General features: G+C 44.9%; 1 protein-coding gene across 4 annotated transcripts; it reads right to left on the bottom strand.

The window, feature by feature from the left end:
- Nucleotides 1-3504: 3504 nt before the first annotated feature.
- GCLC (glutamate-cysteine ligase catalytic subunit) lies at nucleotides 3505-51634 on the bottom strand. Of its 4 annotated transcripts, none has more exons than XM_073675411.1 (16): nucleotides 51277-51634; nucleotides 33180-33292; nucleotides 24280-24462; nucleotides 23886-23999; nucleotides 23438-23496; nucleotides 23215-23351; nucleotides 22954-23028; nucleotides 20744-20860; nucleotides 20520-20658; nucleotides 19125-19237; nucleotides 18855-18947; nucleotides 8987-9091; nucleotides 8060-8141; nucleotides 6976-7079; nucleotides 6755-6875; nucleotides 3505-4934 (listed from the first exon to the last, which is right to left on the bottom strand). In XM_073675411.1, exons 1-16 carry the CDS (start codon nucleotides 51424-51426, stop codon nucleotides 4729-4731), a joined length of 1911 nt encoding a protein of 636 aa, XP_073531512.1. In that variant the 5' UTR covers nucleotides 51427-51634; the 3' UTR covers nucleotides 3505-4728. The 4 variants fall into 4 exon arrangements, with proteins under 4 accessions (XP_073531512.1, XP_073531514.1, XP_073531515.1 ...); XM_073675413.1 differs by having other exon boundaries at nucleotides 33199-33292; nucleotides 51277-51298; XM_073675414.1 differs by lacking the exon at nucleotides 33180-33292 and having other exon boundaries at nucleotides 51277-51411.
- Between the last annotated feature and the right edge of the window lie 20455 nt (nucleotides 51635-72089).

The following is a 72089-nucleotide window of genomic DNA, read 5'->3' on the forward strand; positions in this document are numbered from 1 at the left end:
ACTGGCGTCCTCTGCTGTGTTTTAAGGCACTGGGAGTCCCTCCCATAGTGCCTGTAGTGACCTGGCCCCCCCTTCCTCCTCCGCACCCGTGGGGGGACGCCCCCGCCTGCACAGACTGGTTACCCAGTCATGCATTGCGGCGCCGCGTCATCCGGGGGCACCCACGCATGCGCGGTGAACCCGGAAGCTTAAATGCATGTTGCCGGGCCGCGCACGTTCTCACCTCCGCAACCAGGGGGGTCTAGCACAGTCCTGGCGGCCTCCTCTTCGTCCAGACCCCACTTCGCACACCCTAAAGGCCCACTGACCTCAGCGGTGGCGCTTCAGGACACCGCACCAGCCGAGGGATGGGGACCCCCGCTGCCTGGATCAGACTGGCATCCCACGACGTCCATCTTCTGGCACCCCGCAGGTATGCCTCCTCCGGACTGTAGGGTCCCGTCAAGGGCAGGAAACCAACTGATGCGGGAGAGAGGTACCGCCCTTTTATCTGTAGGTTTCCTGTCCTTGAAGGGCGGATCCCCTCTCTCTGTGGTGCCGTCATGGGGGAAGGAGAAAAGTCAAATGGCATTCCTTCCCTTCCGAACCCTGCCGTATGCCCAAGCAGTGGTTTTCCCACACATATGGGGTATCTGCTTACTCAGGAGAAATTGCAAAACACACTGCATGGTGCAATTTCTCCTGTTAACCTTATGAAAATGCAAATTTGGGGCTGAAAAACATTTTTGTGGGAAAAATGTGAGTTTTATTTTTACGGCTCAAGGTTATAAACTTCTGTGAAGCACCTGGGGGTTAAAGGTGCTCAATACACATCTAGATAAGTTCCCTGAAGGGTCTAGTTTCCAAAATGGTGTCACTTGAGGGGGGTTTCCACTGTTTAGGCACATCAGGGGCTCTCCAAACGCAACATGGCGTCTGCTAATTATTCAAGCAAATTTTACAATCAAAAAGTCAAGTGATTCTCCTTCCCTTCCAAACCCTGCCGTGCGCCCAAACAGTGGTTTTTCCCCACATATGGGGTATCTGCGTGCTCAGGGGAAATTGCACAACAAATTTTGGGGTCCATTTTTTCCTGTTACCCCTGCGAAAATAAAAAAAATTGGGTTTAAAATAACTTTTTGTGAAAAAAGTTAATTGTTAATTTTTTTCTTCCACATTTTAAAAATTCCTGTGAAGCACCTGAAGGGTTAATAAAGTTCCTGATTGTGGTTTTGAGTACCTTGAGGGGTGCAGCTTTTAGAATGGTGTCACTTTCGGGTATTTTCTGTCATAAAGACCCCTCAAAGTCACTTCAAATGTGATGTGGTCCCTAAAAAAAATGGTTTTGTAAATTTTGTTGGAAAAATGAGAAATCGCTGGTCAAAATGTAACCCTTATAGCTCCCTAATAAGAAAAAAATCTGGTTCCAAAATTGTGCTGATGTAAAGTAGACATGTGGGAAATGTTATTTATTAACTATTTTGTGTGACATATGTCTGATTTAAGGGCATAAAAATTCAAATTTTGAAAATTGCAAAATTTTCACCAAATTTCCATTTTTTTCACAAATAAACGCAAGTGATATCGAAGAAATTTTACCACAATCATGAAGTACAATATGTCACGAAAAAACTGTCTCAGAATCAGGGGGATCCGTTGAAGCGTTCCAGAGTAAATACCTCAAAGTGACAGTGGTCAGCATTGTAAAAATTGGCCTGGTCATTAACGTGCAAACCACCTTGGGTTGTAAAGGGATTAATACTTTTGGAAGTTGGAGTGGTTTATTTTTTTAGGTTTGGCTATCTTAGGAGGATATCTGTTTGTGCAGGTAACTAATAAAAAACAAATATAATCCCATCTCACTTGTTTATTTTCACCAGGTAAACCAATATCAGTGCACACAATTTAGAAATAAACATTTCTGACATGCAAAAACAAAAAAAAAAAAATTAGTGATCAATATAGCCACCTTTCTTTATGATGACACGCAACAGCCTTCCATCCAAAGATGGTCAGTTGCTTGATGTTTTCAATCAACATTGCGTGTAGCAGCCACCAAAGCCTCCCAGACACTGTTCCGAGAGGTGTACTTTTTTCCCTCCCTGTAGAGCTCACATTTTATGATCTGAACCCCATAGACAACCTGTGGTCGATCAGGTGAACAAGGGGGCCATGGCATTATTTTTTCTTTTTAGACCTTTACTGGCCAAACTGTGGAATAGTTGGATGCATGTGATGGAGCATTGTCCTGCATGAAAATCATGTTTTTCTTGAACGATACTGACTTTTTCCTGTACCACTGCTTGAAGAAGTTGTCTTCCAGAAACTGGCAGTAGGTCTGGGAGTTGAGCTTCACTCCATCCTCAATCCGAAAAGGTCCCACAAGTTCATCTTTGATATTACCAGCCCATACCAGTACCCCACCTCCACCTTGCAGGTGTCTGAGTCGGAGTGGAGCTCTCTGCCCTTTACGGATCCAGGCTCTGGCCCATCAAGAGTCACTCATTTCATCAGTCCATAAAACCTTTGAAAAATCAGTATTAAGATATTTCTTGGCCCATTCTTGATGTTTTATCTTGTTTCTTGTTCAAAGGTGGTCGTTTTTCAGCCTTCCTTACCTTGGCAAGGTCCCTGCGTATCGCACACCTTGTGCTTTTTGATACTCCAGTAACGTTGCAGCTCCGAAACATGGCAAAACTGGTGGCGAATGGCATCTTGGCAGCTTCACGCTTGATTTTCCTCAATTCATGGGCAGTTATTTTGCGGCTTTTTTGGCCAACACGCTTCTTGCGACCCTATTGGCTATTTGCCATGAAACTCTTGATTGCTCGGAGGTCACGCTTCAAAAGTTTGGAAATTTCAAGACTGCTACATCCCCCTGCAAGACATCTCACAATTTTGGACTTTTCAGAGCCCGTCAAATCTCTCTTCTGACCCATTTTGCCAAAGGAAAGTAAGTTGCCTAATAATTAAGCACACCTTATATAGGGTGTTGATGTCATTAGTCAACACCCCACCTCATTACAGAGATGCACATCACCAGATTTACTTAATTGGTAGTTGGCTCTCAAGCCTATGCTGCTTGGAGTAGGACAACATGTATAAAAAGTATCAAAGTGATCAAAATACTCATTTGCCTAATAATTCTGCACACAGTGTATATTATGAATCATGTTTGGTATTCTCATCTTTATTAATATGTTATGCATTATAATGCACTTATTTTCCCTAATGATCAATGGATTCTTGACATGTATTTATATCTGTATATGGGCACTTTGTAAACTGCTTGAGAAAGGTTCATTGCGAAGTCGAAATGACGCAGACTATGCAGTTAATAAATACACAATATCAATTTTTCGAAGACCCTGGTGCTGCTGTCCTTCATATTTTTGGTTTACTTTCATGGAGTTGTTCCACCCTTATAGCAATGTGAACAGGGCATTCTGGATGATACCAGATGACATTTACCAAGCCAAATAAAGCATGCCTATAAGCAAGCAACAAATATTCAGAAGATTCAACTATTGGGAAAAAGTTTATTCCTCATATCTGCAATATTTATTTATAAACTGCTGTAACCCATTTCATATTGGACTTGTAATTGACATTCAAATATGATCCGTTCACATATACAGTTGGTTATAACTCTTTACCAGACAAGCAGTATTACAAGCAATTGTTAAATATTACATAATATCAGGCAGACATTGGGTTTGTACATAACACACAAGATTTAAGGCTGGCGAGGTTGTCACCTAGACATGCTCCGGTCAGTACTATGAGGAAGCCCTACATTAGAAAGCAACGCAGCAAAAGTAGACTCTTGAAATCAATTTAAGGCCTCATTCAGATGTCAGTGTTTCACATACATGATGCAAGATGTATGGGAGTATGTGGCTGCTCAAAAAACAAAAAAAAACATTCAAATATATGGGTCCATGAAAAATTCAGACAGCCTATTGACTGTATCCTAGTTGCATCCATGAGATGATTTGTGGAGGTTTCCCCAGCTACTGCGATCAGTTTTTTTTTTGTATGCAAGAAAAACTAATGACAACACTGATAGTGAAAACTCACACACTGACCAAACGCTGATCAAAATTTGATCCAGTACACTGACTGACAAACGTCATTTTTTTCATGCATCAGAAAAAAAAAAACGGACGTCTGAATAAGGCCTAAAAGAAGGTGGGGGAAAATCTAAGTTTGAAAGCGGCTGTTCTTTACTTTGGAAATAAAAGGCTTTTAAAAAGATCATGGAATGTCTCCCCTGGACAATGCCATTCTACTGGGCAAAAAAAAAAAAAGGTGCTTGCTTCAACAGAAAGACCCTTCAGCTAAAGGTTTCTTCATTTTGGGAACCAACTATAGGTGTGTGCCAGCTTTATAGTTCTATTTGCCTAGCTTTTGCATGTGTAAGACGAAACATTGCTTAAAGGGATGATAGCATCTACATTTCCTTCCTTTATTATATAACGGTACTGGTATGTTACAGTTTAGGATAGAGAACTGTATTCCCATAGTGTACATAACAATTGTGAGTTTATTTCACAGTAACTTGATACAACTTTAACCAAATACATTGTTAGTCAGAAAAATATTTTCCTATTTACATGTTCACTGTATAAAAGGTTAAATCGTATTGAATTATGAAGCAAGCACTGCAGAAAATCAGATTGGCCCATGAATTTTTTGCGCAGTGTCTCTTGGTCACCAACCAGATAACACTATGGGCGATGTGTCACATCATAGAGACACATTTTTGTTTCCACTCTGCTTGACCCTAGTAGAGAACCCTAGCAGCTCAGGACAGCTAGCCTGTTCATTAGCAATTTGATTGCATTTCGCCAGCAGGTCATAATTTATTTGGTCACTGATCGCGCTATCTTGCTTGTAGTCTGGATGATTTGACACAAATTCTCTCATCCACCGGGCAACGGTCATCAGCTCTCCTACAAAAAAAAAAAATTAAATATAAATAGAAATGAATATGAAAATAAAATATTACACACATATACAAAAAAAAAAAAAAAAAAAAAAAAAAAAAAAAGGCAAACCGTTCTGGGATGTATTAAGAGAAGCACAGCGTCTAGATCAAGTGAAGTACCGTATTTTGCAGATTATAGAAGGATGTTTTTATTGATACCATTTTGGGGTAGATACTATGTTTTGATCGCCCGTTATTGCAATGTTGCGGTGACCAAAAAAAAGGTAATTCTGGCGTTTGCCATTTTTTTCTCGTTACGCCGTTTACCCATCGGATTTTTTTTTATATTTTTAGATCGGGCGAACGTTGCCATGCCGACCCATCAGTGACCCGCGATCTTGTGACTGGGTCACTGATGCGCTTCCGGCACAGCGCTGTTAACAGCCGCGGGTGGATCGCGATTCCACCCGCGGCTGTTGGCGGCACACGTCAGCTGTAAGAATCAGCTGACATGTGCCTGGTTCAGTGCGGGCGCCCGTGCTGAATCGGGGTGTGATGGCCTGGGGCGTACTAATACACCCCAGGCCAGTAAGGGGTTAATAATGTTATTTAATAAAATGAGGGTGCATCTTACACTCAGCTTTTATGGTAGCTTACCAGGCAGGGAGGGGTGGGGGAGGAGGCTGCAGTGGAGGCAGGGTCACTGCTGCAGGAAGCTGGTGACGGCAGGAGTGGGGGGGGGGAGATGTGTGTTCAGTGGTGCAAGTCTGCAGCGGGCTCTGGCCTTTCAGAAAAGGTCAGCTGAGTCCCCGCAGTTCGTTTGCACTGCGGTGGACTTATGGAAAATGGACGCCGGAGGCGGCGCATGCACAGATTGAAATCTCAGGAGCAGATCTCTCAATCTGCACATGTACCGCCTGAGGTTCCACATAGTCACACTCCTGCCACCGCCAGCTTCCAGCAGCAGAGACCCTGCTGCACCACAGATGGCCCTTTCCCCCCCAATAACCTACATTCAGATTATAAGATGCACCCCCATTTTGCCCTCAAATTTGGAGGAAGGGGGTGAAGTGTCTTATAATCCGAAAAATAAGGTAATTATCCCTCTACTCCTCCTTGGACAGACCTCATCTGGAATACTGTGTCCAGTTCTGGGCACTAAATTAAAAAAAAACAAAACAAACTGGAGCAAGTTCAGAAAATAGCTACCAGGATGGTGAGCGGACTGCAAACTATGCCCTACGAGGTACAGATAAAGGATCTGGGAATGTTTAGCTTGCAAAAAAGAAGGCTAAGAGGAGACTTCATAGCGGTCTACAAATATCTGAAGGGATGTCACAGTGTAGAGGGATCAGCTTTATGATCATATGCACAATGAAACAAGAGAAGCAATGGAATGAAACTGAAAGGAAGATACAGATTAGATATTAGAAAAAAATTTTTTGACAGTTCGGGTGATCAATGAGTGGAACAGGCTGCCACGAGAGGTGGTGAGTTCTCCTTCATTGAAAGTCTTCAAACAGAGGCTGGACAGACATCTGTCTGAGATCGTTTAGTGAATCCTGCATTGAGCAGGGGAGTTGGACGAGATGACCCAGGAGGTCCCTTCCAACTCTAACATGCTATAATTCTATTAATATTTGGAGCCACATCAGTATTGCTTTGCTTGTATTAAAATGTGTAATCTGTCAGAAAGCCAACTGCATTTTGGTATAAAACAGATGTGGATCCTACCATTGTGGGTATTTTAAGCTCCACAGTGCTCTGCACCACATGCAAGACAAAGTAACCAACACCAATATGGACCAGAAAACTGACAAGTAGGATAGAGAGTATCAGTCTTACCAGATGCTCTTTTCTTGATAAGTTTAAGGTAGTTTAAGATCGTGCAGCGAGTGTCTACATCAACCTCCATATTTTCAAGGTAGGAATTGAGAATTGGAAGTAAACCTGGAAACACACCTTCCTGTGAAGAACAGACACTTATTGTACCAAGTAAAGATACATTCCCTTTCACAGCCATTTTGGTGAAAAAAATATTAGTGTAACTTGTAAAAACACATTACCTTTCCATTGATGATTGTGTCAATGCTCATCAGAGTGTACTCTTCATTGTCAGCATCTGTGCCATTAACTGCAGTATAACAGCCATCAACAGCAGCAATACCAGCTAGTTTCAAAAAGATAAAGCAGACATTGCACCAATTCTACATTAAATTAAGTTATTCCAATAGCATTAATTTTCATAAAACACAGTAAGTAATAGTTATTGCCAATATACAGACTAAGCCCAACAGAAGGTTTCTTGCACTTTTAGGTCTATCTTGAGCTGCCCCTCAATCAGCACAGAGGATACGATCGCTCACTGTGCCAACAGAACTACATTACCCAGCAGCACTTGCTTCTCAGTGCATCAGACCTTTCCTCCTCTCCTGTAGGCTCCTGATTAGTCCCACATACTAGAGTCATCATAAAGCTCATTGAAGTGTAAAATTTACCTTATACTTCTGGGTACTCTGATCCTGTATAGTACATTGCCTGGCAGATTTCATCTTTTGTCATTTACAATGTGGTTTTACATCATTGTTAGCCAGATCAAATCCCCTACACAGCAGCTTGTAAGAGGCGCCGAACAGAGCAGAGAGGAGTTTGTTGCCTGATCCAGACAGATCAGTGATGTGAAACTGCAAACGCTACACTCTGCTTGCAGCCTCCCCCATCACTGATCTGTCAGCAGCAAGCAACAAACACAGCTCAGCTCAATAATTATAGTGTGTTAAGGAGGAGTGAAGAAGAGTCGAGTTATTAAAGAAGCCAGTAAAACACATATATATATCTCATGAAGGAGCATCCTTAGGAGATGTGATGTATGCAAAATGGGGCAGATCTCAAAATTAGTTATATTAGCACAAATGAATCAATATGTGTACATTATTTCAATCTACATTGTGATTTTGGGAATAACTCTTTAAAAGTGCCTTTGTAATAGCGGTCATGAAGGATACAGTGAAGGGTACCTCCTCCACCGCACAAAGACATAAGTAATGAAATTGGATGCCTCTGCACTTCCTGAAGAGAGGGCCCATCAGATCCTCTATCAGCATCTCAAAAATCTGCTGTCAGAAGTGCAAATCATAGGATTTACCGTACCTTTACAAATATCCTTCTTAAAGTAAAACATCCCTTCTCGAACAGCATCTCTTTTTTGGGCCACTTTCATATTTTCATCAACCTGAGCGGAAAAAAAAAAAAAAATATATATATATATATATATTTCTATTTACTGAGCAATTATAGACCTTTATGAAGTTTGACAGATTAAGAAATGTATGCACAAAGGAATAAAGTTTTTTTTCTTTGCCTGCTCACCATCCACACTCCCATCTGTTATACATCTGTAACCCAACCAACCTCCCACACAATTATAAAAAAATTGGGTAATGTAACCAACCCCTAGTCTAACAAGAAGTCTAGTACATGTGCTAGAGTATAGACAGGAAGTCAGTGTTTTGTTTTTTACTTCCTGTAAGCTACAGCTCTCAGACTCAATCATACACACCATCTGCCTATACTGCCCATAGCAGCTTTCAGCTTGCATTTGCCCTTGAACAATGAACACTGATTGGTTGCCTTTTCCTTTCTAGTTTCATGAATCTGGTCATCTCTGCTTTAGAGTAAAGATGGAGATACCTGAGGCTTCGCTGTACAAGTTAGGAGACAGTAACTTTGCATCACTGGCACCATTAGATAGGAGCGAGAGCAATATAATGAGACTTATCATGGGAAATAGATTGCATTCATAGAACTATAAATCAGAGTGAAGGAGTCAACCGGCAGACAATCCAGAAATGGCACAGCAGCCATTTTTCCCTCTGCTAATATAAAGAATAATGTAGAGGTTTGTGTATACCTGTATTAGTTGGAGTGCTTCTTTAAAGACCATTCCCTCTGAACAGCCAATTCACCTTATAATGCCTATTCACAGAAAAAGCTATACAAAAGGGGGTTTTCCAACAAGAATGCTCATTTACAGATTTTGCCTAAAGCAATAACTTTTTAAAGAAGGCAATCTCTTACCTTTGACAAAGGAATCAGAAAATCCAGCTTATATGAAAGAATTACTCTAGTCAGTAAAACGACAAACACCACATATGCAGAGTTCTCAAAATCTGTTAACTGGACCTAAAACACACAAAAATATATAGAAGTGGCTGATAATGTTAGACATACAGGGAAAGTAAGACCAGGTTAAGTCACAAATAATCCTTTTTGTAAAGTTTATCTATCAGACCTGGACAAACTGCAGTCAGCAGGCCACATCTGGCCCTCTGGCTGTTTCAGTCTGGCCCGTGGACAGATAGCCATAGGGCTAAAATAGTGGCCCATGGGCTGCACCATGCCCTCCCCTGCCCACCATCTGCATCCGCAGGATGCAGAAAGCGGTGAATACAATGATGGAGGGCGGGCTGCCCATGGGCCACCCATCAGCGTGTGAGAAAGCAGACGCGATGACATCTCATCACGCTGCTGCTGAAACTCAGTGCAACAGGAGGAACTCCAGGAGAACAGGAGCAAGGAGAGTATTTTTTTTCTCATGTGTAAAGGGATATTTGTATGTATATAAGGAAGCCATGTGGAGGGCTCATACTGTATATAGGAGGCCATGTGATGGCCCATTTTGTATATAGGGTGATGTCAGCATATTTAATTCTACTCAATATTAAGTGATACAATGTTAAGATAAATAATTAACCCCTTCACAACATGATGTGTATTTACGCCAGTCGTGTCCCCAACTGATGCAGGCTCCAGCACTGAGCCCGCATCTTTACCCACCCATGACTGATTTTATCAGCTGTCATCTAACCGTTGCATAGGAGCTCCACCCACAGCTGTTAATCAGTTAAATACCACTGTCAATCTGACAGCAGGAATTAACATGTGCTAGCCATCCGCATCCCTGTCATATGTGATCGAGGGGCGCCGATGGGTTGCAATGACGGCCGGGGGTCTGCAGAAGACCGCCGTGCCAGTCATTGTGAATCTCCGGGGAATGCTGGCTTGTGGCTGGCGTTCATAGGAGATGGTGATTTTAGTTATACATAGTGCTGATGCACTGCTATGCCTAGCACAGGCAATAGGACGTTCATAGCTTCAAGTGTTTTAAGGGGGCTATTAAAGTGACTTAACCCCATTCTGACCCAGGGCATATTAGTACGCATCTGTGCCCTGGGCCTTATGGGCCTGATAAATATTAATACGCCCTGGCAATTTCGCCCGCACACAAGCGGTGCGGGCGGTATCGCCGCCGGGTGTCAGCTGATTATCACAGCAGACACCATGCTGTGTGCAGGGAGCGGTCCTTCACCACTCCCGGCACATTAACCCCCGAAATGCTGCGATCGAAATCGATCGCAGCATTCCGGTGGCAAGAGGAGGTAAGCGCAATACTTACCTTCTCTGCCGGCGTCCAAATCCGGTCCCGGATGTTGCCGTGGTGACCCAATGTCATCATGACAACATCCGGGTCACCAGGAGGCAGGAAGTTGCTTTGGTCATGCGCAAATGTGAACAAGTAATAAAAATGTCAGAAAGTGGAAAAAGTATAATATATATATATATATATATATATATATATATATATATATATATATATATATATATATATATATATATATATATATATATATATATATATATATATATATATATATATATATATATATATATATATATATATATATATATATATATATATATATATATAATATGGCAACTAGTGAGCGCAAGTGCTTGCTACTTGAGTTTGCATCGGGTGCTTGGGTATGCACAGAGTATGGCGGGTGCTCGAGTGACATGCTCGAGCCTCCTCCCAAAATGTTTTGCAGCGGTTATACAGCCAAAAAAAACCTTGCGGGGATTGCCTGCCATGCACGAGCTGAAAAATAAGAAATCGCTGGTCAAATTTAAACCCTTATAGCTCCCAACTAAAAAAAAAAAAATGTTGTTCCAAAATTGGGCTGATGTAAAGTAGACATGTGGGAAATGTTATTTATTAACTATTTTGGATGACATATCTCTTTGATTTAAGGGCATGAAAATTCAAAGTTGGAAAATTGCAAAATTTTCAAAATTTGCCAAATTTCTGATTTTTTCACAAATAAATGCAAGTGATATCAAAGAAATTTTACCACTATCATGAAGTACAATATGTCACGAAAAAAAAAAATCAGTGGGATCCGTTGAAGGATTCCAGCGTAATTACCTCATAAAGTGACAGTGGTCAGAATTGTAAAAATTGGCCTAGTCATTAACGTGCAAACCACCCTCGGGGGTAAAGGGGTTTTAAAAAAAAAACCAACACACACAAGTTGTAAATCACCCCCCTTTTGCCCCATTAAAAACACACATTTGGTATCACTGAGTTCAGTAAACTGCATACATAAGGAAAAAAAAAAAAAAGAAACTCGAAACATCAATTTTTTGGCTGCGACACTGCAATAAAATCCAAGAGGCAATTAAAACATCGTATCCATCTCAAAATGGTGTCAAAAAATGTCAGCTCAGGGAACAAAAAACATAAGCCCTCACCCAGCCCCAGGTCTCGGAAAATGGCAACAAAAAATATTTCAACACATTTCAGAATTTACCACTACTTAACCGAGCTACTTTGTACAATAGTCTCAGAACCAGTGGGATCCATTGAAGCGTTCCAGAGTTATTACATTAGAAAGACACTGGTCAAATTTAAAAAAAATGGACTTTTGGTGACATATTGTACTTCAGGACAGTGGTAAGATTTGTCCGATAGGACTTGCATTTATTTGTGAAAGCATCGGAAATATGGTGGAAATTTCACAATTTTCAAACCAGAGCATCATGTTACACAAAATAGTAATAACATTTCCCACGTGTCTGTCTAATTTACATCTGGATCATTCATTTTTTAAACAATTTTTTGTTTAAAGAAGTTAAGGGTTAAAAGTTGACCAGCGATTTCTCATTTTGCCAACAAAATTACATGTCACACTGGATAATTGGTAACAATGGCACTAAAATTTGTCTGACAATTTCTGCTGTATGTGGCAATACCCCATATGTGGCTGTACAGTACTGCTTAGCGACATGGCGAGACTCGGAAGGAGAGCGCCATTTGCCTCCTGGAGCGCAGATTTTCCTAGAATAGTTTGTGGACTCAATACAGAGTCCCTAAGTGCTGGAAGAGCAGAATCCCCCCTCAAAGTGACCCCATTTTGGAAATTATACCCCTGCCAAATGTGGTTTAGGCACACTGGTGCTCAGAAGGGAGGGGAGCAATTGGATTTTGAAGTACAGAATTCGCTGGATTTCTTTTGGGGGGCAAGGAGCCATAGCGCTTTCCCAGAACCTTTTTTACTACCAGTAACGTGGTAGCCCCTATATTTCCATTGACAGATGATGGACCTGAGTGGGGGACTTGCTTTTTTTGTGGATCGAGTTGAAGCTTTTGATAGGAACATTTTACATCACATTTATCCTGAGCTCTACTCTGAGAACTTTGGGGTTTCCATTTTAATCTCAGAACGATGCGATTCAGATAAACCCCCAAAGGATCCATTCACTAATGAGGCAGCAGAGTTAACTCTTGACTCCATCTGGCCTCTGTCCAGCGGTGTCCTTTATAGAGGTTAACAAAACTGTGGCAGACTGAGCATTTACGCACACCTAAAAAGACAGGTGAAGGTTTTATTTTTTTTATGCCTTTCCTCGTGCGGTATAAGGGATTAGACTTTATTCTTTCGGTGCGATTACAGCGATACTAGATTTATAGTTTTTTTTTTTTTGGTAGCTGTCACACACTAAAAGATGTTTTTTTTTTGCATCGCCATGTTTTGAGACCTATAATTTTCTAGATTTCGGCAGACAGTCATGTTAGGGCTTTTATTTTGCGGGACTAGTTGACGTTTTTTTATTGGTACCATTTTTTGGCATGTGACATTTTTTTGATTGCTTTCTATTCCGATTTTTTGGGAGGCAGAATAAACAAACCAGCAATTCAGGATTTTTTTTTGCCTTTCTGCATGTGGTAAAACTGATAAGGCAGCTTTATTCTTCAGGTCAGTACGATTACAGCAATAGCACATTTGTCTTAAGTTTTGGCACTTTAACACAAAAACAAATTATTTTTGTATCACTTTAATCTGAGAGCCATCACTTACAATTTTTCTGCTGATGGAGCTGCATAGCAGCTTGTTTTTTGCGGGACAAGATGACGTTTTCAGCGGTACTATTTTTATTTACATTTGTCTTTGATTGTTTTATTCCACCTTTTCCAGCAGTATGAAAAAAAAAAAAAAAAAAAAAAACTATAGTTTGCCACTTTTTTTATGGCTTTCACCTGAAGGGGTTAAGGTGACATTTATATACATCGGTTAGTTCTGTACGCGGCAATACCAAATATGTACTGCATTTATTCTTTATGCAAAAATGTATTGACGTAATTTATTTTATTTATTTATTTTTTTTTTTTACACCTTTTTTTATCTAGTCCCTCTATGGGACTTTCACTTTTTTCTCTTTGATTGCTGGTAATGCACTAGCATTACAAAAGCATTGTACCTGTACAGAAGCTCCTTAGGCTATGTTCCGAGCATGGTCTAAGAAGCCATTCATAGTTTGATGACCAGGTGGTTGTCATGACAACCCTGGTCACTATGGCAACGATAGGTCCCCTGCGATGACTACATGGGGGCGCCAATCTGAAGGGAGAGGGAACCCTTTCCCTCCTAAATGTTGCAATCGCTCTTGATTACAGCATTTAGGGGGTTAAACAGCCAGGCTGCCATTAGCAGTGCCGAGCTCCTGCTGTGATCGGGTGGGAGGTGCAGATATTTTAGCAACTCCTGTGAGAGAATGCTGTGATCTGTCAGTCAGTCTGGCTGATCGATCCCCGCACTGGACTGTTCCCGCGTGTTTAAGTCATGCTGCGAGAACTGACACCCGCTCATGATGTGCTATATCAGTCATTGGTCATTAACCCCTTAACATCTGACGTACTAATACGCGTCTGTGCCCTGGGACTTAAGAGCCAGACCCGTATTAGTACGTCATCGCGATCGCGCCCGCACACAGGCTGTGCGGGCGCGATCGCCGCCGGGTGTCAGCTGATTGTCACAGCTGACACCCGGTACTATGTGCAGGGAGCGGTCACGCACCGCTCCCAGCACATTAACCCCCGCGATGCTGCGATCGAAGTCGATCGAAGTCGATCGCGGCATTGCGGGGGCAAGGGGAGGTGATCGGCGATACTCACCTCCTCTTCCGGCTTCCAGCGCAGTCTGCAAAGGCTTCCCGGGTGTTGCCATGACGACCCGATGTCGTCATGACAACATCCGGGTCACCAGAGAGCAGGAAGATTGCTTGGACATGCGCAGTGCATCTCCAAGCAATCTTCACACTGTGCATTTCTGACAGCTTGCATGGCATAGGGATGGTGCTCCATTCCTGTGCCATGCAGGCGATCAGAAAAAAAAAGTGAAAGTCCCAGAGTGGGACAAAGTAATAAAGTGTATAAACTGTGTGAAAGTGGGAAAAAAAAAAAAAAAAAGTGCAAAAATATTATAAAAAAATAAAAAAAATAATACACCAAAAATAAAAATATAATGTACCCATCAATAAATATTATTATAAAAAAAATAAAAAAAAAACAATAAAAGTACACATATTTGGTATCGCCGCGTCCGGAACAACCTGACCTATAAAACTGTCCCACTAGTTAACCCCTTCAGTGAACACGGTAAAAAAAAAAAAAAAAAAACCAAGCAAAAAACAATGCTTTATCACCATACCGCCAAACAAAAAGTGGAATAACACGCGATCAAAAAGACGCATATAAATAAAAATGATACCGCTGAAAACGTCATCTCGTCCCGCAAAAAACAAGCCGCCATATAGCTCCATCAGCCGAAAAATAAAAAAGTTATAGCTCTCAGAATAAAGCAATACTAAAAAATATTTTTTTCTATAAAATAGCTTTTATTGTGTATAAGCGCCAAAACATAGAAAAATGATACAAATGTGGTACCGCTGTAAACGTACTGACCCGAAGAGTAAAGCTGCCTCATCAATTTTACCACACGCGGAACAGAATAAAAAAAATAAAAAAAACACAATTCCTGAATTGTTGGTTTTTGTTTATTCTGCCTCCCAAAAATCGGAATAGAAAGCGATCAAAAAATGTCACGTGCCTGAAAATGGCACCAATAACAACGTCAAGTCATCCCGCAAAAAACGAGCCGTCACATGACTGTCTGCCAAAATCTGGAAAAATTATAGCTCTCAAAATATGGCGATGCAAAAACTAGATTTTACAAAAAATGCGTCTTTTAGTGTGTGACAGCTGTCAGTCATAAAAACCCCATATGATTCTGGCATTGCTGTAATCACACCGACCCGAAGAATAAAGTCGTCTAATCACTTATACCGCACAAGGAACGGCGTCAAAAATAAACTCTTGAGTTAGGATTGGGCTAGGGTTAGGGCTGGGTTTGGGGCTAGGGTTGTGCTGGGGCTAGGGTTGTGCTGGGGCTAGGGCTGGGGTTGGGATTTTTTTCAAAAGTAAGAAAAAAAGATGACGATATGGCGACTAGTGTTGAGAGCAAGTGCTCGCTACTTGAGTTTGCATCGGGTGCTCTGGTATGCATTTAGTATCGTGGGTATTTGAGTGACATGCTCGAGTCTCTGCCCCATATGCTTCGCGGCCAAAAAACTTTATGGGGATTGCCTGCCATGCACGAGCGATCCCCGCATGTTTTTTTTTGGGTGTCTAATAACCGTGAAACATGCGGAGCAGGGACTCGAGCATGTCACTCGAGCACTTGAGCAAACTCAAGTAGCGAGCACTTGCGCTCAAGAATAATGAAAACTTATTCAATATGATGACCTAATGTAAACAAATAATGTGCCGTACCTCTGGGTTCAAAATCTTCACTATACACCTTAATAAAATCTTTGAGGGGTATAGTTTCCAAAATGGGGACACTTGTGGGGGAGCTACACTGTTTAGGCACATCACGGGCTCTCTAAATGCAACATGGTATCCGCTAACAAATTGAATGGAAAATCGTCTCAAATTGTTAGCGGACACCACATTGCGTTTGGAGAGCCCCTCTGTGCCCAAACTTTGGAGCTCCCCCACAAGTGACCCCATTTTGGAAACTAGACCCCCCAAGGCACCTTTCTAGATGCATAGTGAGCACTTGGAACCCCCAGGTGCTTCACAAATTGATTCGTAAAAATGAAAAAGTGAAAAAAAAAAACACTTTTTCATTTTTATGAATCAATTTGTGAAGCACCTGGGGTTCCAAGTGCTCACTATGAATCTAGATAGGTGCCTTGGGGGGTCTAGTTTCCAAAATGGGGTCACTTGTGGGGGAGCTCCAATGTTTGGGCACACAGGGACTCTCTAAATGCAACATGGTATCCGCTAACAAATTTAACGGAAAATCGGCTCAAATTGTTAGCGACACCATGTTGCGTTTGGAGAGCCGCTGTGTGCCCAAACATTGGAGCTCCCCCACAAGTGACCCCATTTTGGAAACTAGACCCCCCAAGGCACCTATCTAGATGCATTGTGAGCACTTGGAACACTCAGGTGCTTCACAAATTGATTCATAAAAATGAAAAAGTGTTTTTTTTTTCACTTTTTCATTGTTACGAATCAATTTGTGAAGCACCTGGGGGTTCCAAGTGCTCACTATGCATCTAGAAAGGTGCCTTGGGGGGTCTAGTTTCCAAAATGGGGTCACTTGTGGGGGAGCTCCAATGTTTGGGCACACAGCAGCTCTCCAAACGCAACATGGTGTCGCTAACAATTTGAGCCAATTTTGCGTTAAATTTGTTAGCGGACACCATGTTGCATTTAGAGAGCCGCTGTGTGCCCAAATATTGGAGCTCCCCCACAAGTGACCCCATTTTGGAAACTAGACCCCCCAAGGCACCTTTCTAGATGCATAGTGAGCACTTGGAACCCCCAGGTGCTTCACAAATTGATTCGTAACAATGAAAAAGTGAAAAAAAAAACACTTTTTCATTTTTATGAATCAATTTGTGAAGCACCTGAGTGTTCCAAGTGCTCACAATGCATCTAGATAGGTGCCTTGGGGGGTCTAGTTTCCAAAATGGGGTCACTTGTGGGGGAGCTCCAAAGTTTGGGCACACATGGGCTCTCCAAACACAACATGGCGTCCGCTAATTATTCAAGCAAATTTTACAATCAAAAAGTCAAATAGCGCTCCTTCCCTTCCGAGCCCTGCCGTGCGCCCAAACAGTATTTTTTCCCCAAATATTGGGTATCTGTGTGCCCAGGGGAAATTGCACAACAAATTTTGGGGTCCATTTTTTCTTGTTACCCCTGTGAAAATAAAAAAAATTGGGTCTAAATTAACATTTTTGTGAAAAAAGTTAAATGTTCATTTTTTTCTTCCACATTCAAAAAATTCCTGTGAAGCACCTGAAGGGTTAATAAAGTTCTTGAATGTGGTTTTGAGCACCTTGAGGGGTGCAGTTTTTAGAATGGTGTCACTTTTGGGTATTTTCTGTCATAAAGACCTCTCAAAGTGACTTCAAATGTGATGTGGTCCCTAAAAAAATGGTTTTGTAAATTTTGTTGGAAAAATGAGAAATCGCTGGTCAACTTTTAACCCTTATAGCTCCCTAACAAAAAAAAATTTTGGTTCCAAAATTGTGCTGATGTAAAGTAGACATGTGGGAAATGTTATTTATTAACTCTTTTGTGTGACATATCGCTCTGATTTCAGGGCTTAAAAATTCAAATTTTGAAAATTGCAAAATTTTCAAAATTTTCGCCAAATTTCCGTTTTTTTCACAAATAAACGCAAGTGATATCGAAGAAATTTTTCCACAATCATGAAGTACAATATGTCACGAAAAAACAATCTCAGAATCAGGGGGATCCGTTGAAGCGTTCGAGAGTAATTACCTCATAAAGTGACAGTGGTCAGAATTGTAAAAATTGGCCCGGTCATTAACGTGCAAACCACCCGCGGGGCTTAAGGGGTTAAGGGGTTAAAAAATTAAGTTTTATATATTTGGTATCTGCGTACTCGTTCTGACCTGGGAAATCTTACTACCATGCTCAGTGAGCATGGTAAATAAAAAAACTCAATACACAATTGTCGAATTGCACGTCTTTGAAGTTTCAACGCACTTGGAATTTTTTTTCCTGTTTCCAGTACGCTATATGATAAAAATCAATGGTGTCATTCAAAATTACAACTTATCCCACAAAAAAAACAAAGCAGTCATGCGACTATATAGATGACAGATTAAAAAAAAAAAAAGAAAAAAAAAGTGACGGCTGTTGGAAGACGGGGAGGAAAAATGAAAATGGTCATGGTGTGAAGGAGTTATTAGACTTAATTTCAGGCTATTGGTTTGGCCCTCCAAAACAGTCATGGTCTCATGTGGCCCCTCAGGAAAATTTAATTGCCCACCCCTGGTCTATATGGACAGTGTAGATTATATAGTAGGACACTTTTTTTTATCCTCAGCCAAGAAGATGTATACATAGGTAGTTATGGTAAAGCCAAATTCCCAACTGCCAGCTGGACATACAGATGAGCGTTTCCTTTAAATCTGATGTACAGAAGTATCATTCGCCACCTGGATGAGCCCCGAGCAGTTAATAGTATAGCGTGCTGTGCCAGTTACACAAGTTAAGTAGCACGGCCATTCCCATTACATTTTAATGGACTTCACGCAAATAGTAGACACGTTAAATTATTACTGTAGTTGAGACGACAACGGCTACTGCCGTATCCCATGAAAAGGCGCAAAAAAAACCCCAAAACATTGCTTGATGCCATCCATTAGCCAACAGTAGCCCAAATTAAGGCTTTAAAAAAAAAAAAACAAAACAAAAAAAACAAAACAAATACAAACTAACCTCCATAGGACGAAACTCTACTCTCCAACCTATATCAGAGTTGGGTGGAGGGGGCTTAAACCTCATAGTCTGCCAATTTGTCGACTGAATATTCTGGGAAGCGAAAAAAAGAAAATTTAAAGGATACATAAATGGAAGCAGCCTATCAAATCTCATCTTGTTTTCATGGTGTGCCATCTGTGACTACAGGTAAATGTATTTAATGTTTTTAGACTTGCTCAACATTATTTTTTTTTTTCGTGACTTTTTGCCATTCTGACCACACCATACCTCAAAATGGTCAGATTCATTGGCGTCATCCAGGTGTATTTTCTCTTCAAACAACGTCAAAGGATCTCTGATAAAGAGATGTGCGATGTGTTGAGCCAGGAGATGATCAATTCCTGTTTTAAAAAATAAGGTAATACAGGACTAAAATGAGTCCGTGATTAAAATGAAAGTTAGGCTGGTTTTGGTTTTCATGCGAGAGTAGATTACTAAAATAACCCCCTTTTACTCACTAAACCTAGTTTTACATTGAGATAAAATGGGTTTTCTGGTTTCAGCACTGGATGCCGATACAGTTGAAAACCATGATGGGAGAGGGAGCCGTCAGCTAACGCACCCTCTCCAATCATTCCCCCTTTGCATTTACTGTACGGATGGCTGTGTACGGCCCATTAAATTAGAGTTCAGGCACCCACCTCACCTGACGTGCGTTTCACCCCAGACGGAGAACTCTAGTGCAAAAAGCACTTTGGGTGAGGTGGGTGTCTGGACTCTATATCCCGTAAGGGACTAGCATTTACCATTTGCTTACAGTGCACATTATATATTTATTAATTCATTGGTTCTTACCAGTGTGCACATGCACTTTCTTTAAAGACTATTGATGTACATTGTGATTTACTTGTGTTACATGCAAAAAATATGTAGTCACTGCCTTTATGCATATTTTTATGTCCAGGTTCATCCACCCAATTTTTCTCATCTGTGGCGCTTCCCCTCCTTTCTTAGCATGTTTTTATACATTTTTTGTTTCATGTATTCAATAAAGTATAATTTAAAAGTTTGGCCACAGTTAATTTGCTTCATATTTTGGTGTCGGTACATTGTATAGTGACAAAGCTGCTAATCAGCGCTGGGGGCATGGTTGGACTAGGATGCACAAGGCCAGTTATCCTGCAGTGATAATCTCCTGCTGATAAAACATTGCACAGACAGCAAAAACACAGCCCAGTGACATCGCTGTAATTAGGTTTTTCCTATTGTATAGATTCCCTTTAAAGTGGACTGTCAGCACATAATGACTGTGCAAACCAAGTACAGGCGCTTAGTGCATCATGATGGGGCCAATCATTGAAATACGCCTTCCTACCTGCTCGTTTTCCACCTTCTCAGGCTCTTTGAAACCAGAGCTGTCAAAGACTAGTATGGGGGGGGGAGGTTGGGGAGGAACCTGCACTTTTGTTTGAATAGTCATTATGTGCAGACAGTCACTTTAACAATGTTAGACACTGGTAGTTTTCAGGCTCATGTTCACAGGAGCAAGTTATCGCTGCCTTTTCATGTCCTAATGAAAAGAAGCACACCGATTATGACATAAGGCAGTGGGTTGAAGGGGATGCAGATAAACTACAGAATTATAAAACAATTATTGTTATGGCTTTAAAATGAAAACATTACCCTCTCTTGTTAGCTGGCCATAGATTTCTTTATCAATAGTTAAATCGATGTCATTGTACTTTTCACCGCACGTAGACAGGTAACTGTCTATAGAATCATATCGAGATTTACTGATTCGATATTTGTCATTCTTCAGAGGCTACGGAAAACAGAAAATATGTAAATTCCACATCTGCCATAAAAACAAAAAATAAATAAATAAATAATATAGCTAGTAACTGTACCTCCAGGCCTCTTTCCTCTTTGGTGCGATCATCTACTGAGGCAGATATAACTCCCCACCTGCAGTCTATATCAGACATGTAGCCTCTGTAAAATGGCGCTGCCGCACTTAAAGCCATCTGCAAAGAAATTTTTTTTTTCTTTTAGAATAATCATGCTTCAACAAAAGGAGAACGTATGATTTAAAAGGGAACCTGCCATGTTGAAAATGGTATATGATCTGCAGGCAAAATATCCTAGCAGCCGATTAGACTGAATATGTTAGGGATCACTCACACAAGAGTATATAACACGGCCAAGTGCCGTGCGAAAAATCAATAGAACCTGGACCAGTGTTATTTTAAGGGGCAGCTCAGATCTGCGATGGTTCTCATTCCAAATCGGCATCAGAAAATCGCAGTATGCTGTGAGTGCATCTGAGAATTGGATCGCACACAACCATACAAATCTCTGGGTGCGTGTGAAACATCTGACTGCACTAGGGTGTGATATCTGCAGATGCCAGCAATGGAGGAGATGGAGAAATTACTTTGTCTCCTCTGCACCGATGCAGTGAATCTCTCATGCAAGAGGATCGCAGCACGGAGCATTGGCACTCGGCTCACGCTTGCAGCAGACTTTGAGCAGAGTGTCATTACCACATCGCATTCGATGCTATATGCTAATGTGTCCCCGACCTCACACCAGGGATTTCAATGAAAAAAAAATACAAGTTATACTGAATCTTTTCCAACAATTATACACAACATCCTGCTCAGGTTTCGCTATAACAATGTCCACACATCAAACTGCACGATTCCCCCCCCCCCATAAAGAGCAGCTACCACCATCTGGGAAACCTCAAAGTAGAAAACAAATATATAGAAAGTTACATTTTCTCTGGGATGATAAAAGCTCTGGCCTTTTAAGTGAAGGAAACCAAAGGCTCTCACAAATTTGACAGCTGTCCGAGACTTCTTGCTTCTGAATGGAAAGATACCTTTGTACTGTATGTTATCTTGCTTCATGGAGTTACATAAAAAGCAATGCACATGTAATATGGAGCAACAGAAGAGGTAAAAGCTACAGTATGTAGTAAGACAAATTGAGCCTTTACAAGTAACTATCCTTATTTCTGCAGATTAACTCTTTAGATGAAGGCATGCGTATGAACGTGCATGTGACCAGTGCAGCCAGTCACTTGACATTATGCACAGAACAGAAAGTTTAAAGACCGGTTTCAATTCTAAAGCCGTGACCACAGCAGCAGTGATGCAGCCTCATATGGCCAGAAGAGGAAGCAGAGCAACAGGTGGGGGCAGCACTGAACAGGAAGAATCAGCATAATGGCAAGTATGCATTGTGGTCCTCTCCAGCCTTCTGAAAAAAATACAATGTTGTGTACAAGTCAGCAGGATTTCCTTCAGGTTCCTGGAAAAAAAAAAAGTCCTGACGAAATTCTGCAAACAGCGAGGCAAGATTTTTTTTATCTACTAAATTTCCACACACATTTAGTCTTTTGTGTGTTGCCACATTCCAAGACCCACAAGTTTTCTTCAACAATGTAGCTGTGAAAAGGCTTGTGTTCTCCAAGATGAATTGCCGTTCTCATTGATACCATTTTGGATTGCAAACTACTTAGGTTTTCTTTGAGAGACTGGGTGGACAAATCTATAATTCTGACAATGAATGCCATACAGAAGATTGAGGAGTATTACAAACCTTTCTCACTGAAATGATGCTGAAGCCCAGTCTGCATATTAGATCGGTATGATGGATGGACCGTCCTGGGTATTGCATTATTGGGCTAACTGAACAGGACGGTCAGCAACAAGATTAAATGGCAAAGGTGTATTGGGGGCAACACACAATGAAGTAATGAATCTTATTGTGGTTACTACAACAAATACTTAATTGTGAAGCTGTTAGATCAGGACAGGAGACCCATGTTGGTCCAGGCATTGAGGGCTGTATAAGGACTGAAATTCAAGGACTCAAATTCAGCTCAAAGAGGGGTGTATGTGGACGTAGGGGAGAACCATATTGTAGATAGACAGAAATAAGGTGTAAATACTGCTCCTCAATGGACTATTCACCTGTTTTTTTGTACTTTGTAATACATCAATAACAGAACATAAAAAGGGAAAGCACTTAATTGGAACCAAAATTTCTCCAAAGGGGGATAAATGTTGCAAAAAAGTATGAAAAACTAAAGAAACAACTACAGGCTTACCACAATTGGGCATATTGTTGCTAGCTGGTCATAAAGATACCTTGCTTCGGAAATGCTGCAAGCCTGGAAAGTTACCTACCACAAGAAATAAAGTGCTTACAAGAAAAGCTCAACTTTACAAAATATACTAACACTGGATAAGACAGGATAGAAAAACAACTAGCATTCACTGAGCAAGAAAGTTCCACTGACAGATAATATAAAAGCACAGAAAACTATATACAAAATGCCGATTCCATGTCTGAGCCAAGTGTGACATACCTGAAGACAGCAGTTGCCCATCCCAAAGCCCATGGCATCCATGTACACATGATCAGGCAACGCTGCCTTAGCTCCATCACCAGGATCATTTGCAAATCTTTCAATAAATGGAGACGGAGTATTTCGGTCTTTAAAGACTACATAAGCAAAAAAACAACAAAAAAAGGCATTGTAACAAGTTAATGATAACAAAAATCACAATATAATCAAAAAGCATACTCACTTGGAACATTAATGGCCACTTTTTCACCACGCCTGTGTCGAATATTTCTGGTTAAAGTACTGTGTAAAACAAAAGCATGAGGCCTATTTGAATGCCAGTATTACACTTCAGTAACCTGAACCAAGCATTCACTAATTTTATACAGTTAACAATATCCATCTAAACAAATCCATTGTTTCATCTACGGCAGGGATGTCAAACTCAAAACACAGAGGGCCAAAATGAAAGCCTTAGACAAAGTCCCGGGCCAACCAGTATACAGGATAGTGGGCCCCACGTTGCATTCTATACAGTATAATGGGCCTCAAGAGAGTCCTCCATACAAAATAATGACCCCACATAGGCCAAATATAATCACCCTGCGGACCAGATCTTGGCATGTATGATCTAAGGGCATTAAACCCACAAGTTTAACATTACATTACAGATTATTACACCCAAAGTGTACCTAAAGCGAGGATGTTTGTTAATCGCTTCATCTGGAAAGAAGAGAGACTTGGAGGCTCCTTGTTCCACGGGAGTTGGTTGAAATTCTGGCATTGTGAATCCTGGACATCCCAATCTAAGGGCATACAATTGCTAGGATTAGTTACATATCAGCTATACTCTTAGATCTCCATTGATTTTATACACGTATGCAAGGAGTTTGTATGTTCTCCTTGTGTTTGCGTGGGTTGGTGCGGATTAGGTCTAAAAAGTGATGTTGAAACTGATGGTGCTATACATACATGTTTATTACACTGCCAAAATGTCAAAGATACGCAACGGTAATCATATGTCACTATTGTGAAGGAAAGAAAAAAAAAAAAAAAAAAAAAAAAAAAAAAAATTGCACATTTTACCTTGGAAAAGAAGTTATAGTGCAAATATAAACATTGTCTGAGAGCAGTGAAGAGGCTTCCTGGCGTCGTTTCTTCATATTATCTTCTACTGTATTAAACTCTGCCATTGTTCCTCCATAGGGCTGTCCAGGAGTTCCCTCAATCATATAGCTGCCATACTCTGGTCTCCAAAGTGTTGGATGGCTGAATATGGGATACAGAAAGAGGTATGGTCATCATTTTCCCTGGTATATGGGATTGGGGAGCTAAAAGTAAAATTTGTAAGTCTATACGATATGAATCCAATAAGTGTAGAACTTCTGGTAACAAAAGGTCCAAGACTGAAAAGGACACTGCTACGGCTGAACGTGGAAGTACCAAATAAAACAAGTAAAAAACAAAACACAAACGCATTTATAAAACAGTGAAGGCTGCAGGTTCAGAAGAACAATTAAAAAGCAACAGAAGTCAGGCATGCTAATAAGATATTGTAAATATAACAATAAAGGAAGGGGGACAAATGTCAGGCTGCGGTATTAATCATGTACATCTGCAAGTTATTAGTGTTAGATATCGGTAATTGAGACAGCAATCAACGTTCACCATCTAATAGAAGAATAGCCACGTGTGAGCAACCTTAGAGTATTTAAGCTTGGCAACTGTTCGACCACTAAGGGTCTGTTTATATGGACCAAATAGTTAACCTCATTCAGGGGAAGAAGTACGTGCCCCTAGAGACAAATTTCAGCCAAAGCCCAGGTGAACTATAATAAACCTAAACTTTACAAGCTAATATCTGTGCAATGGAGACGAGAAATTAAGAGAAAAAACATTTTACTCAGTCCTGCAGCCATTATTCATACCTTGAGATTATCAAGCTCAAACTGGTGAAAGGTCCACTTTACATACCTTGTGGATGGCATTAGGAGTAAAGGCATAGGGTTGATTCATCAAGACTGGCATAGAGCAAGTTTGTGTTACACCAATCCTGACTGAGTACATGGCAATAAACTCATGAAGAGGGGCACACCATTTAATGAATTCAGAGCCTTTGATTAATTCGACAGGGGTGTACCTACACTGCTGCCCATTTAGGAAGAGCAGATCCAAGAGGGTTTGAAAAATTCCAAAGATGCTAAAACTTTTGCAGCTTTTCATGAATCAGCCGCTTAGTTAGCTACTGTTGGCCAGACAAACCTTTGTAGGATAACTAATACTCTGCTTCATAGTGTAATATTACAGAAAGAATCTTGAGAAACTGCTCTCATGGGCAAGAGCATGGCAGAGGAATTTTGATACATTTAACTTAGAGCACTTAGGCCACAGTAATGATATTTCTGCATAGAAATATACCATACAAATATTGAAAGAGCACATCAGTCTCTAGCAGTATATGAAAAAAATGAGGGGAGTGGGTTACTCAATATAATTACCTACATATGAATACCAAGGTATTCACTACACCACTCAAAATTAATAAAACTAATTTGACATTTTCACAAAGTTAAAAAAATTTTTTATAAACATAATACACAAAAATGAGGCATCAAGTAAATAGTAATGGTAAATCTTAGTAAACAGAATCCGTATTGACCCAAGTAAAACAAGCAAAACCACACTTGTAAAAATAAGTGTCACAGCTTACCCATAATGTAGTATAAAGACAACCATGACGCGCGTTTCGCACAGGTGCTTTCTCAAGGGGAGTGTCACTATCTTATAGAAGTGAATACTGATCCTGTTTACTAGGATTTACCTTCTCTTTACGTGATCCTTCCTCTTTGAGCCTCATGTTTGTGTATTGTGCTTTATAAAACATCTGTCAGCAGGATTGTGGTCAGTGAAGGCACAGTGGTCAGTCATAAGAACATACAGATGAATATGTAAGCTGAGCACCAGATAGAGCGCCCCCTACAGGCCACCCTGGAGCACGAGCATATCATTATCTCCAAACTGAAAGTAAAGATTACACAAGAACCACAGGATGGTTTTCATCAACCCAGGTATCATTTTAATCAGTGTAAGGTCGCCCACCTGACAGTGTATGTAGTTTACTGAGCACTATCCTGCTGACAGGTGTGATTTAATTTTGTGTGAGAGTGGTGTAGTGAATACTTTGGTATTAATCTGTAGGTAATTGCATAGAAATATAGTAGGCATTGCAGAACAAGAGAAGGACTTGGGTATTCTGGTTACAAATAAGCTAAGCAGCACTCAAAGTCAGGCACCAGCTGCAAAAGCAAAGAATATTAAATCCCAGTGTAGTATTACCCTGGACCATAACTTCAATATGGGATTCAGCACCACATTGTAAAAATAAGATTAAAATATTACATCGGGTTGGAGATCACTTATGACAAAAGGCTAGAAATCCTTCTCAGCTTCCCTACTTGCTAATGATTCTTCAATCATTAGCTGACCTTTGTGCCCACACAGGATAACACCAACATGACAGGTTTACACATGCCCCAGCTGTTTTGTTTATTTTTCTCTTTACTACACAGGCAATTGGTTGTATTCTCTACTCCTTCAATAATGAATGATTTTCTATAAAAATGTTTAGCCTTTTGCACTCCTACTTTTGTTTATGTTATATCAATTTGATCTACATGCATATTCTATGTTACATTTATATAAAAACTACACGTCACACTTTATATAGTCTGCTGCTTGAAAGGGGTCCAGTCATAGGACTGAAACACCAAGGTTACTTACCGGTAGCCGGTTTTTCCTGAGCCCATGACAGCACACCTTGAGAGATAGGATAAGCCCCACCAAGGACAGGAAACCGTCTGAAATAAAAGGGCGGTACCTCTCCCTCGCTTCAGTTGTTTACAGAGCATTGAGAGGACCTCCCTAAACAGGTTAGGCACATAACCAACACCACAATATACATATACACACCACCCCAAACAGTGCACACCAGGGTGTGAGAAACATAGAAAAAATAAGGGGGGGAAACTACGGGTGCTGTCATGGGCTCAGGAAAAACCGGCTACTGGTAAGTAACCTTGGTGTTTTCCCCTCCCCCATGACAGCACACCTTGAGAGAATTTTGGAGAATTTATGAGCACCCTAGGGAGGGACCACCGCCTGAAGTACCCTTCTCCCAAAGGTGAGATCAGAAGAGGATAGATCCAACCGATAGTGCTTAAAGAAGGTGGATGGTGTAGACCAAGTAGCAGCCCTACATATCTGCTCGATCGAGACGTCTGCTCTCTCTGCCCAGGAGGTTGCAACGGCTCTGGTGGAATGAGCCCTCACATTGTCCGGGGCTGGAACCCCTGTGGACGTATAGGCTAAGCAAATGGCCTCCCTGAGCCACCTAGAGATGGTACCCTTGGACACCCCGTGACCTTTCCTACACCCTTGAAAGGTCAGGAACAGAGAACAGTCTTTCCTCCACAGACTAGTCATGTGAATGTACTGTAGCAGGGACCTCCTAACATCTAGGCTATGGAACCTGACTTCCCCTGGGTTCTTGGGATTGCTGCAGAACGAGGGTAGCACAATCTCCTGACTACGGTGAAATCTAGATACCACCTTGGGAAGGTATGCTGGATCTGGCCGCAAGGTGACCCTATCCTCAAAGATTTGTGTGTAAGGAGGATTAACCGAAAGGGTCTGCAGATCACCCACCCTACGGGCTGATGTTAAGGCCACTAGGAGGATGGTCTTAAGGGTGAGAATTTTTGGAGAAACCTTGTGTAGAGGTTCAAATGGTTCACTAGTAAGAGCGTTCAAGACTAAGTTCAGGTCCCAAGGAGGAACACCCAAGGATCTAACCGGTCCTGCTCTGGCACAGGACTTGATAAACCTCGAGATCCACCTATTCCCAGCCAGATTACAATTGTAGAGTGCTCCCAAAGCTGAAACTTGAACCTTAAGGGTCCCTGTAGCTAGACCCAGGTCCCGCCCCTTTTGCAGAAATTCCAGGATTCCTCTGATCGGAGGTTTGCTCGATAGCGGGATATCTATAAACTCTAGGAATTTACCCCAAACCCTGCTATAAATCTTAGTTGTAATTGGTTTTCTGCTCCCCAATAAAGTAGAAACTAAGCCTAGTGAAAACCCCTTGCTACTCAATAGCGACCTCTCAAATTCCATGCCGAAAGATGGAACCCCCTGGCCTGGGCATGGAATACTGGTCCGGCCTCTCTGGTAGAATCCAGGGATCCGACACCGACATTAGCCGAAGCAGAGAGAACCAAGGCCTCTTGGGCCAAAAAGGGGCTATCAAAATCACCCTGGCGCCTTCCTCCCGGATCTTCCTCACCACTACTGGAATCATCACTAATGGCGGAAAGGCATAGGCCTTCCTGAACCCCCAAGGAATCTGGAGGGCATCTACAGCATGGGGATTTTCTGCCGGATTTAGGGAGCAAAATCTCTGCATCTTTCTGTTTGCCCTTGTGGCGAACAGGTCTATGTCTGGCTGCCCCCAAAACTGGACAATCTGATGGAAGACCTCCGGGTTCAACCCCCACTCCCCCTGTCTTAGGGTATGGCGGCTTAGAAAATCTGCTTTCACGTTTTCTATCCCCTTTATGTGAAGGGCGCTGAGGGATAGGAGGTTTCGCTCTGCTAGACCAAGGATCCTGTCTGCCACCACCATCAGAGGGCGTGACCTTGTCCCTCCTTGGTGATTCACATAGGCTACTGCTGTCCGGTTGTCGGACCTGACCTGGACATGGTGATTTTGGATGTGAGGGAGGAAGCCCCTGAGGGATCTTTCTACGGCCCAAAGCTCCTTTAAGTTTGAGGATGCTCCCCCCTCGTGGTAAGCCCAGTGACCCTGTATTGCGAGTTCTGCCAGATGACCCCCCCATCCGGAACTGCTTGCGTCGGTCGTAATTACCCGATCTACTGGTCTGGACCATTGAACGCCTGCGGTTAGATTTCCCCTGACTGTCCACCACGAAAGGGAATCTACTACTTGTGGGGAGAGAGAGAGAGCCTGCCTTCTAAATGCCCGTTGCAGGACCTCTGTGCTGACAGGACCTCCCACTGAAGCCGCCTCATATGCCCCTGGGCCCACATTACTGCTGGGAGACAGGCCGTCATAGAACCCAGGAGGGACACTGCCTCTCTCAGAGACATCTCTGGAGCTTGAATGGCCTTTGAGACTAATGCAATCAACCTGCAGATTGTCCTCTGGGAGGAAGCAGGTTTGGCGACGAGAGTCTAGGATTAGACCCAGAAAGGTCTGAGTCCTGGAGGGGGTTAGTCTTGATTTTTGGAAGTTTACTAACCACCCCAGCTGATGCAACACTTCCGTGACCACTAGGAGCTGACTGGAGCAGTGGGCTTCTGTATTCCCTATTATCAAGAAGTCGTCTAAATATGGCACGATCACTACATTCTTGATCCGTAGGAAGGCTGTCAATTCTGCTATTAGTTTCGTAAATATTCTCGGGGCAATGGAGAGGCCAAAGGGTAGGGCAGCAAACTGAAAATGCCTCAGCTTCCCCTGAATAAACAGGGCTACTCTCAGATACTTCTGATACTCCGGATGGATTGGGACGTGATAATATGCGTCCTTCAAGTCTATTACAGCCATAAAGCAGTTGCGATGTAAGAGCTTCACTGCCGAGCTTACTGACTCCATCTTGAAAGTCTGGTTTTCTACTACTTGGTTCAGACTCCTGAGGTTGATGATGGTCCTTAAGGACCAGTTTGGTTTTTTTATCATGAATAGTGGGGAATAGAACCCCCTCCCTCTCTGTGTTGCTGGTACTTCGAGAAGGACCTGCTTTCCTACTAACTCTAACACTTCTGTTTCCAGGGCTAATTGTTCTTCCTGGACCTTTCGTAGGGGGGTAACCACAAAAGGTCCGCCAGGGGGTCTGGCTGAACCGGATCTTCAGGCCCCCACTGATAATTTTCAGAATCCAGGGGTTTGCTGTTATCGCATCCCAAGCTGGAAGAAAGTGGGAAAGCCTTCCACCCACTTCCAGCCTGGCGTCATTGGGAGGATCTCTTCGAACTCGAGGATGGTCCTCCAAACATGTAGCCCGATTCTTTTTTGGACTTGGCTTCCCATTTCTTTTAGTCTCCCAGAGGACAACCCCGGTTAAATTTTCTCCTCCGAAAACTAAATCTTCTTGGTTCCCCCGAAAATCCCGGGAACCCTTTAGTTTTATCGCCTGCTTTTTCCAACAGGTCTTCTAACTTTTGGCCAAACAGGAGTCTACCATCACATGGGAGGGAGCACAGTTTCTGTTTCGAAGGTAGGTCGCCTGGGCAACCTTTGAGCCACAAGGCCCGCCTGGCTGCGTTGGATAGTCCCGCTGCCCTAGCTGACAGCCTGACCGAGTCAGCTGAAGAGTCGGCCAGGAAGGCCGATGCTGTTTGTATTAGAGGTAGCTCTGCAAGTATTGCCTGTCTGGAGACCTTTTTATCTTTAAGCTGGTCTTCCAGCTGTTGGAGCCACACCATCAAGGACCTCGCCACACAGGTGCTAGCCACCGCTGGTTTTAGGCCACCTGCCGCCGCCTCCCACGTGTGGCGCAGGAAGGAGTCAGCTCTTTTATCCAGGGCATCTTTTAGGACGCCAGAGTCCTCCAAGGGCAGGGAAGATCTTTTCGATGACCTTGCCACAGTCCCGTCCACCTTGGGGATCTTATCCCAAGGTTCCGCATCCTTCTCTTCGAAGGGGTACCTTCTTTTTGGAGGAGGAGGGTAAAGCCCCTGATCTCTCAGGTCTCCTCCACTCCCGGTCAATGAGGCCCTGAATCTTACTGTTAACCGGAAATGAGTGTCTCTTCTTCTCTCCCAAGCCCGCAAACATGATGTCCTCCCGGGATTTAGATGCTCTCTCTTCCTCCAGACCCATGGTTGATCTTACTGCCCTAACCAGTCTGTCTGTATTCTCAATGGGGAAGCAGGGTCTACCGCCCCCCGATGAGGAAGAGGACGATGAATCCCACCGCTCCTCGGACTGGGAGGAATCAGACGGGGGAAACCTCTCTACGGGGCCTTTTCTTCCCTCTAAGGAACCCTTTCAGGGACCCCTGAACTTCTGCATGTACTATGGACTTTAAATCTGCAGCAAAATCCCAGGAATTCTCAGCTATGGTTTTGGTCACACAGCCCTGGCAAAGTGGTTTCTGCCACTCTACTGAGAGAGAAGCTTGGCAAAGGGCACACATTCTATGCTTTTGCTTGGCACTACTCTTCTTAGGCTAAAAAAAGGAAGCACATAAGAGACTTCCCGTTATTAACCAGTGACATTCACGAAGCTCACTCACCCTCGGAGGTCACAAACGGGTACCGGATTCGGAGGCTGTCGCGGAACCGATGATTCCATTCTGGATGGTCCCGAGGCACTCGAAGCCTTACTCCTGCGGCTGCCACTACGATTACTCGAGCGGCTGTCTGTATACGATGCATCCCTCTGCTTTTTCTGTTGCTGAGGTGGGGGGGTAAGCTGCTGCTGCTCCTGGCTATCTGGATCAGCCATGTCTCAGAAGCACACCACGCTTCCAGGATAGCTCCCCCCCCTTAAATATAGGGCCATCCAGCCTCCTCCGGTCTGTGGGCCCTCCCCCTTCCTCAGGCCAGAGCTCCGTTGAAAAAAAAAATAAATAAATAAAATACCGGCCTGGGACGCTCCGATGGGCGCCGCCATCTTGGATCGGCGCCGCCTCCTGACATCACCCAGCGCGCCGCTCCCAGCGTGCCCTGCGCCGTGACGTCAGGCGCGTCACACCCGGAAGCGTTCCACACTGCAGGGGGAGGACGGCGCCGCGGTCTCCGGGAGGACAGAGCCTGCCTCACCACGTGCGCCCCGCTCGGCGCAGAGACCCCAGGGGAAGCTGCGGACGGCGCTTCTGGGATACTGAACCCGGTGCACAGGCCAGTGCCCGCTCTTCCACACCGGGACAGCCCCAGGTAAGTCTTCTTTCTTCCAGACAGGTTCCCCATCAAGGACAGGAAACCAACTGAAGCGAGGGAGAGGTACCGCCCTTTTATTTCAGACGGTTTCCTGTCCTTGGTGGGGCGGATCCTATCTCTCAAGGTGTGCTGTCATGGGGGAGGGGAAAATAGTTATTTTATGTTAACACTAAAAAAAGAAGTGGGAAAGCTGGAGGGGTGCAGAATCAGCAGACTGACTTGACCCCTTCAGGACATTGTGATTTTCCATTTTTACCTCCCCTTCGCTAAAGAGTCATAACTTATTTTTCAGTCCCCATAGACTTATGAGGGCTTGATTTTTGTGGTATGAGTTGCCCTTTTGAATGTCACTAATTTTATCATGTGATGCACTGGAAAGTGGGAAAAAAGGAAAAAATTCCAAGTTTGTTAAAATTGCAGAAAATGTGCAACTTTTTTTTTTTTTTTTTTTTTTTTTTTTTTTAAATTTACCATGCTCACATTATAAAATTAACCTAGCGGTATGGATTTTCCAAGTCAGTACGAGTACACAGATACCAAAAATGTATAGTTTTTTTTTTTTATTTAAGTGGTGACGTTTTTTGGAGAAATTTGCAAGTAATAAAAAAAAAAAAAAAAAAAAAAAAATATAATCACTTCTGTCACCATTTTCCGAGAGCTGTAACGACTTCATTTTTTTGGGATATGGGGTTGTGTTATGGGAGGGTGTTGAAGGGGTGGTATAAAATACAACTTAACTCTCATCCTAAATCTTTTTCTATTTAATGCCATAATCTAAACTATTTTGTAACATATCGGAATTAAAAATTCTCCCCCCCACAGAGTCAAACTATAGAATTTACTACACTAATGGTAAGTATTACATCAGCATTTAAAAGGAAACCTATTACTAGCCATATGGAGCTCTGAAGTAGAGAAACTCCTCAAATCTGGCCCAACATTTGGCCATCTATAGTAGAAATGAGGCAAATAAGCAGAACAGCATAAAGAAAAACAAACTAAATAAAAACTATAAGATAACATACTTTGGATTTATTTTTTCACCTCTGCCTTGAAGTGTATCAAGCATTTCTTCTCCTTGTAGTACTAATCGCACCTTGTGATTTTCATGATCAAAGGTAACCAACATATACTCCACCTAGGAAAAAAAAAGTTTGAAAATACTAATTTTACCGTGAACACAATACATCTTTACCAATAAATCACATTCAAATTTTCACACTTCAAAAAGCTACAGACGCCCCATGAGGGTGGTGCGTGTGTGTTTAAGGCGTGCGTCTTTTCCAGTCAGTGGGCGCCGCCTTCACCAGCTCTTCTGCGTCAGTAAAGGGTCATTGTCATACAACTTTCTCCTAAAAGGAGTGATCTCCACTCCCTATATAGAGTATGCAAAGAGCTCTTTCATGTGATTAACCCTTCACATTATAAGATACCACACCCACACTGAGTGACTTCCCTCCTTTCTAAAGGCTTCCATACTTTCTTTACTCTGCAGTGTACAACCTTCATTTCCTTGCTAGTATCTGGCATTGGACTACAAGAAAAGAGGGGATAATATGGATCGGATATCACAGCTCCCTTGATCTAGGTCCATAGAACCAGATCCACGACACCGCCGATCATCTGTGTACGCTGTGCATAGGCAGAAACACTAAAATTACTTACAGGTAATGTGATTTTCCTGAGCCCATGACAGCACCACGAGAGAGGGGATCCACCCTTCCAGGACAGGAAACCTACAGAATAAAAGGGCGGCGCATCTCCACCTCAGTTGTTTACAGAGCATGAGAGGACACTACTTAATAGTTATATATCCCATGATTTTTCCTTCTACACACCACATGAATCAAACACCATGAAGGAAATGAAGTGATCAACTTCTACCAGTGATGGGAGGGAATATAAGGGTGCTGTCATGGGCTCAGGAAAATCACATTACCGGTAAGTAATTTAGTGTTTTCCTATCACCCAAGACAGCACCACAACTAGAGATTTACAGAGAAAAAAAACTTTAAAGTTTGGGTGGGACCACAGCCTGTAGAACAGTTTTCCTAAAGGAAAGGACAGCAGAAGATCCCAGATCAAGCCTATAGAAGGTGCAAGGTGAAGACTGAATCGCAACCTTACATAATGCTTGATGGGGACATCCACTTTCTTATTGTTCTGCCATGGATTCCCCGGATTAGCACAGGAAGTAGGGTGCACAATTTCCAGACTTCTATGGAAATTGGAAGCCATCTTCGGAAGATAGTGTAGCTCCGGAACCGGCCCATCTTCTAGGATCTGTATAAACAAAGGATTAACCGAAAAAAGCTGAATGTCACTAACTTACCATGCTGAAGTCAGGGCCACTGGGATAATTGTCTTTAATGTGAAGACACTGAATCCATGGGTTCAAGCGAAGGCTTGTTACAGCCGTAAGCACTGGATTCAGATCCCAGGGTGCCATCTTTGGACTGAAAAATGGGCCTAGATCCAAAACTCACTTTCACATTCAATGCAGGTTGGACACGGTTCCAGTAGTCTATGGCTAAAAAAGGTCCACTTGCAATTCTCTTCCTCTTTATAGGAGGTGCTGTTAAAGATAAAAGCAGAGACTTTGCCATCTGAACTGATTAGACATAAGTGTCATTAGGGATCTTGGCAAAGTTCCTCCATAATGGTTTACGCAAGATAAAGCTACTCTGTCGTATGACAAGACCTCTACATTGTGACCATGTATAGATGAATTGAGCTTTTTTATATACTGCCTAAAGCTTCTTTAGGTTAGAGGAACCAGGTCTTTAGAGGCAGCCCACGGGTGTGTACCCATGACTATGCTACTACTGGAATGTAGGAGATTAGAGTTCTTAACAGCAATATGGCCCTGTTCAGAGTTGTGGCCAGACTGCTTACTAATTTTGACATATAGCAGGACTCCTTATTCTACCTTGGGAGACCACAACTCTTACTCACTGCCCAGTGAGTTCTGCAGCGCTCGATGGATCTGCCCATAATCCCGAAATAGTTGAGGTAAACTATTGTCAATACCTCTTCCTTCGATATGAGAGGTGTTCTAACTACTATAATTCTCCATAAAGCCTTAAGGCTCATTAACATCTGAATGGAAGGACACAAACAAAGTCTAAAACCTCATTTTATGCCAAGAACTATTCTCAGGAAATCTGATGTTTCATGTTTATTGGAACCTGATTGCTATATAGTATAGGCGTTTAAGGAGGTATACAATCTGGAATTGCAGATTTACTAGCAGGTCTTATAGAGTCCCATTTCCAATGATCTAACTCTCAGGAATCAGTACAGCCCATTCGGGTAGTAGCAAACACAGGTAGGCCTGCGTTAAATAGCTTTACAGGTCTTGATTAGGGCACCTGGAGAGCTAAGCACCAGAGCAGGCTAGGCATTCACCTTAGTCAGACTGCTGGAAAGCAGAGCAGACGGTATATGTTTTAGAGCTAATCAGAGACACAGGCCAGACTCCACAAGTATCAGTGGTTGCCCTGGATAAATATTGTTTTGTTTGATCAAGCTGGGTTAGCTCCGCTGTATATGAGTAGTCAGGGTCTGTCCTATTTAGTCAGACAAGACCAGAAATATTAATGTTTATGACTTCTGTGCAACCTGTAAAAAGCAATAAAACTGCGCTCGATTGGACCAAACCCACAATGGCTGTATGAGCACTACATGATGCCTCCTACCTTTAAGAGTGAAACCCTACAAGGTTTATTATTAACCTGCAAAACTAAGAAAGCGCTCTTATAGTCACCGGCCTCCAACCAACATTCCACCGAGCCAGCTGAGAACCAGCCAGGAATACCGCCACCCTCCGTCTCAAAATAGAGGCTAGGATATTTTTCCCCCTGAATTCGGTAAGCTTGCCATGCACAGTTTACAGTCGCTGAACTTGGTTGTCAGACAAACTTAGTTGTGGAACCAGTACCTTTACAAAGAGGGACTATGAGGCACAGGGGCACACTGAAGCACCGAGAGACACTATGAGGCCCCATGAGGTACTAACAGGCGCTATACGGCACTATGAATGCGCCATGAGACACTGTGCCGTGAGGTGCTATGATGTGCTCTTTGTGAAGTGCAAAGAATCTTTATAAGGCACTGCACTCAGATTTTTATTTAAAAAGGTGTAATCCATCTGAATGAAGGATAAACCTTTCCTTTGGGTGGTAAATCTCAACTGTCAGACTAGCCCCACCCGAAGGAGCCAGCTGGACAGCAGAGCTTCACAGAGACCATGTGCTGTATTAACACCATGTACCGTCCTATGGATGGAGTAAACAGACTGGAGGACAACAGTAAAAACCTCAGTGTTAGTTTAATATTTACGGAACAGATTGAGGCTCATTTTTGTGGTAAATTCTGAAGGCCAATCATGAGGCTCTGTGCGGCCCAGACATGTGGCTAACTTTAGCCTAGAGGTCTAAGGTCCAGCTTCCGTCCTGAAGCAAAATTTAAAGCATGAGGCCCTTGGCCCAGACGGGGTCTTACAGAGAGAGCACACACCCATTTGAGTTTTGCGCTAACAACCTTCAGCCTTTCCTAGTAACCATAACAAGGAAAGGGCCCCCATAAACAAGGTAAACATTCACGAAGATCACTCACCACCAGCTGTACGGATTCGGAGGCTGGAACGAGTCACAGGCCTGTTCCTCTCCATCCGTCCATGCCTGAGCAATACTGGGGTGGTCAATCCCAGGCAAGGGCGCCTCCAATAGTGCGCCGATCAAAGCTGGAGCTGCTACCCCCAGGCAGGGACGCAGCTCAACAGGTGCTTCCATTCACGTGCAGAGCTGGAGCTGCTGACCCCAGACAGGGGCACAATTCCACAGCAGCTTTTCCACTGATGCACGGAGCTGGAGCTGCCAACCCCAGGCAGGGGCGCCGCTCAGTCATAGCTGGATCTTCAACAGTTAAGCCTGTCTAAGGTTCTCCCATCAAGGACCCTCCGGCACGCTCGTCATCAGGGCCGCAGGCTGGTACAAAACAGTAGCCGGAAACATGTTAGAAGACATGGGTCTCCGCTACTTTTTTCACCGGCGTGCGTCTTAGGGCGCGATTTCCTGGATAGCGTCCTGCACCTGCGCAACCGGGATGCGCGGCTGCCAGGCCACCATAAGGTAATGGTGCGGTTGCTGCTCGCGCCCGTCCAACGGAACAAGCCCCCTTGGACCCACCATGGCGCTTCCAGGTCCCTGGCGCCAGCCGCAGCAGAGACTGTGCCTTGTTGGAAACCGACCGGCCCAGGTCTGCGAATAATCTTCTCTTCTTTCTTCTGCTGCCATTTTAACAGGGTTCCCCCTCAAGGACAGGAAACCAACTGAGGTGGTGGAGAGGCACCACCCTTTTATTCTGTAGGTTTTCTGTCCTGGAAGGGCAGATCCCCTCTCTCATTGTGGCGCTGTCATGGGTGATAGGAAAAGCTGCCAGTGTTATTGATGGAATTATACAAAGTTCATGAACATGGAGGACTACATGGCAGCAGATTTACTAGTCCTTTAGTGGCAGAGGAAGAGACATACCATGATGTAATTTCAAAGTTACATAGGCTTGTACAATGAACACTATCAAAATCCTAGATTAACTCTAAAATAAACTTTCCACAAGACTTGATATGCAATACCAACACCAGCCAGCCCTGTAAGAAATGCTACCTAAAATGTAGTTTTGTTAAATGCTATTGCTGCAGTGACTCATTTGCAGTTAAATGAATTTGTTTAATCCCAAGCACTAGGAATTGCCTTCAGTTAGCCCATGAATGTGTGAAACTGGCCTAAGTGTGGACTGGCCACAGATCTCCTGACCCAGCCTCAGCCTCATGGGGCCTTAAGTCACACAGCAAGAGTATTAAAGTATGCAGTCACCAGTATCATGTCCAGTGTTGTATAGCCATAATAGTTTGGTTAAAAGTTTTGTCAGAAGAGTGCCAATTTAATGACACCAAGTGCTTTAAATAATTTTGCAATGTCATACTTATTTTACACTAAAGTAAAGGGCACTGCATAGGAATACAGTGACAGTAAGCTAAATCTGTCACATATGTACAGTCCATGAGGGTGATAGACACATGCTACCCATTTTACTAAAAGGCCATGTGTTGTACAACCGTTCGTTTAGAACAACCCATTTATGACCTGGAGTTTATTTTTTCAAGGAAAGAAGAGGAAGTTTCCAGAGAATCAACAGGTAAGTGAATAAAATCCAAAATGTATTCAAAGTGTTAAAACAGTGGCAGCTCACTTACCTGCTGCTTCCCAGGAAACTTCCTGTTCTTTCCTTGATTGACACGCCTGGTCCCGGGCGATTCTGTGTGAGGTTCAACAGCTTCCCTGCTGCAACATATTTGGTGAGCTGACCCTGCTCTCCCCCTTTCCTTATTTTTACTATTCATTTTTTCCTCTCCCCTTCAAGAGCCACAACTTTTCTAGAATTTTTGCCATTAATATAGCCATAATTTGGCTTGTTTTTCTCGTGAGACATGTCGCTGGCTTCGCAGCATTCATTTTACCATATAAAAGTTAGGAAAATAAAAGTGTTTATGGCAATTTTCAAGGTCAATATGATTATGGTGATGCCAAACTAAGGCTGTGTGCCCACGATGCGGATTTAATGCATTTTCGCGGCGGTGTTTCCGCAGCAGAAACGCATTAAAAGCGCTTGTTAAGACGTCTGACATGTTTCCCAATGATAATCCGCATGTGCTGTGTACATGCTGCGGATTATCATTGCGGAAAAATCCGCAGCACAGCCATTTATTGTGCGATTTCGCGTCAAAAATCGCCGCCATTGACTTGCATTGTATACATGCGGTTCAATGTGTGGATGGTACCCTGGTCTGGAGAAGAGGAGACTCCTCTAACCTGGGACCATGGTACCCGTAAGTTAAGAATAATAAAGTAAAAAACTAAAAATATCTCCATACACTCCTCTCCGGCGGCCCCCGGTCTGCTCTAGGTGGTGTACTGGCAGGACCTGCGGTGACGTCATTTAGTCAGCTGATGGTCACGCGGTCAGGTGATGGTCGCGTGACCATCAGCTGACTAAATGACGTCACCGCAGGTCCTGCCAGTACACCGCCTAGAGCAGACCGGGGGCCGCCGGAGAGGAGTGTATGGATATTTTTAGTTTTTTACTTTATTATCCCCCCCCCCCTCTCTACTATAGGTGTAGTATTTTAAGCAGAAATCTCGATCACACAATATAAATCCATGCCAGTTGCATGGATTTATATTGTGTAAAATCTGCATGCGTTTTTTCTGCCAGGGAGAGGAAGAAACCCTTAGGAAATTTCTGGTTAAAATCTGCATCATGGGCACATAGCCTTAAGATTTAATATTATATTTGAGCGGTTTAAACAAAAAAAAAAAAAAAAAAAAAAAAAAAAGGATTTTGTATAAAGAATTACAGGACTCTGGTCCACAGCCTGTGTCAGTAGCCTTTGGCCACTGGACCACAGCCCTGTGAGCCTCATACTACTTGCGGAATCCCCGGCACCTCGAGTAGTAGGGGTATATAGGACTCTGGACCAGCGGCCAAGAACTACCAACGTGGTTTGGCCCAGGGTCCGGTGAAGCCATGTTGTAAAAGTATTGTCTAACTTCTACTCAAAAATCAGGCTGCTTGAAGTTGGACAGTTGCATGGTAAATCTGAATCAGTTTAGTGACAATATCCGGGACATGGTTAGGAAAAGCAAAATGCCACAGAAGGGAATCTTTAAATTCGCTAGCTTCCCAGCCATAAATTTCTAGTGCTGGCACATATTGCTCAATGGCGACATCATTGATAAGAAAAACTAATTTCTCAAATACATTCCAGGAGAAGAAAATGCAGAAAGCAGCCAAGTACATGGAATTTGTTAAAGACCGTTTTTCTTCTAAACTGAGAATTTTTTGTAGGAATCTCTGGAAACAAGTCTTATACCAAAGGGATTAAAATTAAAACCTACTGTGTTCAAGATACTAAGAGCCAGTATAATGGAAACCTGGAATCTAAAATTCACTAATACACCGCGCTTTGTTAGCCACCAGTAGTTAAGATCTCCTTTTAATGAAAATTCTACTCAGGCTCAGAAAGCATGATACATGGTCAAAGACAAATCCTAATCTTTTAGAGAACGAGGGGGGGGGGGGGGTGTGAATAAAAATGCCACCCACAACCTACAATCCTATGATTGTTCCTATTTATCGCATCGGTGCCAAAGAGAATCTTTTCAACTTGGGAGTTTCAATTTGAAAGCAAGCAACATGGTGGTTTACAACCATAAGCCGTCTGCAAGGGGCTCAGTGCTCACAAGCTGCGGTGTCACACAAGGCCGGGTTCAGAAAGGCGTATCATGGCAGAATTCTCTCCGGGAATAGAACACTAGCTACACACTGTCCTGAGCAGTATTACACTGGAATAGTGCATAATGGCAGGCAACTCCGGCACCTGTCCAACACACGGCGCTGTGCACGGACCCAACAACGTCCAGAATTTGCCCCGACTATTTCAGACTACGTTCCCACAATAAGCTTTTCTTTGTTTTTTTAATATTCCAGGTTTTCGACACCTATTAGGTTAAGTTTGGTTACCAGCGTTTAATTTTCACATGCGCTTGTCGTACTTTTGTCTGTTTTGTGTGTCATGTTTTAAATAAAGCTGTTTGTTTCTGATACTTCCTGGTACTTGGCTTTAACCAAAATTTAATGTTACAATCATGTGCGGATTACATGTGATTTTGGTACATTTCCACAGTAGACATATACTAAACGCAAATGTGTTTTCTACCTGAGGATTTTTTGCATGCAATTCAATCCTATGGGGAAAATCTGCACATGGAAGAGAAGTTAGTGTACTCGCAAAGGAAATTGACATGTTGCAGATTTACATACACCAGAGGTCAGTTTACGCTGCATGGAGAAAGAAAAAAAACCCACAACCACAGGCATGAGATCTCTATAAATCCCATCCACTTTGCTGGTACTGTAAGATGCTGCCTTTTTGATGTCATGAAAAATTCACCAAACAGCTCATTGTGGGTACACAGCCTCAGCCCATGGCCAGGTACCAACAACTTTACCTTCAGGCAGTATGCAGATTAGATGCGCAACAGCACAGCACACTGCCTCAAGAACTCATGGGCCAGTACACCTCAGATTTCCCCGACAGAGTGGGGGGAAATGAAGTCATTGCATGCATTAGTCCAATCGATTTTACAGGGGGGTGGCACATATCACTTCCAGGACTCCTTGGGCGATGTGCATACGATCAGGATATAGCAGCGCTTTGGATACAGCATATTTTCGCTGCTTTAAAAACCCTGTGTTCTAATCACAGTTAAATCCGCATGTGTTCATTGGACCATGTAGATTTACAGCAGCTAATGAATGGCTATGGGTAAAACTATGCAGCAAAGACCAGCATCTCTGCTGCAGATAATTGACATGTGATGGCTCGCAAACCTGCACAGCGGGTGAGTTTACGCAGCGTTAAATAGAAGCACAGTAGGCATGGGATTTCTATAAATCCCATCCAGTGTGCTGTAATGTAGAGCGCAGCGCTTTAGACACAGCACTGGTGACTTGCATCCAAAACACTCCTCTTTCTGATAGTGAGCACGTACCCCTACTCTTTGCTCTGAAGATAGTGTGCACCTAGGATGAGAAATAAGTGCAATTCACCTTGGAATTTGTGGACTGAGCATAGACTGAATTCACACATCGGTATTATAGAGAAACTGTAGGGTTTTGTGCCCCATTCTAAATTTAAAAAAAAAAAAAAAGTTTCTCCAGCTTCTCTTAGTGGTCTATGCAAAAGACATAACACAGATGGCATCTAAGTTTTTTTGTGGACTCAGACTTGCATTGGTGAGTTTGATTCGACGATGAGCTTAAGGCTGTGTGCCCACTTAGCGTTTTTCAAGCGTTTATGCTGCGGAATTTCCGCAGCGGAAACGCTTGTGAAACGCTAGGTAATCCGCACCCCATGGTCCCCAAGGGGATTTCGCATGTTCTATGCACATGCTGCGGATTTTCCGCAGCGTTTATGCTGCGTACAAAAATCCGCAGCATGTCATTTAATTTTGCGGAAGCGCAGCGGAACTCCCGCCATTGACTTGCATTGAAACCGCGACTGTACATTTGTACAAGCGGCTTCTATGCGTCTCTATGTGCGGATGGTACCCAGTTCTGGAGGAGGAGACTCTCATCCAGACCTGGGTACCATTGTACCTGTAAAAAAGAATAAAACAACAAATAAAGTTTATACTCACCTTTCCGAAGGCTTTTCTCTGAATGCCGACATCGCTGAAGGACCTGCGGTAACATCACAGTCATGTGACCGCAGGCCCTTCACCGCTCTGTCTCGCGATATGCCGGCAGCCGGGAACCAGACAGGAAGCAGCGCTGCAGCCACGCCGGGGCCTCGGGGGTGAGTATAGCTTTATTTGTTTTAATTTTTACGGTTCACACTGTATAAATCCATGCCGTTTGCATGGATTTATATAGTGTGACCTAGTTGTCAAGCACTTTTCCAAGTGATGCTATCGCCTGGAAAGCGCTTGTCAATCTGCATGCGGAAACGCATGTGGATCCGCATGTATTCTGCAGGAAAAACGCATGCACAATCTGCATGTGTTTTTTCTTCCAGGGAGATGCAGAAATGCTGCAGAAATTTTCTGCTTCATTTCTGCATCGTGGGCACATAGCCTTAAGGCAGGGGTCGACAAAGTTGTTCAGAATCTAGGAGCCAGAATTTTTTTTGTTGACAAACTGTACATATAGACCCCCTCACACACGGCGTCTCCCCGGGGAGCACAGCCTTTGTATGTACTTACACAGGTAGCGGCCCCCCGGTCACAGCGATCCTTTCCCCCAGGGCCGGCTCCAGGTTTTTCTGGGCCCCGGGCGAAAGTCTCAGTGGGCCCTTTTAACACATACACGATTCATGATGCACAGATACGGCGGAGAAATAAATAAATATATATACATATATATATATATATATATATATATATACACGGTACGCAGACACATGCGTGCGCACACACGGTACGCAGACACATGCGTGCGCACACACGGTACGCAGACACATGCGTGCGCACACACGGTACGCAGACACATGCGTGCGCACACACGGTACGCAGACACATGCGTGCGCACACACGGTACGCAGACACATGCGTGCGCACACACGGTACGCAGACACATGCGTGCGCACACACGGTACGCAGACACATGCGTGCGCACACACGGTACGCAGACACATGCGTGCGCACACACGGTACGCAGACACATGCGTGCGCACACACGGTACGCAGACACATGCGTGCGCACACACGGTACGCAGACACATGCGTGCGCACACACGGTACGCAGACACATGCGTGCGCACACACGGTACGCAGACACATGCGTGCGCACACACGGTACGCAGACACATGCGTGCGCACACACGGTACGCAGACACATGCGTGCGCACACACGGTACGCAGACACATGCGTGCGCACACACGGTACGCAGACACATGCGTGCGCACACACGGTACGCAGACACATGCGTGCGCACACACGGTACGCAGACACATGCGTGCGCACACACGGTACGCAGACACATGCGTGCGCACACACGGTACGCAGACACATGCGTGCGCACACACGGTACGCAGACACATGCGTGCGCACACACGGTACGCAGACACATGCGTGCGCACACACGGTACGCAGACACATGCGTGCGCACACACGGTACGCAGACACATGCGTGCGCACACACGGTACGCAGACACATGCGTGCGCACACACGGTACGCAGACACATGCGTGCGCACACACGGTACGCAGACACATGCGTGCGCACACACGGTACGCAGACACATGCGTGCGCACACACGGTACGCAGACACATGCGTGCGCACACACGGTACGCAGACACATGCGTGCGCACACACGGTACGCAGACACATGCGTGCGCACACACGGTACGCAGACACATGCGTGCGCACACACGGTACGCAGACACATGCGTGCGCACACACGGTACGCAGACACATGCGTGCGCACACACGGTACGCAGACACATGCGTGCGCACACACGGTACGCAGACACATGCGTGCGCACACACGGTACGCAGACACATGCGTGCGCACACACGGTACGCAGACACATGCGTGCGCACACACGGTACGCAGACACATGCGTGCGCACACACGGTACGCAGACACATGCGTGCGCACACACGGTACGCAGACACATGCGTGCGCACACACGGTACGCAGACACATGCGTGCGCACACACGGTACGCAGACACATGCGTGCGCACACACGGTACGCAGACACATGCGTGCGCACACACGGTACGCAGACACATGCGTGCGCACACACGGTACGCAGACACATGCGTGCGCACACACGGTACGCAGACACATGCGTGCGCACACACGGTACGCAGACACATGCGTGCGCACACACGGTACGCAGACACATGCGTGCGCACACACGGTACGCAGACACATGCGTGCGCACACACGGTACGCAGACACATGCGTGCGCACACACGGTACGCAGACACATGCGTGCGCACACACGGTACGCAGACACATGCGTGCGCACACACGGTACGCAGACACATGCGTGCGCACACACGGTACGCAGACACATGCGTGCGCACACACGGTACGCAGACACATGCGTGCGCACACACGGTACGCAGACACATGCGTGCGCACACACGGTACGCAGACACATGCGTGCGCACACACGGTACGCAGACACATGCGTGCGCACACACGGTACGCAGACACATGCGTGCGCACACACGGTACGCAGACACATGCGTGCGCACACACGGTACGCAGACACATGCGTGCGCACACACGGTACGCAGACACATGCGTGCGCACACACGGTACGCAGACACATGCGTGCGCACACACGGTACGCAGACACATGCGTGCGCACACACGGTACGCAGACACATGCGTGCGCACACACGGTACGCAGACACATGCGTGCGCACACACGGTACGCAGACACATGCGTGCGCACACACGGTACGCAGACACATGCGTGCGCACACACGGTACGCAGACACATGCGTGCGCACACACGGTACGCAGACACATGCGTGCGCACACACGGTACGCAGACACATGCGTGCGCACACACGGTACGCAGACACATGCACACATACAGACATACACATAGATAAAACAGACAAATATATATACACAGTCATATACACTGACATTCACATACATGCACTCACACAGACCCATTACTAATATTTTTAATATGGGGATTGGGGAAGCCTCACTCACCTGTCCCCGGTCCAGTGTCCTGTCCAGCAGCTCCTCGGGTATGGGGCAGTGCAGGGCCCCCGGCGTGTCACAGACTTCATGGCCCTGGAACATCAGAGGGGCCCACTTGCGGTCGGGTCCGGGCCCCTCCCGCCCATCTGTGCAGGACCTCCGCTCCGACGATGTTTGATTGCCGGCACTTCCCCCAGACATGGCCGCGCGCTGTGCAGCTGTGTCTGCTAGTAATGACGTGGCAGGAGCGACACACAAGCACAATTAAAGGTGCAGTGCCGTCGACCCTGCCGTGTCATTACTAGCAGACACAGCCGGACAGCGCGCGGCCATGTCTGGGGGGAGTGCCGGCAATCAAGCAGCGCCTGCGTCCCTGAACAGGTGCCGAGGAAGCGGCCCGGGCCCCGACAGCGAGTGGGCGGGCGGGTGTGTGGGCCCGGGCCCCGACAGCGAGTGGGCGGGCGGGTGTGTGGGCCCGGGCCCCGACAGCGAGTGGGCGGGCGGGTGTGTGGGCCCGGGCCCCGACAGCGAGTGGGCGGGCGGGTGTGTGGGCCCGGGCCCCGACAGCGAGTGGGCGGGCGGGTGTGTGGGCCCGGGCCCCGACAGCGAGTGGGCGGGCGGGTGTGTGGGCCCGGCGCCAGACAACATTTTCTAGGCGCCACTGGCGACCAGGCGCCTGGGTTTGTCGAGCCCTGCCTTAAGGGCTAGTTCACACATTGGATTTTTACTGTGCTTTTCCACCACTGAAAAAAAAACAAACAAAAACACGAAGACAAAACCGCGTGTTACAGTACTGCATAAAACATGCACATTACTGCACATTTTCTCTTTGGGTTTTGCAGCAAAAAAATCTGGGGCAAATAAACGTGTGCATATGCCGAGACATCATTGAGATGTCTGTGATTTGTATTGTACATAAAAACATGGATCATTGTTCAGCATTTTTCCATCAGAGTGTCAGTTTTCACCATCTGTGATTGTCACTGATGAAAAAGCAAATTGCCTGATATCCAGGATCTCACATTGCACTGTATAGAAGCGTTGCAGACTGCACGCCGATGCCATCTGTGTGCTGTACATGAGTGTTACAATCCCATAGACTTGAATAGGGAATATTCGCCTGTGACAAAAAAAAAAAAAATCATGGTATGTTTTACATTTTTTTTTTTTTAACCACATGCTGTCTGAAAGAAGAAGAAAAAAAAACAAACACACACACAAAGCAACCAAACACAGCTCTGTCCTTTACACTGGACAGCTATAGTAGAATTGGAGCTAGCCATGCTGCATTACAAAAGATTGCTGCATTCAAAAGTGGCAATACTTCTAGATATTCCGAGGTTGGAGCTGAGCTCCTTAATGCTGGGAAGCATACTGTCAAGTTAGCAATGAAAGCACATTGATTGTATAAATGGACTTGGTGCTGTGCCAATATTCTACATTTTTTTTTCCTTTCCCCTCACCTATTTTAGGGCTTTTCAATTGGCATTAGTAGTAGGTCACGCATATTGAAAGATCTATTCGAACAAAAATTTTCACCACTATTTTGGAAAAAAAAAAAAAAAAAAAAAAAACCAAACAAAATGAAAATTGTAATATAATTGTGGCTTTTCATAGCTGCACAGTTCTCCCTCTATCTAACCAGAACTAACTTGTGCAGGTATAGAGGAACAGGGAATCTGAGCTCCGACCAATGCACCTCATCCAAGCAGATGTCTGCAAGGAGAGAGGAAAAAAGTAACTGGACAATAAGGCTATGTGCCCACGTTGCGGAAATGAAGCGGAAAATTTGCGCATGTCCTTTCCCGTAAAAATGCATGCGGAATTTCGCAAGAGTTTATCGCGTTTTTTATTGCATTGAAAAGGCAATTCCACATGCGGAAACGCAAAATTAATGAACATGTTGCGGATTTTTGTGCGCTTCAAAAACGCTGCGGAAAAATCCGCAGCATGGGCATAGAACTTGCGGATTCTCATTGGGGAATATGGGGGATAGATTACCAAGCGTTTTGCAAGCGTTTCCACTGCAGAAATTCCGCATCTAATACGCTTGTAAAACGCTACAAGGGCACATACCCTAAGGCCTCATACAACACGTACCCATTATATTCTTGGTGCAGTTCACAAGTCTGTTTGACTATTTCTCAATGTAAAATAGGAGAAGCTTTATCATTTCTTAATCCATCCGCGAAAAACACTGAGGCTGAGTGCCCACTATGCGGTATTCAAGCGTTTTTGCCGCGGAATTTCCGCAGCGAAAACGCTTAAAAAACGATTGGTAATACATTCCCCATGGTCCCCAATGATAATCCGCATGTGCTGTGCACATGCTGCGGAAATTTCCACTGTGGATTATCACTGCGGAAAAATACGCAGCATGTCCATTAATTTTGCGGACACGCAGCGTAATTGCCACCATTGAATCGCCTAATATCCGCATGACTACATGTGCACATGCAGATATTAAGTGATTCAATGTGCGGATGGTACCCGGGTCTGGAGAAGAGGAGACTGTTCTGTTAAAAAAAGAATTTAAAATAAAAAATAAAGATCCTTCCGACAGCCCCCGGTGTGTTGGGCGGCTCGCCATGGTCTAAAATGACCTTCCATGAGATCATTTAGTCATATGACAGGTCACGCGACAAAATGACATCATGAAAGGTCCTTTCACACCACGGGCTGTACAAGAGACCGGACGCAGCAGAGAAAACACCAGGTGCCATCGGAAGGCGAGTATAATCTTTATTTTTTACCATCTTTATTCAACTATTAACTTGGTCACACTATATAAATCCATGCCGGTTGCATAGTTATCAAGCACTTTCCAAGTGATGCTAAAAATCGCTTGGAAAAGCGCTTGATAACCCGCATGCGGAAATGCATGAAAAAACACTTGACAAACGCTTCTACCTGGCGGGAAAAAGGCATGTAAAATCCGCATGCGTTTTTCCTGCCAGGGAGAAGCGGAAAAAATATACAGCGTTTCTGCATCATGGGCATTTAGCCTGATGGTAAAAACAGACAGTAATACCTTTTTTTCCATGTATGTGTTTAAACACAGACATGTGAATGAAGCCTAAGGAAGAGGAGGCGAGCTCTGTGGAGGTGGTTAAAACAGGGCAGCAGCGGGTACCAAACCTCCAGCTCCTCAATTTCCATGACTCCACCTCCCTCATACACGGCTCATGTTTAAGTGATAAATTTACTGTAGCACAGATTCATCTCCGCTAGAAGTCTAGACCCTTAGATCAGGAATAGGACAGACATTTATAGGACATTTCATAACTTTCCCAAATTCTTATGAAAAAAATATTCCCCACAAACTGCATTGAACTACTGTACCCAATTTATTATATATTTTAGGAGTCGGTCCATTTTATACCGACCTCACAGCCCCAGTGGGCACAGCGATTCACATCACACAGTGCAGGTACTGAGTTTCTAAGTTCCAAGACAGGCGGTCAGAGGAAAAGAGAAAGTCATGCAGCCAAGACACTAAGGCCATGTTCACACACGATGTGTTTTACAGCAGATTTTTACACAAACTTTCAGCTGCATCTTGTAGTACCAGCAAAGTCTATGAGAAACCAGAATTCTCTGTTCACACATGTTGCTTTTTGTTTGCTGCGTATTCTCTGCCTTGCTGGCGTATTTGGAAAATAGAGCATGTCACTTCTTTCAGTGTTTCTGCAGCAGAAAAAGCACCTGTGTTTTTGCTGAGTTTTTTCATCCATAGGAAGTAATGGGTGGTCAAAAATATGCAACAAATACGCACGTTTTTTTTTTTTTTTTTTTTTAAGCAGCAGTTTTCCTGCTAGAGAAAAGATAGCAGCAGGTTTGCAGCAGAAAAAAAAAAAAAGTGTGAACATTGCCTTAGGGCTCGCTTTCACTTGCGATGCAATCGGACGAGTGCAATCCGATAAAAAAAAATAGGATTGCACTCGCCCCAATGTTACCCTATGGGGCAGCGTACATGAGATTATTTTCTCATGCCGATTCGGAATGCAAAAACAATTGCAGCATGCAGCGATTGCATCCTCAAATTGGATCGCATGCACCCATATAAGTCTATGGGTGCGTGTGAAGCATTGCACTGCACTCGGATAACACCTGAGTGCAGTGCGACACACACCGACACCAGCAACAGAGGAGATGCAGAAATTGTTTTCGCCGTCCCCTCTGCAGCTGTGCTGCACTCCTCTCTGTGCGAGAGGGTCAGAGTACTGACATTCGGCTGACGCTCGCAGCAGAGCAGGAGCCGAATGTCTTTAGCATATTGCATCTGATGCTCTCGCATCGCATGCCATACGCTAGTGGGACCCCGGTCTAATGCTGATAGCGCTTCTGGAGACATCTAGCCTCGCTTCTCCACATGGCAGGTCTGCCATTATTAGCCAGCGCCCTCCTCCCATATAATAAATAGTACAGTCCCAATTACATCTATGGGAGCATTGGGAACAGTGTAGAAACTGGACGAGAACCTCAGGACTTGTTCTAGTCTTTGCTCCAATTCACATATCCTTAGCATAAACCTCTGAATTGTCTATAAAGCTATACCATCAGCCCAGGGGAATATGCCAGTGCCGTCCAGGCTGGAGACTTCTGAGGTATTCTTCATAGTATTACTAGCAAGATCTCAGGGGGAGCCGAGGTCTACAATGTGTCAGGTTTTCTTCATTTAATCTGAGAGCAGCATAATGTAGAGAAAGAGAGAGACCCTGATTCCAGTGATGTGTCACTTACTGGGCTGCTTAGCGTAGGAGATTATCACTAGAGAACTAGTAAATCTGCTTACAAGTAGTGAGCCCTGTATAACCCCACCACTGATTGGCAGCTGTGTGCACTGAACATCAGCAGCAACCTGTCAATCAGTGGTGTGGGCAGGTTATAGAGAACTGACAGATCTGCAGCAGATAAAACAGGAATTTTATCCAAACTACAGCAAGCAACATACTGAAATCATGGTGTCTGTCCCCATCTTATGCTGCTCTCAAATAGGTGAGCAAAAACCTGCTGACAGATTGAAAATGGTACTATCCATTTACAGGCATAGAACGATCCGGTCAAATAAATAGTGCTTAGAAAAAAAAAAAAAAAAAAAACACCCCAGCAATCTACTGCTTATTAAAATGTGAAGCTGTTTTGTCAGCTATAAACACTTGTTTACTGCTTGTTGCCTGGGAGACCGACCATTGCTGCTGTCCAGCTTGTAAAACACAATAACAGGCCAGGAGGTAACAGCTCACTCCAGTGATCCTGGTCAGCTTCAAGAGTGCTTCCTAGCTCAATAGGAAAGAGCTTGTAAGCACAGAATGTGTTCTGCATTTAGCAGTGGTGGTCAGTCTCCAAAGCAACAAATGTGTTACTAGCTCAAGAATGGCTGAACATTATACTAGCAGTACACAGCTTTTATTTACAAGCACAATCCACAAATACCCCATTAACCTCCTGACCCAAAACTACAACTATTAGTTGATTATTTATTCGCTGCTGTACACAACCTAGGTATAGCCCGTACTCATATAGTGAGTGGTGTGGATATAACAGGGCAGATCCATCAGCAGCACAGCAATGCTCTCCTCCAGGGCAACATGGGAAAGCTCCATCAGCAGGACATGCTCCTCGCATGCTGGCTCCGAGCCCCCTCCTCTCTACCCACTACCTACAGGACACACGTGGAGCAGCTTAGTGGATCCGCCCGTGGCCTGGATGACACCGGTGACAGCACAGGCTTGTCACGCACGTCGCTCTCCTGCAGCCATGACTACTACACCGCGTCACATGACCTCTGGCGCCCTATTAGGAGCTGGCCCTGGCTCTCACCTCGTCGCCCCACTTGAGCACGTCCTTCTGGCGCTCCTTCACTTTGTGGTAGATGTGTAGGAACTGGGTGATGCCGTGCTGCCGCACGTGATCCGCGTACTTCTTGGTTTCTTCCCAGCTGAGCGGGGAGCCGTGAGACAGTAACCCCATACCTGCAGCTCCCGTGTGACGACTCTAGAGACCCCCGGAGACCGTGCGCAGAGCGGACACTGTATGCGAAGTGTTCCCCGCGCTCGCACGCCGGTCTGTCACACCGCTCCTCCCACCGCAGTCTTGTTATTAGGAGGAGGCTGACAGACCACGTGACTCGCGCTGCCTGTCTGCGCGCCACAGGCCGAGGCCGAGGCCCGGGCTCTCCGACAGCGCCGCGTCACGTGGGCGGGGCCTTGCGTCACTCCCCGCCGTGACTTGGCAGTTTTACTGTGGGCAGGTTAACCCCGCCGCTGCTGGTCACAGCCCGCCGTGCGGCTCTGTCATGTGGGTGTGATGACTGTGCAGGTTCAGCGTCTCTAGGTCCTAGTGCTGTGCCTCGCCATAGTCAGTTATGGCCTAGTCACAGGAAAGGGAATAACCTGCCCAAAAGCCAAGTCCAGCGCCCCATGGGGCATGGTTGTCTATGCCAGGACATGTGAACCTGACCAAGAGTGGTTCTAGTCAAGATTCAACTTGCCGCCCCATATCTGTACTATGGGGTCTCCGGGGTCTGTCCTCAGCTACAGGCGTACTGCACACACCCCCGGAGACACCACAGAAAGGAAGCGCCGGGTAAAGAGCCTCTCCGCCATACACCGGGGCGCTCCGCCGCCTGTTCTCTTTGGGGAGAGCGGAGTACGCGTCTGTAAGACACCACAGGGAGCGGCTTATCTACAAGGACAAGACGATAAGACAGTGTCGTAAGGAGATGGACATACTGCCCACGTGCCCCCTTGAAGAACAAGTGTAATGTGAATTGTGATGGGCGTTAATAATGTTGGTATTGTGTTCTGCCCAACAGTCAGGAGAGTTACAGTTAATGATTGGGACTAGCCCAGAGTGGGAGGGGCTCAGGTGAAGGGACAGAGACAGTTTCCTGTCAGATAGGGCCCAGTGTGCCCAGAAAGCAGACCTAAGGTCTGGTCAGTGAGCAATGCCACAAGTGGGTGTCCCTAACGTGAGAGGAGACCATGACAGAGGATAGCGAGATCCTAGTGGAAGGAAGGAGAGAACTGACAGGGAGTGACCGAGCGGAGACTGGTCCTGGGAGAGGACGCCTAGCAGTACAGCCCTGAGGTTATACCTCCGGAAGGTAACGGGCCTAGATGGGACAGCGTCTGTGAGATGAACAGAGAGTGCCCCTGGTGGGAGATCCAAGGCGTCAGGGACAGAGAAAATAAGGACCAGCCATACTGGTAATATAGTTCCCTAGAGGGGAAAGAAGATGTAGAACCGCGGGTGGAGAATAGGACTCTTGCTAACTGGACTGCAGTACTGCGCTCGGCTGTGATGAAGGAGAGAGGAGCAGTGAAGATATAGGACAAGCGAGTAAAGAGGAAGGAATTGGAACTGTGTGGAAAATGCTCCATATTGGGACGGAAACATTCATAAAGTTGTGTACCCGCAATCTACTGTGTATAATCCTCAAGTTAAAAGTTTGTTTTTGACTGATGTTCTCCCTCATTGAACTGTTCAATATCTGGTCCTAGCAAACCCAAATCATTGGTAACATGTGGCCTGTGAGGGCTTAGCGCACCCACAGCACCCAGCCAGGACCCCCACCTTTATGTAACGTGGCGGGGTTCAAGAGACTACCTTGTCCACGGGTGCCACCCCGCGCCACGTTACAGCGCCAATATCAGTGGATTTGGATGACTACATTGTGATGTGAACCTGCCAGGTTACCTATAGCTAAATGCACGTGGAGATTGTTGGAGCAGGTCCGCTTCAATAAACCCCTAAAAAATCAATAAAAGACACTTGAAAGACTCTTTCTGGTCATCTCTGTTGTAAAACCACTTTGCTGTTCATATGATCAGTGTTTGGAGCATTTTTTTCTTTAGGTTTTGAAAAGCATCTGGTGGGAGAAAAGAAAATGCATGTCACCTTCCCAAAGCGGCTCCTGCTGGAAAATGCTCCAAACTTGGCACCGTCCAATCTTCAGGAAAAAGACTTTTCCAAAACTCTTCAAAACTGATACAAGAAACGCTTCGAGAAACAAAAAACTCCCTAAAGAAAGAGCGTTTGTGGAAGGAATTTACACTAGGAAACTCATGTTTTTGACCATCTCAAGAAAACTCTGCACATATCCTAGGATCCCCAGACTGCCACCAGTATCATACAGATCCATATTCCTGCGTTGTGTCTGCTGTGACAAAAATCCATCTAGGAGAGGCAGAAACACGTCTCTATAGCCCAGCAGGGCACCTATACCTTCAGACTAGTCCCAGTCTCAGGTGCTGTAACCACGTCCACTTGACATGATTGACATTTTCACTACCCCGGAACAGCTTCAGGGCAGGGCATTGTATCTGCTGAACCAAACCCTCAATATGATTTACATATTTGCCAGGAAAGCATGAATGTTTTTAAAAAGGACAGAGGAAGTGTAGACACACTCCAGCAAGCACTATGAGGAGTGTCTAATGAGCCAGACACTGGTGACCATATACTCCACAGTTATTCTAGAGACAGATGTAGTTTACTTAAAATAAAATTAAAAACCTTGCAAAAAAATGAGAGAGCAGTACAAGATTTAGTTTTTATTAGTGCCATTCTGAGTTTCATAGGACTTTCTAATTAAAATCATTAATTGCTGTTTAAAGAATAAGGCATTCTGCTTCCTATTGCATCTATGGTCAAGCTTAGAATACACTAGCAGTAGTTCATTAAGGCTGCTTGTGTGAACCAAGTCTCTGGCCCTGATTCCTCAAAGCGATTAATTCTGGCGTCAATCGCTTTGAAAACACGGAGTTGCACAAACATTTTGCAACTTTTCATGTTTTCATGAAAGTTTCACTTTGGCAGAGCTAGGGCGGGGCGACGTAGTGACACCACAGCTTGTTTAATTCAACACAAGCTATGGTGTTCCTTATGCCAGAAATCTTACTCCAGTCCCTAACCTGATGTGTCACAGGTACACATCACTTGTCAGATGCGCCTGATTCATTAAGAGGCATGTTCCTCTTAAAGGGAATCTGTTTTTGCTATGGAATCTGATAGCAGTATAATGTAGAGACTAGAGAGCCTGATTCCAATGATGTGTCACTTACTGGGTTGCTTGGTGCAGTTTTGACAGAATCCCTGTTTTGTCTGATGTAGATGCAGCAGAGCTGGGAATTCTAGCCTGTGTATAACTCCGCACACAGCCCTGATTGGCAGCTTTCTGTGTACAGTGTACATTGTCAGCAAGCAGCTAATCAGTGATGGGGTTACACAGATTAGCCTGACTGCTGGTCACGTGAGCTGTAGTCCTCTAGTGATAAACTCCTGCTTATAAAACACTGATTGTACTGAAACTACAACACAGCCTAATAAGTGACACATCATTAGAATCAGGGTTTTCTGCCCTATATTATGCTGCTCTCAGATTAAATAGGAAAAACTTGCTGACAGATCCCCTTTAATGAATCTGGAGCATCTCACTCCAACACTCCCCCTCATCAAGACCTTTGTGAAACAAGGCCTCTAAGTTCATTTTCCATGGCACTCAATAGGTCCTGAACAGCACTCTACTAGTCCAAAGCTGAGGACCTTCTTTGGTGTTGTCATTATACCTTATGGCCCCGATTCATTAAGACTGGTGTTGTACCCGCTTGTCTTAATGAAGGGGTGTGGTGGAGTAAGAGGCACCTGATTCATTAAGAGGACTAGAATAAGATTTCTGGCGTAAGGTATGCCACATCTCTTTGGTAGAGCTGGCATGCTACCGGAGAAAACGCCAAGAGTCGCAAAACTTTTGCAAAACTTCATTTTATGCCTGCCTTCTGGAGTAAACACTTTGATGTATTGGGCCTTTAATAAATCAGTCTCATTTGGCCATATCTCCTTTATCAGACTCAACTGGAAAAAATAGGTTTCCAAAAAAGTAAAGATAGCTGGGAGAATTCCTCAGTACGATATGCATGCTATTTCAGTACAGCTATGGCTCATACTATGAATAAAGAAAAAATTTCAGCTCACCCCTAAAATGTAATCCCAATCTGGCATGGAGCACGGAGTCCTCGCTGCTGCACAGCGCCTGGGTCAATGAGGAAGTGAAGATGGATCCAGCTCAACACACCGGGCAATTAATTAAAATTCAACAATCTTTATTGGCAAATCCTTTTAAAAATTTGTAGAAAAGATAAAAAATGGACATCTCAGACGACAAAGCGTATATTATGGGGTGGTGTGTATAAAAAATGCCATACGCGTTTCGACTGAAAAACTCTTGAACACTGGCTATGAAAAAGAATATTCTGAACTGGGCTTAAGTATACTAACAAACAATCATGGATACAAAAAACACATGAAAACAATCAAGAAAATACCAATCACAGAGAAGATTAGACTGAATATATGAAAAGAAAAAGGTGGAAACAAAACAAAAATGTACCCTGGAAAAACTGAATGAGAACTATGTAATGCAATACATATGAACAACTATGTGCGTATACATGTATACATATGAGAAAGTCCTAGAGAAAACTTGTACAAGTAAGGGCAGAAAATATCCCAAAGGAAAAAAGTGAAAAATAAATGCTCCTACTGCATTATCCAGATGTATTCTTATAAGTCCTTTTAGATCAAAGAGAGATTTGGCTCAAGGGAGAGGAGAAACATTGCCTATTAATATTAGCGACTATTTCCCTTCTAATCAAGTACATCATTGTACCGTATGTTTAGACTCTATATCCCAATTACAACAAAAGTTTCCAGTATGAATTGTTTCCTAATTTCATGATGTCTTTATTACTGCATGAGAAGATATTTGCTTTAATTTGTCAGGGCTGCTACATAGCACACATGCATTTATTGTGTGAAATAACAAATATACCAGGTATATATATTTTTTCACCTTGAGAAAAGCATTGGTTCGGTGCCAAAACGCATTGGTCATAATAAATAATCTCATTTGGATTCAAAGGCTCTTTCATTACCGCAGTGCAGCCTGCTTAATGTGATAACTTCCACTCTATCCAATACACATCTAGGAGATTTATTTCCTCCGGCCACGGGATATTGGATATTCACAATTCAAAGGGTTGTGCTCTTACACAACACCTCCAGATGAGCGCTATCATCACTTTTACCCTCTCCTTCATGACAGTATTGCCCTAATGTGTGCTCTTCATTCCCTATCCATATTTCCTCAACAGTAGACACTCATCATCCTGATTATGTAAGGCTCGAGGCTTAAAGGGTCTTCTGCTTTCAGAAAACCTGTCCTTAAACACAAACAAACTGCTTTATTCACTCTCCCCGAGTCCAGTGCACAGTGTTTGCCGGTGTCTATTTTTGTCTGCAGCACAGACGTCACATCGACAGCCCTGCAGCCAATCAGTGAGATCAGTGGCTTGTGCTGTCTACTTGGGCAGAGACAGTGAGCTTGATACTACAGTGTAATGTCAGCGCACCAGAGAATAACAGCCATCCGGAATAGCGCCAGAGAGTGCTGGACCGAAGGAGTATGAATAAAGCACTGTTTAAAAAAAAAAAATCTGCAGACTGGAGTTTTCTGAAACTTGAAAACCCATTTAGGGTACGTTCCCATGATCAGGAACAGTAGCATTTTGGATGTTGCATATTTTCGCTGCGTCCAAAATACTGCGTTCTACATTGCAAGCACAGTGGATGGGATTTCTAGAAATCCCATGCCCATTGTGCTTCTTTGTAACACTGTGTAAACTCACCTGCGGTGCGGGTTTATGAGCCGCAGCATGTTAATTTCTGTAGCGGAGACGCTGCATATTTTCCCCAATAGACTCCTTACATGCTGTAAATCCGCAGAGTTACCTAAACACATGTGTTTTATAGAACAATGTGTTTTGGATTCAGCGAAAATACGCTGCGTCTAAAACGCTACTATTCCTGATTGTAAGCACGTACCCTTAGGGTACGTGCCCATGATCAGTGTTTGTTCAGACTTTGACGCGGCTGAATCTCCGCATGATTCCCGCACCTCAGCTCACTTGCGTTTTTCCTTGCATTTTTGTATGCTTTTTTGCATGCCTTTTTGTCTTTCTTTGGTATGTGTAAGAATCTGAGATTATGGGTTGTAAGTAATCACTTGGCAGGTTAACGATGCAACAATATTTTATTAATCACATCCATGGTAATGCAGCAATTCCAAGTAAATGGCCAAAATACAGTTCTCTCTGTAACGGGTCTGGGAGGCGGAACCTCTGAGCAACTATACAAGGGGGCGGTCCTTGTAAGGAAGCGGGTGGCGCCCAGGGAAGATGGGCAGGTAGTCACAGCAAGTGACCGGGGCAGTCTCTGGGTAAACGGGCAGGAGGTCACGGCAAGTGACCGGGACAGTCTCTGGGTAACGGGCAGGTGGTCACGGCAAGTGACCGGGACAGTCTCTGGGTAACGGGCAGGTGGTCACGGCAAGTGACCGGGGCAGTCTCTGGGTAACGGGCAGGTACGACCTGTGACGGCTGAGCCTCCAGGTAGGCTAGCAGGCGAGTAGCAGATGTGTGCTCCCAGGTGAGCAGGCGAGAGTCTCTGGACAGGCAGGTGGTCACAGCACGTGACGGCAGAGCCTCCAGGTAGGCTAGTAGATGAGCGCTCCCAGGTGAGCGGGCAAGAGTCTCTGGACTGGCAGGTGGTCACAGCACGTGACGACGGAGCCTCCAGGTAGGCTAACAGGCAGGTAGCAGATGAGCGCTCCCAGGTGAGCGGGCAAGCTGGTCCATAGACAGACTGACTGGTGTCGGAAGGCAGACCGTCGGACCTCAGGCTAGCAAGCAGGTAAGCGGATAACAGGCAGGAATCAGACAGCAAACTGGCAGGAAACTGGCAGGTAACTGGAAACGGGACCTGAGGGCTGAAGCAGAGTAGTGAACAGTGCAACAACATTGCTCGGGCACCTCCATTTTGGAGGAGGTGCCTTATATATGGAGGGATCCTCCGGCCATTGGCCGGGGACTCCTTAGGGCGGCGCGCGCGGCCCCTTTAAGAGAGGGGGAGTGCGCGCGCGCGCCCTAAGCACAGTGGCCGGGGGAGAGCGCGCGCTGCAAGCAGAGCGGGAGGAAGCCGCCGGGCACGGAGCAGAGAGGTGAGGGGAACAGCGTCCCTGCCTAGCAGGAGGCAGGGACGCCGACGCTACAGTACCCCCCCCCTTTAGGCCCCCCCATTTTTAGGCCAGACAGAAATTTACCAAGGATGAGAGGGGCATGGATGTTCTCCCGGGGCTCCCATGTTCGCTCCTCAGGACCAAACCCCTTCCAATCCACTAGAAAAAAGGTCTTTCCTCTTACCCTTTTGGTGGCCAGAATGTTCTCTACCTCAAACTCGTCTTCAGCAGAAACCGGAGCAGGGGGCGTACCTGTAGACTTGGAAAAGGAGTTAAGTACCACGAGTTTGAGAAGAGATACATGGAAGGAGTTAGGGATCCGTAAGTTGGCCGGGAGTTTCAACTTATAGGCCACCGGGTTGATCTGTTTGATAACCTCCAGTGGGCCGATGAACCGAGGCCCTAACTTATAGGAAGGAATCTTGAGCCGGACATATTTGGATGAGAGCCAGACTTTATCTCCTGGACGAAATTGTGGGGAATCCAGGCGTTTTTTGTCGGCGTGTCTCTTCATCCGCTCGGACGACTGAAGAAGTGCGGATCGGGTACTCTCCCAAATGGAGGAAAATTTGCTAACGAGAGATTCCGCAGCCGGGTTGTCCACAGAGGTGGAGACAGGAAAAGGGATCCGAGGATGCTGACCGAAGACTACAAAAAACGGGGATTTAGAGGAAGATTCGCTCTCGTGATTGTTGTAAGAGAACTCGGCCCATGGTAGGAGATCCACCCAGTCTGAATGGTGGGCATTAACGAAGTGCCGGAGGTAACTGGTCAGATTCTGATTGATCCGCTCCACTTGACCATTGGACTGTGGGTGGTAAGTGGAGGAGAAGTCCAGGGTGACGTCGAGCAGTTTACATGTGGCTCTCCAGAAGCGTGAGGTGAACTGAACCCCACGATCCGACACGATGTGGAGAGGCAGACCATGGAGACGAAAGATGTGGCGGATAAAGTCTTTAGCTAGCTCGGGTGCAGACGAGAGGCCTGGCAGGGGAATGAAATGAGCCATTTTGGAAAAGCGGTCAGCGACCACCCAAATGACCGTACAACCGGCAGAGACGGGGAGATCTGTTATGAAGTCCATAGCTATATGCTGCCACGGGGCAGCAGGTACTGGCAGAGGGAGAAGGCGGCCGGCAGGCAGGTGTCTCGGAACTTTGTTGTGGGCACAGGACACACAGGCAGAAACAAAGTCTATTACGTCCTTGTGCAGGGTAGGCCACCAGTAGTGCCGGGTAATAAGCTGGAGGGTCTTTTTCTGACCGGCGTGCCCAGCTAGCTTAGACGAGTGACCCCAGTGTAGAATCTTCTCCCGATCGGACACCGTTACGAAAGTCTTACCGGGAGGGAGACGATTTAGACTCACGGGGGCTACCTGCATTACTCTGGCGGGATCGATGATGTGTTTAGGCTCCTCCTCAAGATCAGACACCAGAAAGGATCGGGACAGGGCGTGAGCTTTGATGTTTTTGTCAGCCGGGCGAAAATGAAGAATGAAATCAAAGCGGGCAGAAAACAAGGACCACCGGGCTTGGCGCGGGTTAAGTCTCTGGGCGCTCTGGAGATATGCCAAATTCTTGTGGTCAGTGTAAATTATTACCGGGTGAAGAGCCCCCTCGAGCAGGTAACGCCACTCCTCCAGTGCCATCTTAATGGCCAACAATTCTCGGTCTCCTATAGAATAGTTGCGCTCAGAAGAGGAGAAAAGTTTGGAGAAAAAGCCGCAGGTTACCTTTCTTCCGGAAGATGACTTTTGGGTAAGTACCGCCCCAGCGCCGGAGGAGGAGGCGTCAACTTCTAGGAAGAATTGTTTGTTGCCGTCCGGACGATGCAGCACCGAGGCGGAGGAGAAGGCCTGTTTTAAGGTTTTAGGGAAAGAAAGGCCTCCTCTGCTTAGGGCGGCCATTCTCTGGGGTTCGTACCTTTACGGGTGAGCGCAGAGATAGGGGCGGTCCGGGAAGAGAAGTGCGGTATGAACAGGCGGTAATAGTTGGCGAAGCCCAGGAACCGCTGAATAGCCTTCAACCCCTCTGGTCGGGGCCACTTCTGGATGGCAGACAGTTTCTCAGGATCCATTTGTAGACCTGTCTGAGAGATTATGTAGCCCAGAAATGGAAGAGAGGTCTGCTCAAAGATGCACTTCTCATATTTAGCGTAGAGGTGGTTCTGCCTGAGCCTGAGCAGGACCTGACGAACGTCCCTCCGGTGAGTAGGAAGATCCGGAGAGAAGACCAAGATGTCGTCCAGGTACACCACCACGCAGGAGTAGAGAAGATCACGGAATATGTCATTGACCAACTCTTGAAAGACGGCAGGAGCGTTACAGAGACCGAAGGGCATCACAAGGTACTCATAGTGGCCGTCCCGGGTGTTGAATGCCGTCTTCCACTCATCCCCCTGACGGATACGGACCAGGTTATACGCCCCACGGAGATCCAGTTTGGTGAAGATTCTAGCCCCCCTCAGACGGTCAAATAATTCAGGAATGAGCGGAAGGGGGTATTTATTCTTCACAGTAATCTGGTTTAGGCCTCTATAGTCTATACATGGACGGAGTGAGCCGTCCTTCTTTTTGACAAAGAAGAAGTCTGCTCCCGCCGGGGAGCCAGACAATGTGAACTGAGGTCTGAGATGGCAGACATACAAGAAACAGAGGCATGTTCACACTAGCAAAAAAGAAGCAAGACAAAAATATATCTCATACCCTACCATAATTATATATAAATGTAAAGCAAAATTGCATAATAAATATAGGGTACTTAGTGAACTATTTTTGATCAAAAAAAGTATACAAGCCGTCCCACCAGCGGCAAGGTGACCCTAAATTGGGACGGTACCTATACTGCCTATATTAAAAACCTTACTGTATATCAAAGTTGAAGTAATGCATATAAAAGGGTAGACAAATAGGACCGGGTCCCAACTCCAGACCACCTAGGCCCGTGGTAAGCTACATATATACCAATCAGCTCAACAAAGGGCATGCCACACCCTTAAATTGCACAGAATGCAAACAAGTCAAAAAACCAGACAATGTGAACTGAGGTCTAAGATGGCAGACATACAAGAAACAGAGGCATGTTCACACTAGCAAAAAAGAAGCAAGACAAAAATATATCTCATACCCTACCATAATTATATATAAATGTAAAGCAAAATTGCATAATAAATATAGGGTACTTAGTGAACTATTTTTGATCAAAAAAAGTATACAAGCCGTCCCACCAGCGGCAAGGTGACCCTAAATTGGGACAGTACCTATACTGCCTATATTAAAAACCTTACTGTATATCAAAGTTGAAGTAATGCATATAAAAGGGTAGACAAATAGGACCGGGTCCCAACTCCAGACCACCTAGGCCCGTGGTAAGCTACATATATACCAATCAGCTCAACAAAGGGCATGCCACACCCTTAAATTGCACAGAATGCAAACAAGTCAAAAAACCAGACAATGTGAACTGAGGTCTAAGATGGCAGACATACAAGAAACAGAGGCATGTTCACACTAGCAAAAAAGAAGCAAGACAAAAATATATCTCATACCCTACCATAATTATATATAAATGTAAAGCAAAATTGCATAATAAATATAGGGTACTTAGTGAACTATTTTTGATCAAAAAAAGTATACAAGCCGTCCCACCAGCGGCAAGGTGACCCTAAATTGGGACGGTACCTATACTGCCTATATTAAAAACCTTACTGTATATCAAAGTTGAAGTAATGCATATAAAAGGGTAGACAAATAGGACCGGGTCCCAACTCCAGACCACCTAGGCCCGTGGTAAGCTACATATATACCAATCAGCTCAACAAAGGGCATGCCACACCCTTAAATTGCACAGAATGCAAACAAGTCAAAAAACCAGACAATGTGAACTGAGGTCTAAGATGGCAGACATACAAGAAACAGAGGCATGTTCACACTAGCAAAAAAGAAGCAAGACAAAAATATATCTCATACCCTACCATAATTATATATAAATGTAAAGCAAAATTGCATAATAAATATAGGGTACTTAGTGAACTATTTTTGATCAATAAAAGTATACAAGCCGTCCCACCAGCGGCAAGGTGACCCTAAATTGGGACAGTACCTATACTGCCTATATTAAAAACCTTACTGTATATCAAAGTTGAAGTAATGCATATAAAAGGGTAGACAAATAGGACCGGGTCCCAACTCCAGACCACCTAGGCCCGTGGTAAGCTACATATATACCAATCAGCTCAACAAAGGGCATGCCACACCCTTAAATTGCACAGAATGCAAACAAGTCAAAAAACCAGACAATGTGAACTGAGGTCTAAGATGGCAGACATACAAGAAACAGAGGCATGTTCACACTAGCAAAAAAGAAGCAAGACAAAAATATATCTCATACCCTACCATAATTATATATAAATGTAAAGCAAAATTGCATAATAAATATAGGGTACTTAGTGAACTATTTTTGATCAAAAAAAGTATACAAGCCGTCCCACCAGCGGCAAGGTGACCCTAAATTGGGACGGTACCTATACTGCCTATATTAAAAACCTTACTGTATATCAAAGTTGAAGTAATGCATATAAAAGGGTAGACAAATAGGACCGGGTCCCAACTCCAGACCACCTAGGCCCGTGGTAAGCTACATATATACCAATCAGCTCAACAAAGGGCATGCCACACCCTTAAATTGCACAGAATGCAAACAAGTCAAAAAACCAGACAATGTGAACTGAGGTCTAAGCTGGCAGACATACAAGAAACAGAGGCATGTTCACACTAGCAAAAAAGAAGCAAGACAAAAATATATCTCATACCCTACCATAATTATATATAAATGTAAAGCAAAATTGCATAATAAATATAGGGTACTTAGTGAACTATTTTTGATCAAAAAAAGTATACAAGCCATCCCACCAGCGGCAAGGTGACCCTAAATTGGGACGGTACCTATACTGCCTATATTAAAAACCTTACTGTATATCAAAGTTGAAGTAATGCATATAAAAGGGTAGACAAATAGGACCGGGTCCCAACTCCAGACCACCTAGGCCTGTGGTAAGCTACATATATACCAATCAGCTCAACAAAGGGCATGCCACACCCTTAAATTGCACAGAATGCAAACAAGTCAAAAAACCAGACAATGTGAACTGAGGTCTAAGATGGCAGACATACAAGAAACAGAGGCATGTTCACACTAGCAAAAAAGAAGCAAGACAAAAATATATCTCATACCCTACCATAATTATATATAAATGTAAAGCAAAATTGCATAATAAATATAGGGTACTTAGTGAACTATTTTTGATCAAAAAAAGTATACAAGCCGTCCCACCAGCGGCAAGGTGACCCTAAATTGGGACGGTACCTATACTGCCTATATTAAAAACCTTACTGTATATCAAAGTTGAAGTAATGCATATAAAAGGGTAGACAAATAGGACCGGGTCCCAACTCCAGACCACCTAGGCCCGTGGTAAGCTACATATATACCAATCAGCTCAACAAAGGGCATGCCACACCCTTAAATTGCACAGAATGCAAACAAGTCAAAAAACCAGACAATGTGAACTGAGGTCTAAGATGGCAGACATACAAGAAACAGAGGCATGTTCACACTAGCAAAAAAGAAGCAAGACAAAAATATATCTCATACCCTACCATAATTATATATAAATGTAAAGCAAAATTGCATAATAAATATAGGGTACTTAGTGAACTATTTTTGATCAAAAAAAGTATACAAGCCGTCCCACCAGCGGCAAGGTGACCCTAAATTGGGACGGTACCTATACTGCCTATATTAAAAACCTTACTGTATATCAAAGTTGAAGTAATGCATATAAAAGGGTAGACAAATAGGACCGGGTCCCAACTCCAGACCACCTAGGCCCGTGGTAAGCTACATATATACCAATCAGCTCAACAAAGGGCATGCCACACCCTTAAATTGCACAGAATGCAAACAAGTCAAAAAACCAGACAATGTGAACTGAGGTCTAAGATGGCAGACATACAAGAAACAGAGGCATGTTCACACTAGCAAAAAAGAAGCAAGACAAAAATATATCTCATACCCTACCATAATTATATATAAATGTAAAGCAAAATTGCATAATAAATATAGGGTACTTAGTGAACTATTTTTGATCAAAAAAAGTATACAAGCCGTCCCACCAGCGGCAAGGTGACCGTAAATTGGGACGGTACCTATACTGCCTATATTAAAAACCTTACTGTATATCAAAGTTGAAGTAATGCATATAAAAGGGTAGACAAATAGGACCGGGTCCCAACTCCAGACCACCTAGGCCCGTGGTAAGCTACATATATACCAATCAGCTCAACAAAGGGCATGCCACACCCTTAAATTGCACAGAATGCAAACAAGTCAAAAAACCAGACAATGTGAACTGAGGTCTAAGATGGCAGACATACAAGAAACAGAGGCATGTTCACACTAGCAAAAAAGAAGCAAGACAAAAATATATCTCATACCCTACCATAATTATGTCAATCCGGGTGGCAAGTGTAATTAAGTCGTCGAGAGTGGTAGGAATGTCCCGACCGGCGAGTTCATCTTTAATACGGCCGGACAGACCCTCCCAGAAGACGGACACCAGGGCGTCGTTATCCCAGGCCAGCTCCGAAGCAAGGGTACGGAACCGTATGGCATATTGGCCCACGGTGAGACTCCCTTGGCGGAGGCGTAGCAGAGATGAGGCGGATGAGGTCTTCCGTCCGGGTTCGTCGAAGACCTTCCGGAAAGCCGTGAGAAAGGCTGGCAGGTCGGACACCAGGGGATCTCCTCTCTCCCATAGAGGATTTAGCCAAGCCAGTGCCTCCCCCGTGAGATGGGACATGATGAAGGCTACCTTGGCCCGGTCGGAATTAAACTGGTGGGACAGGAGTTCAAAGTGCAGGGTGCACTGGTTTATGAAGCCCCGAGGTTGAGCGGAGTCGCCTCCGAAGCGAGGAGGTGCAGAAAGCCGGGTTCCGGAGCAGGATACCATGGTATTGGTGGACAGCGGGGCAGCCGGGCTGCGAGTCATGACACTAGCGGTGGTTGCTGGCGGAGCAGTCAAAGTGTCCAGGCGAGAATTGACATTCCGCAGGTGACCCAGGATGGACTCCTGTTGGGACCTCTGTCGGGACAGTTCATGACAAAGGTCCGAGAGCGAGGGAGCTTGGGTGCCACCGGGTTCCATGGCCCGAGCAAACTGTAACGGGTCTGGGAGGCGGAACCTCTGAGCAACTATACAAGGGGGCGGTCCTTGTAAGGAAGCGGGTGGCGCCCAGGGAAGATGGGCAGGTAGTCACAGCAAGTGACCGGGGCAGTCTCTGGGTAAACGGGCAGGAGGTCACGGCAAGTGACCGGGACAGTCTCTGGGTAACGGGCAGGTGGTCATGGCAAGTGACCGGGACAGTCTCTGGGTAAACGGGCAGGAGGTCACGGCAAGTGACCAGGACAGTCTCTGGATAACGGGCAGGTGGTCACGGCAAGTGACCGGGGCAGTCTCTGGGTAAAGGGCAGGTACGACCTGTGACGGATGAGCCTCCAGGTAGGCTAGCAGGCGAGTAGCAGATGTGTGCTCCCAGGTGAGCAGGTGAGAGTCTCTGGACAGGCAGGTGGTCACAGCACGTGACGGCGGAGCCTCCAGGTAAGCTAGTAGATGAGCGCTCCCAGGTCAGCGGGCAAGAGTCTCTGGACTGGCAGGTGGTCACAGCACGTGACGACGGAGCCTCCAGGTAGGCTAACAGGCAGGTAGCAGATGAGCGCTCCCAGGTGAGCGGGCAAGCTGGTCCATAGACAGACTGACTGGTGTCGGAAGGCAGACCGTCGGACCTCAGGCTAGCAAGCAGGTAAGCGGATAACAGGCAGGAATCAGACAGCAAACTGGCAGGAAACTGGCAGGTAACTGGAAACGGGACCTGAGGGCTGAAGCAGAGTAGTGAACAGTGCAACAACATTGCTCGGGCACCTCCATTTTGGAGGAGGTGCCTTATATATGGAGGGATCCTCCGGCCATTGGCCGGGGACTCCTTAGGGCGGCGCGCGCGGCCCCTTTAAGAGAGGGGGAGTGCGCGCGCGCGCCCTAAGCACAGTGGCCGGGGGAGAGCGCGCGCTGCAAGCAGAGCGGGAGGAAGCCGCCGGGCACGGAGCAGAGAGGTGAGGGGAACAGCGTCCCTGCCTAGCAGGAGGCAGGGACGCCGACGCTACAGTACCCCCCCCTTTAGGCCCCCCCATTTTTAGGCCAGACAGAAATTTACCAAGGATGAGAGGGGCATGGATGTTCTCCCGGGGCTCCCATGTTCGCTCCTCAGGACCAAACCCCTTCCAATCCACTAGAAAAAAGGTCTTTCCTCTTACCCTTTTGGTGGCCAGAATGTTCTCTACCTCAAACTCGTCTTCAGCAGAAACCGGAGCAGGGGGCGTACCTGTAGACTTGGAAAAGGAGTTAAGTACCACGAGTTTGAGAAGAGATACATGGAAGGAGTTAGGGATCCGTAAGTTGGCCGGGAGTTTCAACTTATAGGCCACCGGGTTGATCTGTTTGATAACCTCCAGTGGGCCGATGAACCGAGGCCCTAACTTATAGGAAGGAATCTTGAGCCGGACATATTTGGATGAGAGCCAGACTTTATCTCCTGGACGAAATTGTGGGGAATCCAGGCGTTTTTTGTCGGCGTGTCTCTTCATCCGCTCGGACGACTGAAGAAGTGCGGATCGGGTACTCTCCCAAATGGAGGAAAATTTGCTAACGAGAGATTCCGCAGCCGGGTTGTCCACAGAGGTGGAGACAGGAAAAGGGATCCGAGGATGCTGACCGAAGACTACAAAAAACGGGGATTTAGAGGAAGATTCGCTCTCGTGATTGTTGTAAGAGAACTCGGCCCATGGTAGGAGATCCACCCAGTCTGAATGGTGGGCATTAACGAAGTGCCGGAGGTAACTGGTCAGATTCTGATTGATCCGCTCCACTTGACCATTGGACTGTGGGTGATAAGTGGAGGAGAAGTCCAGGGTGACGTCGAGCAGTTTACATGTGGCTCTCCAGAAGCGTGAGGTGAACTGAACCCCACGATCCGACACGATGTGGAGAGGCAGACCATGGAGACGAAAGATGTGGCGGATAAAGTCTTTAGCTAGCTCGGGTGCAGACGAGAGGCCTGGCAGGGGAATGAAATGAGCCATTTTGGAAAAGCGGTCAGCGACCACCCAAATGACCGTACAACCGGCAGAGACGGGGAGATCTGTTATGAAGTCCATAGCTATATGCTGCCACGGGGCAGCAGGTACTGGCAGAGGGAGAAGGCGGCCGGCAGGCAGGTGTCTCGGAACTTTGTTGTGGGCACAGGACACACAGGCAGAAACAAAGTCTATTACGTCCTTGTGCAGGGTAGGCCACCAGTAGTGCCGGGTAATAAGCTGGAGGGTCTTTTTCTGACCGGCGTGCCCAGCTAGCTTAGACGAGTGACCCCAGTGTAGAATCTTCTCCCGATCGGACACCGTTACGAAAGTCTTACCGGGAGGGAGACGATTTAGACTCACGGGGGCTACCTGCATTACTCTGGCGGGATCGATGATGTGTTTAGGCTCCTCCTCAAGATCAGACACCAGAAAGGATCGGGACAGGGCGTGAGCTTTGATGTTTTTGTCAGCCGGGCGAAAATGAAGAATGAAATCAAAGCGGGCAAAAAACAAGGACCACCGGGCTTGGCGCGGGTTAAGTCTCTGGGCGCTCTGGAGATATGCCAAATTCTTGTGGTCAGTGTAAATTATTACCGGGTGAAGAGCCCCCTCGAGCAGGTAACGCCACTCCTCCAGTGCCATCTTAATGGCCAACAATTCTCGGTCTCCTATAGAATAGTTGCGCTCAGAAGAGGAGAAAAGTTTGGAGAAAAAGCCGCAGGTTACCTTTCTTCCGGAAGATGACTTTTGGGTAAGTACCGCCCCAGCTCCGGAGGAGGAGGCGTCAACTTCTAGGAAGAATTGTTTGTTGCCGTCCGGACGATGCAGCACCGAGGCGGAGGAGAAGGCCTGTTTTAAGGTTTTAGGGAAAGAAAGGCCTCCTCTGCTTAGGGCGGCCATTCTCTGGGGTTCGTACCTTTACGGGTGAGCGCAGAGATAGGGGCGGTCCGGGAAGAGAAGTGCGGTATGAACAGGCGGTAATAGTTGGCGAAGCCCAGGAACCGCTGAATAGCCTTCAACCCCTCTGGTCGGGGCCACTTCTGGATGGCAGACAGTTTCTCAGGATCCATTTGTAGACCTGTCTGAGAGATTATGTAGCCCAGAAATGGAAGAGAGGTCTGCTCAAAGATGCACTTCTCATATTTAGCGTAGAGGTGGTTCTGCCTGAGCCTGAGCAGGACCTGACGAACGTCCCTCCGGTGAGTAGGAAGATCCGGAGAGAAGACCAAGATGTCGTCCAGGTACACCACCACGCAGGAGTAGAGAAGATCACGGAATATGTCATTGACCAACTCTTGAAAGACGGCAGGAGCGTTACAGAGACCGAAGGGCATCACAAGGTACTCATAGTGGCCGTCCCGGGTGTTGAATGCCGTCTTCCACTCATCCCCCTGACGGATACGGACCAGGTTATACGCCCCACGGAGATCCAGTTTGGTGAAGATTCTAGCCCCCCTCAGACGGTCAAATAATTCAGGAATGAGCGGAAGGGGGTATTTATTCTTCACAGTAATCTGGTTTAGGCCTCTATAGTCTATACATGGACGGAGTGAGCCGTCCTTCTTTTTGACAAAGAAGAAGTCTGCTCCCGCCGGGGAGCCAGACAATGTGAACTGAGGTCTAAGATGGCAGACATACAAGAAACAGAGGCATGTTCACACTAGCAAAAAAGAAGCAAGACAAAAATATATCTCATACCCTACCATAATTATATATAAATGTAAAGCAAAATTGCATAATAAATATAGGGTACTTAGTGAACTATTTTTGATCAAAAAAAGTATACAAGCCGTCCCACCAGCGGCAAGGTGACCCTAAATTGGGACGGTACCTATACTGCCTATATTAAAAACCTTACTGTATATCAAAGTTGAAGTAATGCATATAAAAGGGTAGACAAATAGGACCGGGTCCCAACTCCAGACCACCTAGGCCCGTGGTAAGCTACATATATACCAATCAGCTCAACAAAGGGCATGCCACACCCTTAAATTGCACAGAATGCAAGCAAGTCAAAAAACCAGACAATGTGAACTGAGGTCTAAGATGGCAGACATACAAGAAACAGAGGCATGTTCACACTAGCAAAAAAGAAGCAAGACAAAAATATATCTCATACCCTACCATAATTATATATAAATGTAAAGCAAAATTGCATAATAAATATAGGGTACTTAGTGAACTATTTTTATCAAAAAAAAGTATACAAGCCGTCCCACCAGCGGCAAGGTGACCCTAAATTGGGACAGTACCTATACTGCCTATATTAAAAACCTTACTGTATATCAAAGTTGAAGTAATGCATATAAAAGGGTAGACAAATAGGACCGGGTCCCAACTCCAGACCACCTAGGCCCGTGGTAAGCTACATATATACCAATCAGCTCAACAAAGGGCATGCCACACCCTTAAATTGCACAGAATGCAAACAAGTCAAAAAACCAGACAATGTGAACTGAGGTCTAAGATGGCAGACATACAAGAAACAGAGGCATGTTCACACTAGCAAAAAAGAAGCAAGACAAAAATATATCTCATACCCTACCATAATTATATATAAATGTAAAGCAAAATTGCATAATAAATATAGGGTACTTAGTGAACTATTTTTGATCAAAAAAAGTATACAAGCCGTCCCACCAGCGGCAAGGTGACCCTAAATTGGGACGGTACCTATACTGCCTATATTAAAAACCTTACTGTATATCAAAGTTGAAGTAATGCATATAAAAGGGTAGACAAATAGGACCGGGTCCCAACTCCAGACCACCTAGGCCCGTGGTAAGCTACATATATACCAATCAGCTCAACAAAGGGCATGCCACACCCTTAAATTGCACAGAATGCAAACAAGTCAAAAAACCAGACAATGTGAACTGAGGTCTAAGATGGCAGACATACAAGAAACAGAGGCATGTTCACACTAGCAAAAAAGAAGCAAGACAAAAATATATCTCATACCCTACCATAATTATATATAAATGTAAAGCAAAATTGCATAATAAATATAGGGTACTTAGTGAACTATTTTTGATCAAAAAAAGTATACAAGCCATCCCACCAGCGGCAAGGTGACCCTAAATTGGGACGGCACCTATACTGCCTATATTAAAAACCTTACTGTATATCAAAGTTGAAGTAATGCATATAAAAGGGTAGACAAATAGGACCGGGTCCCAACTCCAGACCACCTAGGCCTGTGGTAAGCTACATATATACCAATCAGCTCAACAAAGGGCATGCCACACCCTTAAATTGCACAGAATGCAAACAAGTCAAAAAACCAGACAATGTGAACTGAGGTCTAAGATGGCAGACATACAAGAAACAGAGGCATGTTCACACTAGCAAAAAAGAAGCAAGACAAAAATATATCTCATACCCTACCATAATTATATATAAATGTAAAGCAAAATTGCATAATAAATATAGGATACTTAGTGAACTATTTTTGATCAAAAAAAGTATACAAGCCGTCCCACCAGCGGCAAGGTGACCCTAAATTGGGACGGTACCTATACTGCCTATATTAAAAACCTTACTGTATATCAAAGTTGAAGTAATGCATATAAAAGGGTAGACAAATAGGACCGGGTCCCAACTCCAGACCACCTAGGCCCGTGGTAAGCTACATATATACCAATCAGCTCAACAAAGGGCATGCCACACCCTTAAATTGCACAGAATGCAAACAAGTCAAAAAACCAGACAATGTGAACTGAGGTCTAAGATGGCAGACATACAAGAAACAGAGGCATGTTCACACTAGCAAAAAAGAAGCAAGACAAAAATATATCTCATACCCTACCATAATTATATATAAATGTAAAGCAAAATTGCATAATAAATATAGGGTACTTAGTGAACTATTTTTGATCAAAAAAAGTATACAAGCCGTCCCACCAGCGGCAAGGTGACCCTAAATTGGGACGGTACCTATACTGCCTATATTAAAAACCTTACTGTATATCAAAGTTGAAGTAATGCATATAAAAGGGTAGACAAATAGGACCGGGTCCCAACTCCAGACCACCTAGGCCCGTGGTAAGCTACATATATACCAATCAGCTCAACAAAGGGCATGCCACACCCTTAAATTGCACAGAATGCAAACAAGTCAAAAAACCAGACAATGTGAACTGAGGTCTAAGATGGCAGACATACAAGAAACAGAGGCATGTTCACACTAGCAAAAAAGAAGCAATACAAAAATATATCTCATACCCTACCATAATTATATATAAATGTAAAGCAAAATTGCATAATAAATATAGGGTACTTAGTGAACTATTTTTGATCAAAAAAAGTATACAAGCCGTCCCACCAGCGGCAAGGTGACCCTAAATTGGGACGGTACCTATACTGCCTAT

This window comes from Phyllobates terribilis, unplaced genomic scaffold, assembly GCF_046119375.1.
Source record: "Phyllobates terribilis strain yellow unplaced genomic scaffold, ASM4611937v1 Scaffold_3__8_contigs__length_932513732, whole genome shotgun sequence".
NCBI lineage: Eukaryota > Metazoa > Chordata > Amphibia > Anura > Dendrobatidae > Phyllobates > Phyllobates terribilis.

What these genes read in the sequence shown, in the direction of transcription:
- GCLC (XM_073675411.1), bottom strand. Translation starts at nt 51,426, where the DNA reads ATGGGGTTACTGTCTCACGGCTCCCCGCTCAGCTGGGAAGAAACCAAG. An exon ending in TGGGCAACTGCTGTCTTCAG is followed by an intron (nt 23,029 to 23,214) that starts GTATGTCACACT and finishes TTCTTGTGGTAG; the next exon opens with GTAACTTTCCAGGCTTGCAG. An exon ending in ATGAATCTGACCATTTTGAG is followed by an intron (nt 18,948 to 19,124) that starts GTATGGTGTGGT and finishes TTCGCTTCCCAG; the next exon opens with AATATTCAGTCGACAAATTG.